Raw genomic sequence first — 72,089 nt, forward strand, 5'->3', positions numbered from 1 at the left:
GTCTCTAGAAAGTCAGAACACGAGCAACTCATCCCTCTTTCTCTATTTTTTTTTTTTTTTGTAGTTTTGACATGGAATCTTCAATGGACAGCTTACAAAAGTCTATAATTCCCATTTTCGACAAACTTGGATCTCAATCATGGAATTGTGCAGCAGATCTGGAACCTTCATCATCTACTTCTCTCACACATGCAACAAATAACAACAACAAATCAAAGGCTTTTAAGGTCAGCTTTTATATTCATATCCTTAATTATATGAAATTGATTTCTTCATCACTATTTATTTATTTGATACATGCAACAACAAAATCACATTTATTAAAGGAAAAGATAAGTTTATTGTGAGGAAACGAAATTGGTTATAAGTCAACAAAAAAAATTATGTTTTGCTGGTAAATATTGTTTTGTAAATTATTTTGTTGTTGTTTTCAAAGAACTTTTTTTTTGTTTAATTTCAATGAAATTGATTATTTACGTGATAGACAAAAAAAATAATTATGTGTAAACCTTGTTTAATATTTTTTTTCTATCATTTAAATGATTTATTTATGTACACAGAAAAAACAAATTTTAAACTTATTTTAAAAAATAATAATTCATTTTAATAATTCAAAAGAGTATTTATACCCTGATTTCATGTGATTTTTGTTTGTTGAAAAATATTAATTTTATTTATATTTTACAGAAAATCGGTCACCGTTGATTGGAGAAAGGAGAGAAACTCTTAACTTTCTAGAAAATGAAGTGGAAGAACAGAATTTGAGCTTAGCAAAAGGTAAAGAGGAAAATGTTCACAAAAACTCTTATCCATTGGTTTAAATCTTTAAAACTTTGTAGTTTGTAGCATAGAACCATACCTTATCCATTGGTTTAAAACATTTTTTTTATACTGCTATTTGTTGCTATGTGTATTTCCGTTTTCTTTCTTTATTTTTTTCAATAAAAAGAAGGAAAAAGTAATAGAAAAGAAATACAAAATTTTGAAAAGAAATACAAAGTGTAGTTAGTTTTACATGATATTAAAAAAAATATGAAAATACTTTTTAGAAAACCGACTGAAAAAATAATAATATATTTTATTCATATTTTACAGAAAATCGGTCTACATGACTCAGGAGAAAGGAGAGAAACTTTTAATTCCTGCAAAATGAAGTGGAAGAACAGAATTTGAGCTTAGCAAAAGGTAAAGAGTAAAAAGTGAACAAAAGCTCTCAATCAGAGAAGTATAAGATGTTCTTGTTGAAAATGTTTTTGGATTCTATATTTCTTCTTCATTATTTTCTTAAAATAATTTAGAGAGCAATAATGATTTTCTTAATATAATTTAGAGAGAAATAATAATTTTTTTGGACAATTTGTTAAATACAGTTTGTTATATAATATATCTATATAGATCTACAAAAGTAGGTTTATAAAATTTTTGTTTGACATAATAGATATATTTAGATATAAAATAATAAAAGATTAAAACTCCTGAATAAAATAAGAACTATTTTGGACTAAAATCAAGGTAGTTTATTTCTGCATAATAATCTCTTTGAAGTTTGTCGCATAGAACCAAAACTCATCCATTGTTGTGTGTATTTTCGCTTTCTTTATTTTTTTCAATAAAGAAGGAAAAAGTAATAGAAAAGAAATACAAAATCATGAATGTTGTTTTGTATACCTTTGATGTAGAACTGTCATGATGATATGGAAAAAAATGAAAAATACTTTTTAGCAAAGAAAACAGTTTTTGTTAAAGAAAAGTTTTTGTTATGAAGAACAATGAATGAAATGGAGTATTGAATCTTGAATAAAAGTGTGTTGAATCTTTCATAAAAGTGTGTTGCTACAAAGTCTTTTACCTTGATGTATTGCAGGTTTGCTCATTTTGTATTTGAAGCTTGAAGATAGAGTTGAAAAAATCTTCATGTGTAGAACATTTTTTGAACTTTGTTGAATGAGAGAAGATGAAAATAAGAGAATGGTGAGATAGAGTGTATGAGTATTCACTTGTATATATATTCAAAATTAATTTGATTGAATTTGAATTTGAGAACTTGCCCCCAAATTTGGTTGGTAATTGTGTAGAGGACACATTAAATATATTGATTTGAGACACACTGACACAAATCAGCTGCTGTCATTGGTAGTTGCAATTTTTTCTAGTAAAAGCAAACTATCTTATTTGCCTCTCAAACGTACTCAACCATCTTCAGTCAGCATTAAACCGGGAAAAGCATTTTGAAGTGCAATGAAACCAAACAAACATAACTTGGTACTTAGGCGTTCATTTAGTTACAAAAAGCATTATTTAGACTTCTTTTACCCCTTAATTTAGGACGTGTCAGTTGTATAGGATGACCAGTTTGGGTTTTTCCACAACATTGAATCTTCTTATATTAAGGAGGATAGTTCACACCCTCCACTCTCTCCCTATAATATACAATATAATGAAGAGAATTACTACTAGTATTTTGGCTTGATGCATTGCATTGCATTGCATGGGTTGGTTTGGTATCTGAGATTGGATCACTCTCTTCAATAGTAGACCGTTGGTAGAATTATTCTAGGATTATTTTCCCATAAATAGAACATGTTGATGCTATGTCACTCGGGAGTGATTGACCCTTTCGACAAATATTGTTACATTGCTACACTACATATAACTACAAGTTGAGTTTATTAAATGTATCATATAAATGCGGGCAACTGGTCAAATGATTGAACACAGGCCCAGCCCTGAGGGGGTGCAAACAGCTCAACAGAGCTGGGCCTCCCTCAGCCATGGGCCTCAAAAAAAAAAATTAATATCCACTGGTACTACTGCCCTCCAATTTTTTTTAATACCCTCAGCCATTTTCTGTCTCCTTGTTTTAACCTTTTAGGCTTATTAGAATTAAGTCCTCTTGCTTTTGGTGTTAGGTGGAGGTTCCTCATCTATACGGTAGTCATTTTCACCTTTGGGTGTACCGCATATATACGTCACCTTATATTTATCTTTTAAAAAGTATAAATAGAACATTGCTCTTTTAAAAAAAATACGTTTTGATTTTATCATTGACCTCTTTTCATTCCCAGAGCCGAGCCTTCGAATTCTTATGGACGGCGCTGATTGAACAACTATAGATTTATAAAGAAAACTAGATATTGAAACGAAAATCAAAGCAATAGAGAGATAAAGTATAAACATAATGTGAGTATGAAAGAGTAAGTTGTTGAAAAAATTGTTAGAAAATAATTAATTATACATATATCATTTCTTTTTTAAGATTATACATATGTTAATGAATTTTTTTTTTTACCAAAATACCTATCTTTTAAATTTTGTAGAGAAAAGTAATCTCTCATGAAATTAACAATAGAGCTATTATTTGTCACAAAAATTACATCACCTTATAACATACTTCTCAAGCTAAGGACCTTCTATTATCAATATTGTGTGTTTGACTCAGCTATGGATATAATTGATTCTGACATAATAGATTTGGGGAATTAGTCACTTTAGTCCCTGAATGGGAAAGGAGCCCTGAATGCAGAGAAATTGCAAAAGAGTCCTTGAATGTAGACTATGTTGGTCAATTTTAAGGACTAAAGTGACTAACAGAGTCTACATTCAGGGACTAAATTGACTAACAGAGTCTGCATTCAGAGACTGAATTGACTAACAGAGTCTACATTCAGGGATTATTTTGCAATTTATCTGTATTCAGGGACTAAAGTGACGACTCCTTTCCTATTCAAGGACTAAAGTGACTAATCTGCCTAATAGATTTTGAAAGAATTGATTTTTGTTTGGATTCAATAATGCAGAATTGATTAAAAAAACTGAATGTTGTTTGGATAGTTTTGATCAAAATTGCTTTTGACTGTATAATTACTAAAATGGACATAGCTAAATACAAAATAAATGGGCATATTTGAATGTATATGTAGATCAATACTAAATGTAGATATATTGTTTAATTTAAATAAATAAATTTTTGCCTTATAAAAAAAAATTTCTATATATTAATTTAAAAATAATAAATACGATCATTAAACCAATTTTTTTTTTACAAAATATTTGTTCATATATTTTATATTTTTTGATAAAATATATTTAAGTTAAATAATACTAGAGTTAGTTGCCAAAAATGATAAAAATATAACGTAAAAGAAAGGTAAAAGAAAAAATACAGTAAATCTGAACGGAAACTCTGTAAAGGAAAATCCAAAACTTGGTAACTCATGACCATAAACATTTCTCGGGAGCTAATTTGGTTCGTTAAATTTTCTGATTAAATTTGGTTCATTAAATTAATTACAAAGCAAAAAGAATGAGAATCGATAAAAGGCAATAAAAAAAATAATATGTTGTAATAATCAAAATATAAAAATTTATTGAAAAATTGATTATAGTTAACCCAAAAACTAAGAATAACTAGTATAGTGACCCGTGCCAAGCACGGGGAAATAAAAAACTTTTTTATCAATGTATATATTTTATATTATGTTATCTTAAAGTTATAAGTGTTGTTATAATTTAAATTTGATATTGAAAAAAAATCATCTTAATTTTGTTTATTTTGTATATATTTTGAAATATCTAAACATTGCACATAATGATTAAAGTATTTGGAGTTATACTTATACTAATTATTTGTAGTTTAAGATGTAGTCATTCTTAAACTTAGCAAACGTTAAATTTTTTTTATATAATATAATAGTCAGTGTCAGATGTATACACATAGTCTGTGAATGCAAACGTTGAATTTTTTACGGGTGTGTATAAATATAGTTTGGGCTACAGAAACGCCGATTGTTATTTGTTTTTATTTTTTACAACACCAATGGTCTAATGTAAATATTGTATTTTAGGGTTACAACGATGTAAAAAAAAAGGTTCCGCGTATTGTTATACCTGAAAAGTGCATCAATTAAAAGTCAATGGCAGGAAGATCTGCTTATATAGAAATTGCATGTCCTGTAATGACCAGTACGCCTTACAAAGAAATTAAAAATAAAACGACTTCCAAACAATATACAACTTTAGTTTTCTAAATTATAGCAACAACAATTCTAAAACATAACCAATGATCATACTTTTTGAAAAACTTCACGATACACGACATGTGTGGTCTGCTTGCAAACATTATTATCTTCATCCAAGATAAGCAGCTTCAGACTTTTTTCTAGAAGTAAGTCAAGAGACAGCGACATAGAGTTATCCATGCGTGAACACGGGCTTAAGAAGATAAACTCCCACTCGAGATAAAGATTGACCCTGACTTTTATTTATTGTCATTGCAAAACAAAGCGTCAATGGAAATTGCATGCGCCTGAATTTGAAGGGTAGTCCTAGATCACTCTGAGTAAGATTCATCGTGGGAATGAATACCCTGGTACCTGCACTTTTTCCTATAATTAAGGTAGCAACTATCGTGTTCTTCCCTAGATGTGTAACTGTCAGCCTCGTACCATTACACAGTCCATTGGCCTGATCGATGTTTCTCATCAGCATAACTGGACATCCCACCCTTAGTTTCAACCGGCGATTTGGAATTTCAGAGCTCTTAATACCATTAAGAAATTTCGTTGTGAACCACTCGCTTTGGACATCAGAATTTTCATCTGATCGACAAACAGAATCAGAGCTTAAATACTCTTTCTCTTCACCTGGAATCAGTGACATCATATATTCGTTAACATGCTCAATTGAATCAAGTGTTGGTGCGAGTATTCCCCTTTCTTGGAAAATAGTGGGTCACGAAGGTTATCATTCAAATCAGGATACACAAAGTCTATAAGTGACATAAACGGATTTTTTGTGTCCGATATGAGCAAATCTTCGGGAATTTCTACCTTCATTTCACCATTCTCATCCGAAGCGTCGTTGCCGTCTCCAATTGAGAGTATCCGCTTGCCAAAATTAGCAATTTCTTCCTGCTCTGCAGGTACCGAATATGCACCCAATCTCATATTAACAGTAAGCCTCAACACATTACAATAAACCCATATCTTTGATGAATTGATTGAGGCATCAACAATATCCTGCCTCGTTCCTTTTCGGACAACATGTAATATCTGCCTGAAATCACCACCTAAAACTACTGTCGTTCCACCAAAAGGTATAAACTCGTTTAAGGGATCATTCTTGGACATGATATCACGCATTGATCGGTCAACTACCTCAAAACATCATCGGTGCATCATTGGAGCCTCATCCCAAATTATCAACTTTACAGCACGCACCAGGTCTGCCCTAGGACAATCCTTTTCCATCGTAAGCAATAATGCCTCATTAATCTTAATAGAGACTGTCAGCGTCGAGTGCAAGTGCGGAGTACTTTTTTAATGTATCATAAAATTTTGTGATGCAAGTGTGAAGTACTTTTTAATATATCATAAAAAAAATTGAAAATTAATTTATAAAAAGTTAGTGAATATTTAAGTTTTTTAATATATAAATCAGTATAAATTTAAAGTAACTTTAGTATAAATTATAAAGTTTTTTCTGACAAAAATTATGACTCGTAATATTGTGTACTTTTTTGTAAAAAAAAGTATTATATAGTTGTATTAAGATATTTTCTTTTACAAATATAACGCATATATGTGTACTTTACAACTACTTTTTATTTTAAATTAGTATCTTTATCCTAACTAATAAATTGTTTATGGGATAGAGTAGTTCAATTGGTTTGAGTTAAGGAATAAAGAGTTGCAGGTATTGGGGTCAAAGCATCAACTCATCAGAGGCATCAACACATCAACTCACGCTCTCTTTCTTAGTGATTTTTCTTTTAATAATTTAAAGAGAAATGATATTTGTACAACCTTTTTTGACAACTTTTAGACAACTTCCTCTCTCATACTCACTTTATATTCTTACTCTCTCTTCCTTTTTCTCTCTCCGTTGTTTTTGACCAATGAATAAAGAGAAAAAAGGAGGTTGTCATCAAAGTTTTTAGCAAATGGTTATTCAAATATCATTGCTCTCATTTAAATGCAACCCATTATATTATACTTCATATATTGTACATGTACTACATTGAATAAAACACTGTAATTCCAAAGGGCTAATGCTCCTCTTTCTATCCCATGTTCTCTCCCAACATTTGACTCAAGTCTAAATTGAGAATTTCTCAATGAAAGATGTTCTCTCTCTCTCTCTCTCTCTCTCTCTCTCAATTCTGTGAGTTGCGATACAACCTCTACCATCGAATATACCCATTTATGTCTTTGAGTACTTCTCCTCTCTTCAATCTTGATTAGGATACCAACACATCTCTCTCGTACTAAATGAATTTGAAAGATCAAATACTCACATCTTGCTCACATTAACTCCTCTTTCTAGCTTGTTATTTTTGCTTTTTCATTCTCTTATAAACTATTTTCTCAGATCTAAGAAACTGTGTGGCTAATAACCGAGTTAACCCGCCCGTATGACCCGTATTCCGCTTTACCCGAGACCTGCCCAAATCAAGTCCAAATACGGTCGGGATTGGGTCTTGTAAATACATAATCAATTTCATTTAGTAAGTAATTTTTCAGTCCGAACCCGCCTGATGCTCTACCCTAGAATGAGTAAATATTAATGTAAAAACTAATTACTAACACTTGTCATTAAAAAAAAGACAATTGTTTCAATCCCTCCAACATAACAATATTTGCACCAAGAATATATTACATTGACATTTTTTTTAAAAAATAACTTATATTTACTATTGTCAAATTCACCCTTTGAAAATGGTTTTTGATATGATCTATGGTAGCCCATGTTCCTATTACGATTGACTTGTGGAACTTAGGCATGGCAATAAAACTTGTACACGCGGATACCTGATTGAGCTCATTTTGATTTGACGGGTTTTCCCCTTTGTTTGGGTTTGGAATTTCTCAATTTCAAAATACGGGTATGGGGGCGGGTAATAGAGATATAGATACACACTTCGAACTCGTACCAAATGTAGAAATATATTGATATGTAGCATGCAATTCTCTAAATATTATCCCGACTTTTGAGATATTTTTGAACATTTAATCACTGTAATCGTTACCCTAGTTTGAAATTGACAAATTACTTTATGGAAAGGTCTGTTGATGCAAATATGGTGTTGGTATTTTCCTGCCTCAAATGGAGTAGATTAATAAAAAATGGTGGATATTAATTTCTTGTAGTAGGTTCGGGTTTGGGGAAAATTCTACGTTTGGGGCGGGTTCGGGTTTGAGGATGAAATTTCTCGTTACTCATCTGTTTCAACACTTCTTTTACCTCATGTTCTTGAATCCAATGATAGTGGTTATACTTTCTATCCTCCTCTCTAATGTCTATCATGTCCGAGTATGGTAATATATATCTCATAACCTTCATTAAATAAGTTTTGAAAATACTACTTTCATTTACCCTCTTCCTTTTTAATACACTTCACTTTATCCATATATATTTTATTTCTTTCTTGTCCCTTAGAAATAATATATATAAACTTTTCGTATAACCCTCAAAAGCTTGTATTCGTTTTGTGTCCAATGTCTTCTTGGCCCCTTTCTTAGCTCTCTTATAATTTTCCTAGATATTTGTACTTTTACACCTATATCACACTTCCCTTTTTATTCTCACTTTAATTTGCACACTTTGGTTCCACCAAGATTCTTAACTCTTAGCTAGGTCCAAAACCTATTAATTCTCTTAGTGCCATCTAGTTCCACGTAGCATTTTCGCTTCTATGTAGCTTCACACAACCTTCCTTTAAAATCTTTTGTAGGAAAACACTTTGTTTTTCATCCTTTAAATACCACCACTTGATCCTTGTATACCAACTGTGGCATATCCTCTTCGCTCTTCTCTTAATACTTACATCCATAACCAATATTGTATGTTGGATAGTCAATCTCTCTCCAGGTAAGTTCAAACAAATCTTTATGTTAGAATTTCTACTAAAAATAAATCTATCCGAGAACATGACATCTCACTCTTGTATGTAATAAGATTCCTTATTTTTTTCCTAAAGTAAGATTAATAGACAAAAAAAATATAGGATGGATTTACCCTGTGTATTTATCTCCCGAAGGCTATACCATCATTCACGCCTTCAAAACTTATCAAACACTCCTTACATGCCCATTTAGATCCCCTCCTATAATTTTTGTTCTCCTTGTGGCATATCTTGAATCAAGCCTTTCAAATCCTTCCAAAATTTTACTTTAGAATATTATTCCAACCCTACCTAAAGTGCGTAAACACTAATAAGATTAATGATGTCTTATTCAACTACAAACGTGTGGCCTACAGTCCAATCTCCTATCCTCTTTACATCCACAATATCCTTTTTTTATTCCATATCCAACTTTTCCAGTGTATCAATGCTTAAATCTTAAACTATCCAATATTTTTGCCTTTTCACCTACCCATTTAGTTTCTTGTTGGCACATAAAATTCATCTTCCTCTTAGTGACAACGTCAACAATTTCCATATATTTGCAAGGGTGCCTTTATTTCATGTTCTAAAATGCGTCCTACTCTCATGAACTAACTTCTTTACCCACACTCGTTCACAAAGATTTGGAGACCCTTGCTTATTTTTTACTGCATCCAAGCGGCGATGTATCCATGCTTCTAGGCACTGACCTAGTGTTAACACTATTATATACTCGGTCTATATCATAGAGATTCAAAGTGTTTCAATTAAATTCAAGCGTTCTAATTTTAAACAGTAGAATTTATTCTAAGTCTTAAAAAATTTATAATATAGAATGTCATTTAATTATGTATGTTTTTAAGTTTTTTTTTTTTTAAAAAGTTATGTGTAATTATTTGTTGATCCAACCCACTGAAAACCGACTCATCCCGTGAACACTTGTAGGTTTGGATCCAAAAGAATGTTTAACAACACCAAGGTCCAAATATATATATATATATATATATATATATATATATATATATATATATATAATTCTTTTTTTCAGGGAAGATCCAAATATATATGAACACATATGGTTTGACCAATTTTTTAAACTTGCCATTCTACACTTATTTTACATGCATTTAGAATGGTGAAAGGAAAAAAATCAAAATAAAGTGAAAGTCAAAAGTGTTTTATATAGCGAAAAATTAAAATCCATAGAAATTAAAACTTCAAAAAAGTGAAAAAAGAAAAGAGAAAATATGACGAACAATAGTGAAAGAAAGCAATAGAAGCTGTGTGATTTGTTTTGGCAGAGAAGAAGAAAGAAATATATTCTGATTTGCTTTCTTGTAATCCTCATTTATTTTTGGTTACAATCCTCATTTAAGGCTTTGCAAACATTTTAATTCAAATATTTCAATATAAAAGGCCAATAAAAAATTTAATTAGTTATTGCAAACTTTTAATGCTTGACATTATTGCATATCCATTTGTTTCCTTGTAGAAAAAAAAATCAAATTCATGTGTAATTATTATAATTTTCAATTTATTTCCTCAAAAGAAAAGTTAATTTTTAATTTTTATTAATTTTTTAACTTAATGTGGATCATTGAAAATTTGACACTTGGATTAGGAGGTTAAGGTTAAGCTACACATGATTAAAAGTTTAATATTTTGGTTTTGGAAAAGTCTTAACTATTTATAGTTTAGATTAAATTTGGGTTTTTATAAATGTAAGACATGAATATGTTTATTTTATATGTTTATGTCTCAACTTTGTAGTGTCGTGTGTAACTTTTCTTATGTATAGAGGGACTAATATTTTCAAATGTCAAGGGAATAACACAATTTTATTAAATTGATTTTTTTTGTACAATTATTACATTGTTTTGATATATCTTAAAAGTGTCAAGGGATTAACATATTTTAAAATGATTATTATTTAAGGAACATTTTAAAGAAATTAATTAAAATAAATGACTGAGTTAATGTAACAATTGTCAATGGATTAAAATTATTTAATAAATATTATTGCACAAATTGATGCCACATGTAAAGTTTGGTGAGAATGTAAAGAAGACACGCCATGTATATTTTGCATTTTATTGATTCTTAATTGTATCTATAGGAGAGAAGATTCATAATATACCTAACAAACATATTGAAAGGGACAAAAAATAGATACAGACTATAACACATGAAACAAATAATTGAATTGACTGGAATATGAAATAGATACAACTAAAATACAAATTTGTGATCTCCCGTTACAGTGACATGAATCTTTTTACCCTAACTCATTATGTATAAGAGTAAGCGAGCCTAACAGAAACTTGAATCTTATCATCCTGAAAAATAAAACATGATAGTTCCATAGTTAGAAACATGATAGGCACAGAAAAAACAACAATACATAACCTACTATTAATGATTATTATTAAGGATAAAGGTTTTTAAAAAGCATTGCTTAAACCATGGAATATCATTTTGATTTTGTGAAGGACCTTGGAATATCATTTGAAAATCAAGATATTTCTCATTTTCATAAAATATTGGCAAACAACAATTGAAAAAAGAAGCAAAGAACCAATAAAGAAAAGTGAATAGAAAGTATAAGCATTGCGATTTGCAATTCTCACTTTTGTGGTTGCTCTTTCTCCAAATTCTCGATTTACACCAGTGTAGGCTCTCTAAGAAATTCCAACAGTGGTATCACATCCCGGTTCAATATTGTGGGGGGCCGGAGTGGTTCTTGGTGATGGATCATAGACACAGAGATCTTGACACTTAATGGAGAAATGTTAATGTGTCAAGTGTGAGTTAAAATACTATATTGTAGGAAAGAGTTAATATGAGAAACATATAAGTGAGACGACTCATATACATAATGCCTTAAATAAAAATAACATTAAATGCTCCTTAAAATTTTAGCATGATACGTGTACTATCATAAATCATCAAGCCAAATATTTATAATAAAAATATAGATTTACCTATTTTATTTTATGTTATATACCAATAAACCATTTAGTAACCAAAAAATATATACGAATAAACCATTTTAATGTCATATATACATTAATTTAAAAGCATTAATCATGAGAAATTTCATGAGTGTAATTGGAAAGTTCTAATATGCAATTTTAGATTTCTAAAATATTTATGGATTCACTGTTGTGTCTTAAATTAACATATAATAATTTTGTGATGATAAAATTATCTAATTTTATTAGTGATTGATCCTTATCACTTGTTGACAACAAATTGCTAGAGATAGTTGTTTTTAAAGTATTAGGAATGTTCTCCCTCTCTACTCGATCACCAATTTTCCTTCTATATCTTAACATATAATACATACATATATCATGTTACTACCCCTTTGAAAACTTCCACCTAGAGAAAGAAAATCATCAAAATAATTAGTTCCATAAAAAAAAACCTTAAAACAATATTGTCATCCACCAAAACAATTTTCAATGAGTAAGGATGTTTATCTTTGTTTTATCTCTCACAAGTCATAGGTGAACTATTTTCCAATGTATGAAATGATATTTGAGTGTCATTTGACTGTAAACAGCAAAAAGAACAAACAATAGACAACTAAGCAAATGAAAAAGGGTGATAGGAGTGTGTGAAGTAAAATTATTATAATCTTGAGATCAAGTTTGTAGACATATTTCAGGGGTAAATTGTTTTTATTACTGTTTACAACAATAAAATAAAATAAATAGTTTCCACTGTTTTTTGAGAGGGGATAGTATCTCGTCTTGACCCAAGAAATATAAAAAATATTAAATATAATTAAATTATATGGTAAAGTTTTTATAATTCTTGAGTAGTTTGTTTGGTAAGATATTAATGCAAATATTATTTACTTATTTAAGAGATACTACCACATCTCTACGATATTAAAACATTATCAAGTTAATGTCTAAGTCCAGAAGAATAATAATACAAACTTAGATCAAGAAACTATCAAGTCCAGGTGAATAATAATAGAAACATTTTTTCTTTGAGGAAATAATAATACAAACTTATAAAAACTTTTTTTTTTTGGAAATAATAATACAGACTTATGAGTATAGTGATATAATAATATATTTGAGGAACATATTTTTCTTTGAATTTTACTAATTTAGAACACATATTTCATTTTTCTTCCTTGTCCTTAAATGCAAAATATATCCCTTTAAAATTAGTTGACACAATTGATTCTTTAATCTTTGTCTTGAATGCTATGATTTGCATACATAATTGATTGAGCCAAAAATTAACAAAATAAAAAATACTAACAAAAAAAAAAACAAAATTATCTACTATATAAAAAAAACCTCACAAGGCACATGATTCAAACAACGAATCTCCAAATTTCTTTATTCAAATAGGGATACTGAGAACGAATTCAATTGATGAGCGAGTTGATCGAGACATTTATAAAACAACAATAACAGTCGAAAGAAAAAACTCAATGAATCAAATAGCAATAACAACGAAAAAAATCAATGAATCAAAACCTATATTCACAGTGAGTTGATTCAAATTGAAAGGAAAAAAACTAAAAATTGATTCTTTGAGGAATTCATGTACTATATAAAAAAAGATCTCACAAAGTCATATAAAAAATATCTCACAAAATCATAGGCACATGACTTGAACATATACTCCAATTTTGAATGTGAGATATCGGGAACGATTCAATAAATGAGTGTCATATTTGATTCAATAAAAAAATGATAATATAAAAACATCACTTTTTCAAAAAATAAAGTAAAATACACAAAAAAAAAACATAAAAAGATAAGCAATTAAAAGAACACTGTAATCACATGAATCGAACAATGATACTCGAAATTTCTTTTTTTTTTTTTTTTTGAATGAGAGATATCGATGACAATTCATTAAGTGAGTGCCCTATTTGATTCAAAGAAAGAGTTGAGAAAATAAAAACGTATTTTTTCAACAAAAAAAAAGATAGAAAAAAACGCAAAAAAAAAAAGGAAAAGAAATAAGGAATTAAAACAACATTGTTTAGTTGATTGAAATAAAAATAAAATCAAAACAATCGAAACATGATCGATGTTCGGAGCCATTTGGTTCGTAAAGAGAGATACAAAGACAAACATATAGAAAAAGTAAGGATACAGGAAGGAAAAAAAGACAATTGGAGTTGTGATTAGGAAAATTTGCTAGCCCCTAATTTATATTAGATTTTACTGTGTAATTTCGTAAAATTACAACATTTACCTTAACCAATTGTATTTGAGATCCTATCTTAGCCATTAAGCAATGTATTTTAATTTTTTTTATTAAAAATACGCTACTATCATTAAGCAATACATTTCTATTTTAATTAATCATAGTCAAAGGAAGCACTAAAAAAATATATTCCTAATATAACTAACAATAATATGTTTTTATGTTTCCACAAAAAAGAAAAAATAATATGTTTTATTGTAAAATTATATTCCTAATATAACTAACCATGAAAGAAAGACGTTTTTTTTATTGTAATTTGGAAACTTAATTATTACAAAAGCATAACATATACTGGTATCACAAAAGCATACCATGGTACATATTTTTATTATTATATTGTTATTACTTTTTTTCTAACAAAACTATTATCATTATTATCATCATATTCTTCCTAAAAAAATTACTACGAAATTAAACATAAATTTTGGTCCAACTTTTTTTTAAAAAGTCATACATTTGAAATTAGAAACAAAATCATTAATATTATTACTATGATTTTTTTTTGAAGAAAATATTATTACTATGATTATCATTATAATTATTATTATCATTACCTAAAATAAAATCTCAAAATGAAACAAAACAATGTCATCTCATTAATTGCCAAACTCACCAAATTGCTTGGTTTGGCTCAAGGTGCCACGTGGCGATTGAGAAAAACACTAACATATTAAAGGAAGAGTGACACATGTCAACACCAAAAGAATAGAAAATCATTTCCATAAAAGGCCATGGAACAGGTCGTAAATTTATATTATATAGATACCTTCAACTAAAATTGATTCTCTTGTAAAACCTTATTTTTTGTGTGTTGATAGTTTCACCAAATAAAATCATAAACAAAGACACTTATCGAAAACAAGAACACGAAGCAGATGCAGCCACGAACACAACAAAAATGACACTCATTTCTTCACTCTGTTCTTTTCCTCCAATTCATTCATCTTCTCCATTTTCAAATTCTGCATTAACATGTTCAACTTCTAACCTTAGAATTCAATTCCAATCCTATGCTTCTTCCATAAACATTTGCACCCAAAAAATCGACACCTCTTTGATCACAATCGCTGAATCTTTCTACGATGATGAATTCTGGGCTGCTTCCTCTCTTCGTGTTCGTGCCTTCAACCAATTTCGTCCAGACACTTACGGAGTCCAAGTGAGTTTTTTCACTCCATTTTTTTTTCTTTCAATTTTTGTTAAAATATGAAGTTTTAGCTACTATTATTGTTTTTAGCTACTGAATTGCAAAAGGGTGTGTTTGGATTGTGATAAAAGATGGATTTTTCGTGTTTGTCAAGTTCTGTTAGGATCATGCTAAGTACTTGGCTGAACGTGAGTTTGAAGCACTTAAGGAGCGTGTTTCAGGGAAAAAGACGGGCTTTAGAAGAGTTTCTTGCATAAATGCTTCTCTTCCTATGTCACATTTATCTAGCCTCTATGATGATTTATGTTCTTCATGTAAGGTTTGTTTATTTCCTTGATTTTAATTCAATGGAAATGTGTTGTGTAATTTATATTTGTTTATCGGTCTTTGGTTTATTGTTTCTTAATAACAAAATTAACTGTGTTTTTATTGAATTTTATAGTATTCTGCCAGTGGAGAAGACAGGGTTGTAGTTGGTTCTCTTGATCTTAATCAGTGCTTGAGTCTTCCTGATGAAATTGTAGGGATGAAGCCAGAGGTATTTTTTTATACATTCTAGATTTCTAAGTCTATATGTTGTATTTGTGTTTATGTCCTGTCCGGATAAACGACAAAGGCTTATTGTATAAGTGCTTATTTATTAGCTATTTTTATAACAAAGGATGAAACAAAATCAATTGTTTTCATATAAGCTATGAGTTGTTTACATAAGCTGTCATGGAGAGCTTATGGAAATAAGCTGAAATCAAGTCATGAACACTTCATAAATCATTTTCATAAGCTCTCCCAAACAGTTTCTTAAGTGCTTATAGTAGATAAGTTTAAATAATTCAATCCATACATGCCCTTAAGCTTGTTTTGGATGATCAAGTTTTGACTTTTGATATGAAAATTGATAACTCTTCTATGGTGACTAATTTGTTCAATGCTTCCTCCATCAAATTGTATAATGTTTTACTGTCAGGCTAGTGGAGCTGATACTACAAGGGCGTATCTTAGTAATGTATGTGTTGCTAGAGAGTTGCACAGAAATGGGTTGGCATATGAACTTCTTGAAAAGTCAAAGTCAGTTGCTCGTAATTGGGGTAAGAAACAGTCAACTGCTAAATGGACGTTGCTATTGTTGTTTTCACTGCCTTGAAAATGGTCTATTTATGCACACTTTTTCAAGTGCCACTGCCATTACCAATTAGATTCTATCAGGGAATTCAATCGTACTTGTAAGTGTTGGTCTTGTGCCTTTAAAAGGATTTGGTACTTAGTTGTTGAACTTGATTAGATATCAGGGAACTCTTAGTCCTTAATCCTAACCATTTGTATTGATACGGGAAATGAACACGTGTAAAGAAGGTCCACATAAGTTTTGATTTGGAGGATAGTTCATAGGTTAGAGGTAGAACAAGACTAAAAAAAATTATAAGTCAGACTATTAAACGAAATTTTGAGTTAAATAGTATATCTTTATATATGATCCATGCTAGGAGTTAAGGGTGTTGCTCAATCTATGTAGCGATAGCCAACTTTGTCTAGTCGGAGAAGACTTTAATTGTTGAGTAGGGAAAATATTTTTTAATTTAGAATTTCTTTACCTACTCACCTAATTTTGGTCAATTTAATCATTATTGGATGTCCCATGATATGAAGTCTTAGAGATGATCTTTGATTGTAATACTCTCAGCATGTAATTTAGAGCTAAATAATTTCAATATTCAGAACTTTTATATTGGAGTAGTATACTTGCATCCCTGCAAAATGAGTCTTATTGATGACAGTAGTAATGGTGTTGTTGTTCAATCCATGTAACCAACTTCGTCTAGTGGGAAAAGACTTTCATTGTTTTCATTAGGAAAATACTTTCTAATTTAGAATTTCTTTACCTGCTCACCAAATTTGGGTCCTATTAATCAAAATATTGCATGTCCAGTGATAATTAGGAAGTCTTAGAGATGATCATTGAATATACTACTCTCAGCATGTATTTTAGAGCCAAATAATTTCAATATTCATAACTATTATATTGGAGCAGTATACTTGTAGCCCTACAAAACGAGTCTCGTTGACGATGAAACCTCTTCCGACCAAGCCTTCCAAGAGACTTGTCTGCTAGAAATTCAAACAGTTTTATTGACTGACTATGATTAAGTGTATTTTGCAACTTAGTTCTTTTGTAAATAGTAGGGTAACTATCATAATCATGGCAAGAAAGAAGCCAGTTATGTTTTTCATGTTGCGAATCTTAGCAGACAATATTATGCCAGTTATATTTTAAGATAGCATGTCTTGATGTTTGTGAGGTCATCTACAGTTCATGAAAAAATGGCATGCCTGTTTTTATTTGACTGCTTGTAAATTTGTAACGTCGATCAACCAAATTTCATATGATCTTGGTCTCGAACATAATGGATGTTCCAAATTGATAAACAATGGTACGACTCTGACCATTGTCAACAGATTTCAAAATATTGTTCCTTGTGATAGAAAACTCCAGTCCAGAACTGGCTTCGATCTAGGTTTGGTTATATTTGGCTCGCAGTAGGGGGGATTCGGTTTCCATAAACTTGTTATCCGGAACTGTATTGAACTAAATTTGAGATCCAAACACCATTACCATCACACACCCCTAGTTGATTAGATTTTCTTTTTTGATTTATTAATTTTTTGTGCCATGAAGAACCAAACATCGGAGAAAACAATTTTGGTTGCTGTCTTAAGCTGTTTTAAGTGAATTGTTCATATATTTGTTGCGGTCCATGTAGATTCCAAGTTATAGGCACTCTAAAATTTTCTGAATATTCATGAGTATATGAACTAGGCAAGACCCTGGGATTTCTACATGACAATGAATATCGGACATTTCTTAAACCAAAAAGTGGTTACATTGACTCCATATTTGTGTGTCTTTCAGGCATAACAGATTTGTACGTCCATGTTGCCGTTGACAATGAACCAGCAAAGAAATTGTACATGAAGAGCGGGTTTGTTTATGAGAGTGATGAACCTGCATGGCAGGCAAGGTTTCTTGATCGACCGCGAAGACTTCTGCTATGGATGGGTCTTTCAATCACCTAATTTGATGGTGTTGTCGTGTCGGGTATCCCGTGTGACTGTGTTAATATGGCTCTATCTATTCATTTGAAGTTATTTTCAAAACACTTCCACGTTGCCTCATTAGTTTTCCTTCATTTCATTCATAAGTAAAGCTGACAATTAAAGATCCATTGTAAGAAATGAATTATGAAATACACAGTTGTTTTCCCGTGATGATTATTTTTACAAAAAATAATAGTAATCATAAACAACTGTGATCATGTCTTATCAATTGTACTATAAAAAGATGATGTATCATATATACAGACCTTGCACTCGCCGCACATATTTTTAGAGCAAGTCTTGTATAATCACAAGCATTACACATAACTGTTAGCCACACATCCAATAAGATGATGATAACTTGCAAGATCTTTGAGGAACGAGGCATGATGGATTTGAAGATTATGCTTGATTACATTTGTCTTCAAAATTCTCCTCGATATATACATGTATTTGGGAAAGGAATCAACAAAAAAATTCTTTTTGGTTGAATAGGGAAAATAGAGCAAGGGAAACGGGTTGGTAGTTGAAGTGAAATAAATCTTATGTATGTTTCAACAAAAACAATGTTACGAGTTGTCATTTTGGGTGCGTTTGTTTCAGATTTTTTTCAAAAAAAATCTATTTTTTCCCTTAAAAAAATCACTTTTTTCATTTTTAAGTGTTTGTTTAGGATTTTTAGAAAAATCATTTTATCAAAAAAATCTATTTTGACCCTAAAATGAAAAGTTACTAGGATTAGCTTTTCTCAAAATCTATTTTGTTTAACAACAAGGAGATAACACATGTACATGTTAGAACTCATTTTTTTAAAAAAATGGATTTTTATGGATAGTAGACAAACACAAATAACTTCAGATTTTTTTGAAAATCTCTAAAGAAAAATCTCTAGATTCTTTTGACACAAAATCTATTTTTTTTAAAGCTGAAACAAACGCACCCTTTATTATTGGGGAATTAGTCACTTTAGTCCCTGAATGGGGAACGATTCGTCAATTTAGTCCCTGAATGCAGATAATATGCAAAACAGTCCCTGCATGGTCAATTTCAGGGACTAAAATGACTAACGAAGTCTACATTCAGGGACTAAATTGACTAACGGAGTCTGCATTCAGAGACTAAATTGACTAACAAAGTCTACATTCAGGGACTATTTTGCAATTTATCTGCATTCAGGGACTAAATTGACGAATCGTTCCCCATTCAGGGACTAAAGTGACTAATTCCCCTTTTATTATTGGTTTGTGACTAATAATTACGTTTTGTGCATGCGACTACACAAGACTTTTCACAGCACTAGTCTTTCATTCTAAATAAATTTCTTTTTAAAAATTAACACATTGCTATCATGAATTATTGCTAACTTACCTAAAATTAACACGTTTTGTTTTGTAATTCGAATGATTGGCTCAACTAATGGTTTTGCCATTATATATTTGTTCCCTTAGACAGGGATTAACCCTAACTAATGGTTTTGCCATTATATATTTGTTCCCTTAGACACGAATTAACCCTAACCTACTGATGCCAATCAGAAAACAATCCTGAGATGTAGGTCATCTTTCTTAAAAAGAAAATGTCATCTAAAAATACATTAGAGAATCGTTTACAATCTGTCTACAAAATTTTCTGGTAAGCAATACAAAATCAATCACCATAAAGTCATTTTAGAGACATCAAATTACAACAGATAACATTAGGAACAACCAACAATGAACGGTCACGATACTGCCATTTGCTGCACAGATCAGATGATGCTATCTTTTTGAACATATACAACAACTGAAGCTTGAAGATCACGGTCCACCTTGAAGTGAGCATTAAAAAATCTTTTTTCCTGTAGATGAAATTTCAAATTAGAAAACAAAACGTGTACAAATTGCCAGTTTTTAGAGCAAAGATTAACTTTGGACAATCACGTAAATTACCTCTCTATATTCAAATGAAATTAAAAAGCTTCTCAACTTTTGCTCTTCCGAATCAAACAAAACAATGTGGCTGGGAAGGGACCAATTTTGTGCAAATTTTGACATAAACGATGCAGGGTCCATCATGAAACGGTCGGACTCATCTAGAACTCCTTTCTCTTCACTGCAGAAAATGATACATTAACATCAATTATGAACTTAATTTAGTTTCGACTAAGATTAGAGGTCATTCCAGAATCATTAATTCTAAACCTTGGCGTGCAGTCAAGAAACTGCATTGGCACATTTTGATGCAGCATAGAGTAGTATGGAGTAGCATGGCAAGGTGTTAAGAATAGGATACTTTTCACGTTCCCTTGAAAAGCTTCTCTAGCAAGGTGGTTCATGACATCCTCAGGTCCTCTCTGTTGAGAAAATAAATAATATATATAATTAACATTTATGTCTTCCTTTAAAAAAAAATAATTAACATTTATGTCTAGATTTTTACAGAAACAGGAAGAACAAACAGTAACAAGAAAAATCAATAATTTGAATTCTTGGAGATGAGAGAACAAGATACCTGATGAACCAAGCTCATATACAAAGCCATTGGTATATTGGTAGCAAGCAAAAATAAGATAGCAACTGTCATCTTGGGAGGACATTTTTTCTTTTTTGAAAACCCTTTTCCTTTATACTCCAGGGAACCGGCACCGGGATCTTCAATCACAGCCAAAGAATAACCAGAGAACATCAGAGCTATGGGAAGAACTGGCAAGACGAACCTGTATCTCAGTAATTACTAATTATTATCATTAATCAAGTCAAACCAATAGGCCAGGTGCATGTAAACATGCATGTGTAAACTTTTCAAATTGAAATACCTGAATTCCTTGTGGCCTAATATACTATAGAAACCCAACACCCATGCAAGGAGGCCAGAAAACTTCCACTGTTTGGAATAAATGATACCAGCTATACAAAATGGTAAATAAGAGAAAATCATGACTGTAAATCCCTGAGTGAAGTACCAGTGCCACTTGTGGGTTCCATAATAGTCTCCGCCCGAGGAAAGAAAATTGAATTTTAGAAAATTAAGTGGTACTAGAACCCATGTGCCATACATAAAAAAATCTAATAAGCAGGTAAGCCCAAGTACCAAGGTCCTGATAGAATGCAACAGAAATAGAAAAATTAGATATAATGATATAGAATTCTGTAAGATCCCAATTAATAATTAAGATTTTTGCAAATTGGTAGTTCCTAAAATGGTTGAATTTCCATCCAATGGAGTTATTCAAAGTTCACTTGGAAGGAAAAGCAACACAGAATTAAGAAAGTAAATCTACTGGACAAGAAGAGGGCTACTGAATCTGATTGCAACAGAGTTCGTTTTTCCATAAAAACATAACTTTTTTTGACAAGTAATTATAAGCCGTGATTATGAAAACATACAGAGATGCTCAAATCGAATACAATTTAAATTCACCATAATTTGAGTTCTAGTGATATTTTCTGACATAAAATGTCTGCAAACTTTCAATAGAAATGTCAAAACTTTACATTACAAATTGATGTAATTTTAGCAAGTGCAATACAATAAATTTCAAGGCATATTTGTAAGTTATAGTGAAACTCTTCAATTCAATGGCTAACCAAATCTTATTATTTGGATACAAAAGGACAATACAACAAAATAACAAAGTTCAGACATCTTTACATGCTTCCCCTAGTGCCATGAAGCTTTCTAAACACGTTAGGGAAAGTTTCCCTAGGTCAAAATCAAATTAGAGCGTGTAATAAACACTACTACGCTACAACGCTGCTATAGTTGTTGTTTGACATTATTAGTACTAAATCATGTATTGTGAATTAATAACGGTTTTTTAAATCTCACAACACTATAGCGCCGATATAGCCGTTATTTGACAACATTGTTAATAAATGGTTTGAAAACATACCCAATAGGAGCCACCTCCAAAAAAACAAACTCCAATCTGTCGCGTGCATTAAAAAGCTCAAGGAAACCAACATACATCCATGTGACTGCACTTGTTGGCCTAATAGCACAAGCTAATGCTGCCACAAATAAACCCCACTTCCGAGAAACGTAGGAACTTTTCCCCACATAAGTTCTCATACAAGGCCAATAGTATAAAGACACCAGCGTAAGAACAGTCTCCATGCTATTGGACAGTGTACGAGAAAAACAATAAAACATAAACCAATTCGACAGCTGGGAAAATATCTAAGAAACATAGTTAAGGTATCTGTAAAAAATGTTTCTTTCTATATTCAATAATGCAACAAGAACTTCAAACATGAAACATTGTATCCAATGAGATAAAACAGTAGGATACTGCCCATTTTGCAACCGATTGACCAAAGAGAACCGCAGAGAGTTTATACAAGTACAAATCCCCAACTGCAGAGAACACAGACTGCAGTAACCTTGGAGCCCTCATCTAAGAAAAACAATACATAGAATTAGTACATGTTCGGATTTATTTGAGTTTATGAACTAACATAAGCACTCGTAAGACTCTTTCCAAGAGTGAGCTTATAGAAACAAACAATTTATGATATGTTCACAAGATGTTTATAGCTTATTTCTTATTTTTCTATAAGTTCATGGTTTATGAAAAATAGTTTATCTAAAAAAAAAAAAAAAATAACTTTTCATTATATCAGAATCACTATTTATCAAACTCGCCGCCTATCTAAACATACATTATATGATAAGCATTTTGCTCTAAGAACTTAATTAAGTTGTTTATTCAAACACGAACTTACAAAAAACATAAGAATGAAAACTAAACAAACATGAATTAATTAATTAATTAAGAAGATATAAAGTTAATAATTACCATAAACCAAGGGGTATCAAGATGGATTAATGCGAGAAAGTTGTAAAGAGGAACAAAGAGAAATGGATGAAGATAACTTCGAATACCCAGTTTCCATTCCCATGTTAAGTGACCGTATCCGAATGCGATTCGATGTGCAACTTCAGGACCTTGCCAGTGTTCATCTGGATTGAAGTAACTCTGCACTAGCATTGAATTCAGCATTCGAAATGCTAAGCAGAAAAGGAAGATTCGTTTATCTGAATCTGATTTCGGGAAATTTGGAGTTTGGAGTTTATTTGTTTGTGGTGCATCTTTGTAATTGTCGCGTCTTCGTCTCATTGTTACAATTTAGATGTTGAAATTATATCAGATTGAGAAGGAGGGATGTGAATCGCCGGTGGTCTGTGACAGATTGATGTGCGGCGGAAGGCGGCGGTTGAAGGTTATGGCGGCGTAAGGCGTCGGAAACTGGTGGTGGTGGGCTTTGGGTCGAAGAGGCAACGGAGAAAGGAGGGGGAAGGTTGTGTTTGCAGTTCGCGTTTTGTTTTCTGAATTGAGCTTTTTTCTAATAAAGGGTGCCACATGGCACTACCTTATTGGGTTTGAAAAAGATCAATTAGTCCCCCCAAAATTGGCATGATAATCGAATAAGAGACCTCGATGGATAAGGAACACACACTCATCCTAAGTCAATACCATCAAGCTAATTCAATTGGGTTCTGATGAGTCAATACTCATCGTAAGCCACCCACCAGGGCCACTTTTGCTTCAAGAATTAGCTGCATGTTTTGACCAAAAAACCCGTGGTTTCTTGTGGAACACTCTAGTGAATAATTGCTTAGGTTTTAAGTCGACTATATGACTATAAATAGAGTAGCTAACTATCATTAAAATTCATCTTTTCTTGGAATTCAATAAGTGACAATTGTCTTTCTAATAAAAGTTCTTTTCTTTATTCCTTTATTTCTTTGTTATTTACTTTATGCTTTTCTTCTTCTTCTCCATGTCTACGATGAACATGAGTGAGTAAACTTCTCTTGTCTTGGGATTGTTGGATAAGTCTAATGACATAATCCGGATCAAACCAAACCTTAAACCTTAATTTTATGTAACCCTAATTTCTAATCTAGAGTCACCGTTTTAATATGAATTAACCATTATCAAACTGTAGAAGCGAAAGTGGAGGATTTGATAATTGTTAATTCATTATTCCAAATATCAATTCATAAAACGAAAGTGGAGTTTTGATATTCGAATAAGTGAATCTAGACAAGGATTGCGAAACATGAAAATAGTCCAGCAAACCTTGAGACACATAAAGTTTCGAGCTTCAAGGATTCCAAAGGCAATCACCCATGAAAATAGGTGTGGTTGCTGGAGGAACACACTCACTGAGACCGAAAAGGAGATGTGATAGGCCAAAGAGAAACTTGTCTTTAGAAATTAAGTCTAACATAAAGTTATAAGTTTAAAGGTTTGGTTTGTGAAGGATTTGTCACCATGACGGACCAATAATCCCAAGGCTCTCTTTTATTATTATTTTCTACCGTTTAAAAACCCCAACTTTACAATTTAATATCTTCTAATCATCAGCTAAAGTTAATAGGATTGAACAACTCCCTGTCGGAACGATACTCTTTTTATTACTACATCGGTAAACCGTGCATTTGCGGTTTATCCCATCAGGTTCATTGCCTCCCCAAGTATTTTCCATTTTCTTTCATACTTATCTTTTTGAGGAAGAGTTATATTCCCAACTCTCCAAACACAACACTAGACTCCTATTGAAATTGAATTATCCATAATCAATAATTTTTTTGGGTGGTGGCCAGGGTTTGTCCACATCAACTGAGCTAAACTCACGAGGACCCACAATCAATATTTTAACACAAGTGAAGTGTTACAACACTCTTTTTAACATTCACTTTAACGCATGCTCTTTTATTGGGTGAAGCTCATGTGAGTCTCACACTTTAGAAATGAATTCGACATAAAGTCGTGAGATCCACATTGACTTATTTAACACAAGAGAAGTGCTACAACCACTCTCTTTTTAACATTCACTCTAACACATACTCTTTTATTGGGTGAAGCTCATGCGAGTCTCACACTTTAGAAATGAATTCAGCATAAAGTCGTGAGATCCGAGTTGACTCCACCCAATAAAAGAGTAAGTGTTAGAAAACAAAATGTTCATAACATTTCTCTTTATCGCAATTAATACATTTTGTAGTTATTAAATATTGTGATCAAATGGTTTAAATTTTAATGCATATTTTAGTTTCTTTTTAAATGAAAATACCGAACTTAAAATATGGATGGTTCGATCTCAATCTACTGACAACAAATATGTCAATTGTTTGAATGCTTCAAATTATTGACCGAAGGCAATTCATGTTCATTGGTATATGCATTTATTTAGTTAATAGATCTATCAAGTATTTTACGGTTAATACAATCTTAGTACTATATTAAAGGCTATCATTTGTATATTTATAAATGCTCTTATATATAAGCACTTTATTTCCGTTGGATGGTGGACAATGATGAAGATGGCGAGGTTTACCTTTTTGTCTACGAAGATAACGAAAAGAAAGATTATCTTATTTGTACTTGTCTCTAATTATAGAGCTTGAGCTAACCTAATCGTGCATAAATTTTGAAGTAAAAGAGAAGAGTCCACATAGAAAACACCAGTTGGTCGGTAGGTACATTCCCCGGGGGAAAGGTACCACAAGGACATGATTGTTTCACACAAAGTTAAGCATTTCATAATGTTAAAATAATCAAAACCACTAAACTTACTATTTGAAGATTAAGAGCTTGATCTCTTGGACATTCTCTTCGTGCTCATTATATACACTTTTAACTAAAATTACTATTTGGAGATTAACAACTTGATATCTTGGACAATGGACATTCTCTTCGTGCTCATTATATATTGTTTCAATAAGCAAGTTCTTAATTGGATAAACTCAATGTTCAAAAAATAGGAATTGGTGTATCTCTGGATCATGGTTCAATGGTCCCCAATGTGAACAATTTTTATTTATTTTTACTTGAAAGGTAGATCACTGATTGTTCAAATTTAACAATAGGAATAATACATCATTTAATAATAGTTTTTGCAAATATATATGATTAATTATGAAAACGAATACATAAGGTAATTAAGTTATAAGTACTAATGATCATATAATTTCAGTAAAATTGGAGCTCATATTTTGCAAAAGAAGTAGAAATCTTGAGCATATGATTGATGGTTGTGGCCCATGTCTTGTAACGACGAAGATCATCCACCATGTCTAGCTTGAAAGTGCCTTTTCTTGTTGCCAAAACAATCAGATAACATGTATCATCCTCGGTTTCTGAACCTTTATACAGCTCTGCATGCATATTCATTACAATACCTATAATAATAACAACCACTACCATAAGTTATTCGTGCATTCTAAGCTTTCATAAATAATTAAAAGAAAAGGGAATTAAAAAAAGCACATACACTCCTTCTTGCTTTTTAGCAGATTATGCTTCCTCATCATGAGTATAACCTGTAGTTTGAGTAAAGATCATTGCTCCATAGGTCAGAAAAATTAAAATTTAATTACACCAGTGAAGCAAGATGTAATCATAATATTAAGTTAAGCTTAATTTAACGCTGTCTTTAATTCTTTATGGTATTTTTGGATATGTTTTTAGTTCATAATCCTATTCACCTAAATCAAAGTAGACAGACACATAAACTTTCCATAATCCTAACCTTAGCTTCACTGTTGAGGATTATAGACACTGTTCTTGGCATGTACTTCCCTGTTAAGACATAATTGAAGTCAACATAAATTAGAAAAACATATAATACATAGGATTTAATTCATATGCATGAACATTTAATTGTTCCTATTACAAAAGTTTGACTTTCATCATATCTAACTAAAAGTCATACAAATGGTCAGTGCATAAAATATTTCTCTAATACTTACTGCTTAATACTACTTAATAATTCTCCTTCTTTAGGCTATATATGGTTATACTAATTGGATGGTAGTGTGGTATTCTAATTTTATTTTATTTTTAATAAATACTATAAGTTAAGAATTATGACATTTGGAGCAGGGCTTGTTATAATTGTATTGAAAGTACCTTCTGGTGATTCCACATATAACTCAGCACCCTGTGCAAGAATCAATCTTCCTTTTTCAAAGTCAAAATCCAAATCGTAGTTGTCTTCAATAGGCAAGATGGGGGCTCCCCCATTCAATCTGTTCCTTGATCCTGATCTTACTTTAAGTGTGGCTGCTCCTTTTAATGCTACAGTTAGCCAACAATTTTTTTCAGTAACAGATTGTACATAGAGTACGGTGCATGTGTACTTCCATTCATTTCATCTATTATGGATCACCAATATTGAATTTTAAAAAATAATTGACATAAAAAGTTTATTTTCTATTGGTGGAGGGACATGTTACGACTGTAAATCTTTTGCTAATTCTAGCATATAGATAATACCCAAAACTATGAAGGACGGACACTCATTGGATTAGACGTGTCCCGCCGACACATATAATTACACTAAATCGTGTCCGGCGTCTATGCCCGTATTCGTGCTTCATAGTCCCAAAATAATTGTATTAATTAAATAAAAGTATGAGTTGAAATAATAAAAATTACTACATGTTGCAGCGGCAGCAGTGAGAGTTAGGATATCACTAGCACTTGTGCCATTCATGGCTGAGCCAATAACACTTCTAAGATCCTCTTTCTTAGCTCCCATTGATTCAGCTACTTTTGCACACTGAGCAGCTACCAAAGCAGCAGCAGAGGCTATTGCTTTCTCTCTATCTTCATTTGACTCTTTTTTTGAATTTTCAGAAGCAATTGCAGCAAGTGCTGCTGCAACCCCTGCAATGGACATTGCTGCATGCACCTCTGCTCTTTGCAATCTATGTTCTTCTTTCTTCTTCATCTTTATTTCCTTAAACCATTTCTTTATTGACATACTTTTCAGTGGTAATATCTGCTTCCATGGCATCTATATGATATGATATGATGGTAAATAATTTATACTAATTTCATATGAAATAACTAGTAACGCTTGCATGTATCTCTCACCATGAAACTGAGTGAAAAATATTACGTACCCATTTTTTCCGTAAACTGCTATTGTAATTTAATTCAGGGTGCATTGCTTGCTGCATCCATATCCATGACTGAAAAAACAGAACATAAAAATAAATTGTTATTCTTGAAATGTCTTTGAGCGTCTTCTAAGAAGTGTATGTGTGTCTGATACTTGCAGTTGAAGATATGTTTGTGTGTCTGATAAGTGACGGTGTCAAATAATCGTGTGACACTAACACATGTGATTACATTCAATTCAATCACTTTTTTTTCCACAAATTATTTTCATGCGTCAGTGTTGTATCCAGTGTCCGTGTTTTGTGTTTAGTATGTCATAGAACTGAATTAGATGGTTCTTCTGTGTACTTTTTTACCTTAAGATCATTAGACTTCAATGGAGGTATAGACCTGAAATCTGCATCATCCATTCTAGCACTCTTTTTCATATGATACAAGTTTCACAAATATTGATCAAAAGTGAGTAGGTTGGTAAAATAATAATAATTGAACGTGACATGACATGACATGAAATTATAAATTTAGAGTATAGTTTGAACTTAGACTCACCGTAGGAAGAGCCATGGGGCTACTAGGCTCGAATTGTTTGATAGGGCTATCAAGTAGAACAAGTGATCCATGTTGTGGCTCAGGGTTCAGAGCCTGTACAGCAAAGTTACACCAAGCAAGTGAAAGGAAATCCATGGACTCAGGATGTGCATCTGAAGGGGATAGATTAAACTCGGAAGCCATGTTAATGTGATGATATCCCAAAAACACAAGATTATTTTGGAAAGAAATGAGTTGAACAGGATGAAAATTCAACAAAGCATGCATGCATATTTATAGTTGCTAAATCATGAACCCTGTTAGCTCCTCTGTATGTCGTCATGCAATTATTGAATCTCTACCATTGAATGGACATCAAATGACTCATATTTTTACTTTACAAAATTGATTTTAAGATATACTCCTTCCCGGTTATTTTTTGTCATGTAGCCTAGTGGCCAGAATTTACCTTTTTCAAGGTGAATAAGTGGGGTGTCTTGAGTTCAAACCCCGACTCCAGTATATAATAATGCATATGCATATTCCTGCTAACTGAGTACTCTCCTTCCTGTTTTTTTTTTGTTGGTACAAATCCCTTCACGATTTATTATAAACAAATTTTACTTGATGTCTTTTGAATGAAATATAAGTAAATTTACTTATTTATCCAATATTTAATGATAATATTACTAAAATGCCTCTCTTTTTGAATTTTTGGTGAATCCATTTTTTTCCTTGGTTCACTTTGCTTGAGGTAATTTGAGGCAAACACTTTGAGAGTTTTTTTTTTTTTTTTTTTTTTAGGGTTTTGGAGGATGAAGTCTATAATCTTAGGTAATTTGAGGCAAACACTTTGAGAGGTTTTTTTTTTTTTTTAGGGTTTTGGAGGATGAAGTCTATAATTTGATAACTATATTTAAAAAAAAAATCATAATTACTGATCATATGATAGTTCAACCATGCTTAATTAATTTAATAAACATTTCATCATTCAAACATATCCATGTGATTGATATCTTTTCTAAATATAATTCAAACAATAGTTCGTCTCGTTGTGAAAGACTAACTCCTTCCACTATACTCAACATGTTAATTTTTTAATGAACTATTTAGTAGTCATATGGAAGATAAAATTATTTTTTATTGAAAATTGTATAATCAAATATCTTTCTTAATATACATATACATAATATACATCTGGTCAAATTTTCCATATAAAGTGAGTTGCAAACCCCACAACTCTTGTCTACCTTAACCCAAAGCACAACAAGTAAAAGATTGTTTTTACTGTCCTCTGTTTGTCTGTCGACACTTGTCCCACTGAGACATTTTATATTTGACATATATTACGGTAATGTATAAAATTAAGAAGACAAAGCACAAGTGGACGGAACAAAAGTACCATCATTATTGTTAATTGATATCGATCCGTTGTATGAATTTTCAACCAGGCAAGTGACTACATACAGATATTATTAAAGTTCAACAAATTGCTACAGTCCAATGACAAATATCTCATATACCAAAACTTTTTTCTGGTGAAAAGGAAGGAATATTGAGCAATATGAGATATTAATTAGTACGTTACAGATAGAAAATGGTATTACACTTTTTTCTTTTGACAGAATGGTATTACACTTATTGTAAATATCTATTTGGTTTAGTTGCTGATATGATATTGGAAACTAGGGGACCTACTTGATGTTGAATTTCAGAGTTCATTAACAAATAGATTTTGTTTTTAGAAACATAACCTTCAAGATTTGAATGAGAGATAACACATGGGTAGCCATAATAGAACATTGTAGGTGGGATTAGTACAAACTTATTATAAAGCTAACGAGGTCCCTTTCCTTTGGGCATCTTTAAATGAAAGCCATACACTTCAAACTCAATGTGGGTTTTTTTCATATAAGCAATCAAGTGGGTTGGAGTAATAAAAAAATAATATGCACATGTATCAATTTATCATTGGGAAATGTTAACACGTGCCCTAAGGGCACTTGATAAGAAGTTTAAAATGGAAACTTTGTCTTGGAATTTGTGTATTCAAAATATTGAAACATTAAAAAGTAACTTTTTCTACATGAAAGTTATCAATTGTTTCTATTTTTTGAATCCTTAACAAGTGCCCTAAGGGCATTTGTTAACAAGACCCTTTATCATTTTGTCAAAAAAAATGTATCAATTTATCGTAGCATCAATATTTTTATATCCAAATATTACTTATTTAAAGTATATTTTCACTTAATATATCTTATGGGTAATTTTAAAAAAAGGTTTAAATGAAATTTTGATCCCCAATTTTATAAAGTTTTAACTTTTAATCCTTCTATTTCTAAAACTTTACTTTACAATCCTTGAGAATTTTGTGGTCCCCCACCATTTTTATGACATAGCAATGACATGGCATATTTGACTATAATAAAATTTACTCCAAGTACTTGATGGGTGAAAAACCGCTAATTTCCTCTTTTTTATTTCGAAAGAGGGATGCTATATCAAGCGAAAGACAATTTCATGAGAACCTTAGGTAGTGGTACATGGGTAGCAATTAACACTTCTCGGGATGATTTCTTGAAAAAAACTTTTGCTATACATACCTTTTCCCGTTCTGAAAATATGATGGAAACTACCTTCAAATTTGTGGCTATTGAGAGGTGTTTTAATGTTAGTGTGATCTTGATGTCTACTCAAATTAAATATTGAACCAAGGAAGGATTTTGGATATTTCCATTTTTCTGATTTTATTTTACTTATAAATTTTTATTTGGAAGCATCGTGTGTTCATTTTATGATTTGTGTATGTTCTTTTGAATGAGGAACAACCCTAAACAATTGTATATTCAATGCTTCTGTTAATGTCTTTCTTTTTTTTTCTTTTTTTTTTTGAAAAATATTTATGTTGGATGTAGATAAAAATTAATTTTTTTCTTTTTATCAAGATTTGAACTTAAACCTTCTAACTCCTTTATTGAACTCAAACCAGTGCTATCAAAATTAATTGAACTATTGAAAGCCAGTTGCAAGAGGACCAGAGCTAGCTTTCATCAGGGCCACCGCATAAGAAACCATAACAAAAACAGCTTAGAAAAAGTGGCTGGGGAGGAATTATAGCCCAACATGCTAGCGGGGCCAATGTTGATGAAAAGTAACTAGACATGTATAATTGACATGAATGAAAGGCAGCTAAGTATCATTATGATTAAGCATTTTTCATTAGAATAACAAATGCTTGATTAGCATACTTGTGTTAAATAATGACGATAAATATTAGCTTTTCATCATCTAGAAAAGAGCGTGTAAAGATAATTGAGTATTTCTATGCCATAGTACATAACTACATATTCTAAAATATAGATATTGGATACAAGACTAGTGGGGTTTTTGCTTGAAGGCGTGCGTGCTCATTACGTTCATGTACAAGCCAGCAACTGTTCATAAATTTACAATTTAATGTTAATGATGCTTATGGGCTGCTTTGGTAATTATGATAGATAGATATCATAAAGGCAATTAGTTTTACCCAAACAAACAACGAATGGAATTATAATGTGTTTCTTTTTTGCTGTAAATCACTCCCTCCGGTCACTAATATAAGCAAAAATTAACTTTTTAGGTTTATTCATTAAATGATGTATCTAGTCAATAATATTGACCAAATACATCATTTAATGAATGAACCTAAACAGTTGATTTTTGCTTATATTAGTGACCGGAGGGAGTACATATTATAAAACTCTGATTAGTTTAGTAGTAAAAGATATAATTAAGAATTAATTTTGGCTTTTGTCAAACCTATTTAAGAAAAAAAATGATATGTATATACTCTTTGACCAAATTGATTTTCACTATAAGTCTTCATTTAATTGGGATTGTAAGTGATGAAAAGTATTTTGATGAACTGAAAAGAAGCTTCCATAAATAAAAATGAATTGAAAAGAAGCTAATTGCGTTATATTAAAAAATAAATAATTTTTTACGTCAAATTTTATTTAGAGTGAAAACTCAAAACATAAATCTCTTCAAAATCAATTAATTAAATCTATTTGATGAAGTCGAAGCATTTAAAATTATATTCATCAATGTTCATCTAAACCAGGGATGTTAATGGATGGGATTGAGACAGAGGCTATTCCTTTACTCTTCATAAGAATGTAGTATTTGTGTTTTTTTAGGGGAAAGAATGTAGTATTATTGTTGCTAACTATGACTTTGATAACTACATTTAACTAGCTTACTATATCAGTTTTTCACAAGTTCTCCCTCATTCCACCTTCATCTTCTTGTGCTTCATATTAAGCTTTAGATGTCAAACATTTTGTATTAATTAGCATTATATTAATGTAAATACATTATGAAATCATGTTCAATTAGTTAAATGTGATGGATTAATAAATTTTGTTGACAATTTCAAATCATGTCATTTTAATAAATTGGCTTGAATCTGAACAAAATTGGCTAGAAACGATTCTGATTTTATAATCCTAAAACATCAAATACGCTTCGAATTATAAAATTCAAACAAAGATAAAATGGTCAATTCGGAGGACGCGTGAGAAGTTAGTTAGGTGGGAAAAGAAAATACAATTTTTGGGCTATATAATTTGGGCAATTTAATTACCAATGTCACAATTTTCAATTTAACAGAAAAATAGAGAATTTCTTTGCGCACCCCCCCCTCGCCCTCAAATAAAAAAAATTCCCTTTTTACCCGTGTTCTACACACACATCTGGTAGTTATCTCCCAAATCATCTAGTGGATATCTCCCTCCTTGACCATCTGGTAGTTATCTTCCAAACCACCTGAAAGATATCTCCCTAACCATCCGGTATAATATCTCCCGAATGTATGTTTTATATGCCAGAAAGTGTTGATTGTACTTTCATTTCCTCTTTTGCACTCAACTTCAATCTTCTCTAAAACTTGCGATTTTTGGGCAAGTTTTGAGTTTTTCATCACAATCATTACAATAAATATGGTCAATACTCACTCTATTGCGATCAATTAAGAAGTAAAGCTTACTACCATCGTTTACATTTCACTTCTGCTAAAAAAAAATTCCTCTATCATCATCACATAGAGAAATTAAAAAATACAGTATAAACTAAATTTAGTTATTAAATGAGTTATTTACGAGGGGAAACGGTCGTCTAACAATTTCAGGAGGGGTGTCAAAATGACCTCAGGACTTAGGTTATTTATTGGAATAGTTGTTTGGTTGGGAGGCTAATGGAGGTGGACTATTCTTGATGAAATCGGCGTATAAAATCCTATTAATTGCTTAAACACTTTCACCAGGAGGAATGGTCAACAATATATTGGAGTCAATTGTGTGCTTAACAAAGAGTGGCAAAGTCTACCACTATTTAAGGTAATCGCATTTTTCTTGCCAACTCCTTTATAGGGTATCCTGACAAGCCAAATTTGAGTCGAAGAAGGATTGCTCTAGCATCGAACAGTTTGATGCTATGTTTGTTGTGTGTTATTTCTATTGATATGTCTCTTCATATATTTCTTATATGTTGTTACTTTATTCACCAGGATATGTTAAAATTATTCTATTGGTTGGGAATTGAACTGATTTTTCATCTCTGGGAAATGAGCGAGCCTTATTCATATGGATGCGAAGCAGGAAGTTGAATCACGATTTTTCAAGGTTGCTCCTTTAATCTCTGGAGAAGCTATGATCTTTGGGCAATGAGAACAGAAACATCCTTAGATGCTCTCTAAACGGGAAGCTATAGAAGATGATTACAATGTTTCTTTGTTACCAAAAAATCCCACAATGCACCCAGATGAAAATTCATAAAAAAAATAAATCAAGAAGGCAAACAAGCAAAGATATGTTTGTTTGCGAGTGTCTCCTATCTGTCTTTACCATAATCATGACTCTCAAAACAACAAAAACAATTTGTGATTACCTAATGGAAGAATACGCAGGGACTGAAAGGATTTGAAGTATGAAAATATAGAATTTAAAGAGAATTCGAGTTACGAAGAACGAAGGAGGATGAGACAATCAAGGAATACGCATATGAATTATTAGGCATTGCTAATCCTCCTTTAATATAAGAACAAAACATGTTGTGGAAAACACAAATTTAACCTTTAATGAATTTCTGCCACGTCACTTTTTAAAGGGTAAAACATGTCTAAATATTACTTTTTCTAACAAGATTATGTCATCTAACTCTAATGATGTCATGTAAATATAAACTTGATTTTCACTACATATTACAACACCTTTTACTTGAGAAGTAACCATATATTTTCCCTTTTCAAAACAGATCCACTAGAGAGAACATGTGATTCAAACTGCACGGTTACTAATATTTACATGCTTGGCTGTCAATTTATTTTGGCTCTCAAATTTCAAATTCAAATTTCAAATTCTCATACATAAGTTTCCCACAACTTTCATTCTTTCCTCACACAATCTCTTTCTCAATTTCTCTCTCTCTCTCTGCATCCCTTTCATTTGAAATTGCATTTACTTCCTCATGTATCTTCAATCATTTTGTTCTTCATTTTCCTCCTCTCTTTGTAATCTTAAACTCCAATCACTAACTGATTTTTTTTTTTCTTGAGGAAAGTTGAAAGTTTTTCATCTCTGCACAACCAACAAAGACAAGGGTAAGTTAAAGACAATAACATCTTTTTTTATCTACACATGCATTCTTCATTATTTTTTTATTTTGCTTATATCATCTTTAACAAACCACCATGCTTTTTTTTTGGCTTAGGTTCATCACCACACATATACTACATAAAGATCATCTTTTATGTAACTTTTTAAATACTTTTTATTGTTCAATAGATGTAGTATATATGTGATGATGAACCAACAAGGACAAGGGTAAGTAAAAGACTATAACACCAATTTTTTATCTACAAATATGCATTCTTCATTCTTTTTTTATGCTGTTCATATCATCTTTAACAAACTACCATGTTTTTTTTGCTTAGGTTCATCACCACACATATACTACATAGATGATTATCTTTTATATAACTTTTTCAATATTTTTTCTTCATCAATAGATGTAGTATATATGTGATGATGAACCAACAAGGACAAGGGTAAGTGAAAGACAATAACACCAATTTTTTATCTACAAATATGCATTCTTCATTCTTTTTTTATGGTTTTCATATCATCATTAGCAAACTACTATGTTTTTTTTTTTTGCTTAGGTTCATCACCACACATATACTACATAAAGGATCATCTTTTATGTGACTTTTTCAATACTTTTTGTTCTTCAATAGATGTAGTATATATGTGTTGATGAACCAACAAGGGCAAGGGTGAGTAAAAGACAATAACACCAATTCTTTACATAAACATATGCATTCATCATTCTTCTTTTAATGTTGTTCCTATCATCTTTAACAAACATAAATAAATGATGAGGAAAACGGTTACGGTACCTTTTTGTTGATATTATTATTTCCATATCTCACCTTCAAATGAAGATTTTGTTGTTCTGTTCTTTTTGCAGGAAACTCGAATGGTGTTGTTGTTCCTCGAAGAAACTACAAAGAAAGACACGCCTAAGTAAATGACGAGGAAAGAGTTTGATTATGAGAGTTTCGATATGATATGTTTTGTGTGATTATAATTGTTATGAAAAAAAGATATATATATATATATATATATATATATATATATATATATATATATATATATATATAAGAGTTCAGTTGTGGTGCATCCAAAGAGAGACCACAATGGCCTGAAAACAAAATTTACAACTGAACTTTTTTGTTAGAATTTGATTTGGCAGAAACATGGAGTGGAATGAGTTGATAAATAAATAGTTGATTTGCCATTGTTGAGGGAGATGAATTTGGTTTGGTAAAAAATTATAAATAATAATCAATAAATAGTTGATTTGCCATTGATGAAAAATGGATGTGTGATGATGAAAAAAGATTACTGGTTTCTGGCAAAATATAATAATAAATTGAGTTGTGGTAATTATTTTGTGCGGTGCAATGTGTGGTAGAAATTTTGTATGCAATTAAATGTCAGACCAAAAAACACACAGTGTATGTAAAAGAGAGATAAAGAAGCTTTTAACACACAGTGAAATTTTGAAGCTATTAAACTTACAATAACATTAACAGTGATATAAATCTATGCCATTATCAGTACAAACAATGGTGATTTTAAACATAGAAACAAAATGAGAGGTTTAAACAAATCATGGGATTTTGTTGATATGAAGCTCAAAGTCTGCCATAATATCTGCAACGAACGATAATAAACAATTAAAACAATATAAGCAGCACAAGAAACTCAAATCAGCTCAGTCATATCAATATTTTCCGGATTTGGACTGGACAAGGGTTAAGGTCTCAAATAAACAATATAAAGACACATGAATAAACAATATAACATACAATTAGTTTTTCGGTTTTTATTTTTTTGAAAACATCTCCAATAGAGTTTAAATAAAATTAAACGGGTAACCTAAAAAAAATTAAACAGTAAAAAACATCATACAACAGAGTTTAAGTCTTCTATTAAAAAATAATAAAAAATCAAAAAAAAAAAAAGATGAGGTTAGATCCTGTCCAAAATTTACATATCCAACAAAGTTGAGATCCAAAATCTAAACTTTGATTTGTTGTTGCATGTGTGAGAGAATAAGTGCCAAAATCATGATAAAATAGGCCTAAAAGAAAGCTTACATGATGAAGGTTCCAGATCTGCTGCTAAACTCCATAGATGAGAATCAAAATTGGTCAAAAATGGTGCTTTTGGCCGCTGCTACAGTGTCAATGTGATGATTTCCAAAAACAAAACATACGAGAAGGAAATAAAAGATGATGTCGTGAGATTGGTTATGTTTAAAAGACATTGGAAGCCAAATGGTGGTGGGGCGCGGCCACAACCCATGGAAGGAGGAGGAGGGGCGGCTAGGGTTTGTTTGAGGAAAGGGAGAACTCTCTGATAAGTGAGGAGGAAGAGAGAGAAAAATAAAATCAAATGAAGTGTTTGTGTGTGGTGGTGTGAGTTGAAAGAATAAAAGAAAAAATTAAATAAAATTAATGAAAAATGTGTGGGTGAGGAATCTTGTGCGTTTAAGTGCATTAAGTAAATAATAAAATCTATTTTAAACATTAAGAGTATGTTAAAAAATATAGAATAAATTTCATTTACTAAATATCATTATTAATTATAATTATGGTATAATTAAGTTAGATGAAAATTAATAAATAAAAGTGTAATAGTGAAAAAAATTATAAATATTACGTTGATATTCGAAAGTGGCAATTATTTTAACACAGATAAAAAAATACAAAACAATGACGATTATTTTAAGATGGCGGAAATATAAAATTAAAGAGTTAAGAAATATCAAATTGAGATCTAAGTGCACAACTCATCATCGTCCTAATGAGAAAATCAAATATTAAGGATAGCTCAAAATAACTTTGTAAATTCATTGAGCAATTATAATATTTGACGATAAATATAGACTTAATATAAATATGATTTTTAAACTATTTGAAACTATAAAACGTTTAAACTATTTAGAATAATTGTCATCTCAATTCATTGAGCAAAAACTTTAAAATATGATTTTTTTTATCTAATAATAATGATCAAAATAAATACATTACTAAACACATTTTCATTACATCATCATTAAATAGAAAACAAATTGATCTTGATAAAGATTTAAAAATAAAAATTAAATGTGGACAAGTTATCGTTGATACAAATTTTAATATAATTATTAATTTTTAATTTATCAAAGATATTTATAGTTGATACACGATATTTTAAAAAAACTTTTCCTGCTATTTATAATGTCACCTCACTTCAATTCCATAATGATATTGAACCCTCATAAACTAAAATGCACGGGATAAGTGAGCGTTCACTAAATTCTTAGAAATAAATCAATTACACGTTATAAGTTGTTTTTGACTAAACTAACCTTGATTTACAAGACAAGTTGTCATTTATAAGAAATTGTTCCTGCTAAAACGTTTAAACTATTTAGAATATTATCGTCTCAATTCAATTCTACAATGATATTGAACACTTATAAACCATAAAAAGCACAAGTTCAGTGGACTTTGAATATAATTTCGTAGATAATTGAAATGAATCAGACAAGTGGGCATTGACTAAAATTTCAAATGCAGCGTAAATGTGCCGAACAGATGGGCGTTGACTAAAATTTCAGAAATAAATCAAACGCACGAGATAAGTTCTCATTGACGAAACTAACCTTGGATTTACATGACAATTTGTCATTTATAAAAAATTCACCTCTCTTCAATTCTATAATGATATTGAAACCTCATAAACTAAAATGCACGGCATAAGTGAGCATTAACTAAAATTTCATAAATAAATCAAACACACGGGATAAGTTGTCATTGAGTAAACTAACCTTGATTTACAGGACAATTTGTCATTTATAAAAATAAAATAAAAAATTGTTCCTCCTATTTATAATACCACCTCACTTCAATTCTACAATGATATTGAACTCTCATAAACTAAAACGGACGGGATAAGTGAGCATTGACTAAAATTTTAGAAATAAATCAAACACACAAGATAAGTTGTCATTAACTAAACTAACCTTGATTTACTAATCAACCTATGATATAATACAATTGTTCCTGTCAAAATGTTCCTGGTACTTATAATATCACCTCGCTTCCATTCTATAATGATATTGAACCCTCATAAACTAAATTGCACGGGATAATTGAGCATTGACTAAAATTTCATAAACAAATCAAACACACGGGATAAGTTGTCATTGACTAAACTAATCTTGATTTACCGGGCAAGTTGTCATTTATAAAAAATTGTTCCTGCTAAAATGTTCCTGTTATTTATAATATCACTTCACTTCAATTCTATAATGATATTGAACCCTCATAAACTAAAATGCACGGGATAAGTGAGCATTGACTAAAATTTTAGAAATAAATCAAACACACGGGATAATTTGTCATTGATTAAACTAATCTTGATTGACAGGATAAGTTGTCATTTATAAAAAATTGTTCCTGCTAAAATGTTCCTGCTATTTATAATATCACCTCACTTCAATTCTATAATGATATTGAACCCTCATAAACTAAAATGTACGGGATAAGTGAACATTGACTAAAATTTCAGAAATAAAATAAACACGCATGATAAGCTGTCATTGACTAACCTAACCTTGATTTACATAACAAGTTGATATTTATAAAAAACTGTTCGTGCTATTTCTAATATCACCTCACTTCATTTCTATAATCATATTGAACCCTCATAAAGTAAAATGCACAAGATAAGTGAGCATTTACTAAAATTTAAGAAATACAACAAACCCACATGATAAGTTGTCATTGACTAAACTAACCATGATCTACAAGATAAGTTGTCATTTATTAAAAATTGTTAATGCTAAAATGTTTCGGCTATTTATAATATCATCTTACTTCAATTCTATAATGATATTGAACACTCCTAAACTAAAATGCACAAGATAAGTGAGTATGGACTAAAATTTCTGAAATAAATCAATCACACGGGATATGTTGTCATTGCCAAAACTAACCTTGATTTACAGGACAAATTGTTATTTATAAAAAATTGTTCTTGCTAAAATGTCTCTCCTATTTATAATATCACTTGACTTCAATTCTATAATGATATTGAACCCTCATAAACTAAAATGCACGAGATAAGTGAACATTGACTAAAATTTCAAAAATAAAATAAACACACATGATAAGTTGCCATTGACTAGCCTAACCTTGATTTACATAACAAGTTGACATTTATAAAAAATTGTTCGAGCTATTTCTAATATCACCTCACTTCATTTCTATAATCATATTGAACCCTCATAAAGTTAAATGCACGGGATAAGTGAGCATTTAATAAAACTTAAGAAATACATCAAACACACATGATAAGTTGTCATTTATTAAAAATTGTCAATGCTAAAATGTTTCGGCTATTTATAATATCATCTTACTTCAATTCTATAATGATATTGAACACTCCTAAACTAAAACGCACAAGATAAGTGAGTACGGACTAAAATTTCTGAAATAAATCAAACACCCGGGATATGTTGTCATTGCCAAAACTAACCTTGATTTACAGGACAAGTTGTTATTTATAAAAAATTGTTCTTGCTAAAATGTCTCTGCTATTTATAATATCACTTCACTTCAATTCTATAATGATATTGAACTTTCATAAACTAAAAAGCACATGATAAGTGAGTATTGACTAAAATTTCAGAAATAAATCAAACACAAGGGATAAGTTGTCATTGATAAATCAAGCACACGGGATAAGTTGTCATTGATTAAACTAACCATGATCTACATGACAAGTTGTCATTTATAAAAAAAAGTTCCTGCTAAAATGTTCCCGCTATTTATAATATCAATTCACTTCAATTCTATAATAATATTGAACCCTCATAAAATTAAATGCACGAGTGTGTGAGCATTGACTAAAATTTCAGAAATAAATCAAACACACAGGATAAATTGTCATTGACTAAACCAACCTTGATTTACAAGACAAGTTGTCATTTATAAAAATTTGTTCCTGCTAAAATGATCATGATGTTTATAATATCACGTCACTTCAATTCTATAATGATATTGAACCCTCATAAACTAAAATGCACGGGATAAGTGAGCAATGACTAAAATTTCAGAAATAAATCAAACACACGAGATAAGTTGTCATTGATTAAACTAACCTTGATCTACAAGACAAGTTGTCATTTATAAAAAAAAGTTCCTGCTAAAATGTTCCCGCTATTTATAATATCACTTCACTTCAATTCTATAATAATATTGAACCCTCATAAAATTAAATGCACGAGTGTGTGAGCATTGACTAAAATTTCAGAAATAAATCAAACACACGGGATAAATTGTCATTGACTAAACCAACCTTGATTTACAAGACAAGTTGTCATTTATAAAAATTTGTTCCTGCTAAAATGATCATGATGTTTATAATATCACGTCACTTCAATTCTATAATGATATTGAACCCTCATAAACTAAAATGCACGGGAAAAGTGAGCAATGACTAAAATTTCAGAAATAAATCAAACACACGGGATAAGTTGTCATTGACTAAACTAACCTTTATCTACTTGACAAATTGTCATTTATAAAAAATTGTTCATGCTAAAATGTTCATGCTATTTATAATATCATTTCACTTCAATTATATAATGATATTGAACCCTCATAAACTAAAATGCGTTAGATAAGTGAGCTTCGACTAAAATTTCAAAAATAATTAAACACACGGGATTAGTTGTCATTGACTAAACTAACCTTGATTTACATGACAAGTTGTCATTTAAAACAATTTATTTGTGCTATTTATAATATCCCCTCACTTCAATTCTATAATAATATTGAATCCTCACAGAATAAAATGCACGGGATAAGTGAGCATTGACTAAAATTTCAGAAATAGATTAAACACACAGTATAATTTGTCATTGACTAATACATAATAGCGAGTTCAAACTACTCAAATTTATCCCAAACACTTTTATATACATATTCTATAAATTATAATGTTAATAATAATTAACTTTTAAATGATCTAAATTTAAACTGTTCACAACTACATAATGTTGGGTTCCAACTACACAAAATCACCCACAACCAACCAGTACCCGTGCGGATGCACGGGTATGTTACTAGTAAGGTACGATAACTAGATACATGATTTTATGATTTTGAAATTGTAATAGTGAAAGATGTGACGCTTTTATAGCTGCCTTGGAGAACACAAAATATTCGAGTAGGATCATTTTGGCAGAATTGTTACATGCAAGCACAAGGCCAAAGAAGACTTATGACACAAGAAAGAATCGTGGGAGGTATATATTTAGCCAAATAAAACAACAACGATAGAAAGATAAAAACATTTAATCTTTTTCACCATTTTCTTATCGCGGCCAATTCGGACATATAGAGAAAGTATGCAAGTCTTGCTAACAATAACAAGATGTTAACATTGTTGAAGATCAATAAGAAGAGGAAAGAACTACTACTTACAATGTCAGGTTTTATAAACAACAAACCCTCAAAAGCTTGACTTATGAATAGTGGGTACACAAATCATATGACTTATGATCAAGATCTCTTCAAAGAACTCAACAGACCCTCGAAAATGGTATTTCCAAAGTCATAATTGAGAATGGAGCACACATATTGCATTGCAATTAAAAGACACTCAAATTTTAAATTAATTTCCAATGTTTTATATGTTCTTGAAATTGATCAAATTCGTTAATTGTTGGTGGAGAAAGGCTACAAAGTGTTTTTTAAACATAAAAGTTAGGTGATTAAAGATCAATAAAAAAAACATCAGGTTTAGGTGGTTCTGGATATAATAGCTAAAATATCATGTTTATATTTTGAATGATATTTTGGAGCCTTTTGAGTCATGTATTTCTAGTCAATGATTGTTGATCGGTGTTATAGCATTATATACTTGCTTTTAATTAAGTTGAGTTTGAGTACTCCTTATAGTTTTAATTAATTAATTAATTAATTAATTATGATTTTGATGTTAAAAAAAAAAAAAAAACTCTCTTAAGCTCGTCATCGCCAACGTGACATTATTTTTTTTAACAGCATCGCCATATCATTGAAATGCAAAATATACACCATGCATGCCACTTCACTGAAATCATCTACAGAAAATACACGGTTTTCTTTCTCTCTTTCAATAGAATACATCACAGTCTAGATAATCAATACTCCACATGTCATATAACTTTGATTCATACTAGAGTTACCATTTCTCTCTTCCACTGATGATTAACTATATTTTAGCAACCATATGTTGGATCTGAAGTTAATTTATGAAAATAATTGCTTGACATGTTTATGTATTTTCAAATATTTCAATTTGTTTATATATTAATTACTACATACCCAATCATGAAATCCACGATGAAAGAAAAAAAAGTTGAAAGAATCAAACAAGTCGAAAAGTAATTGATCTTTAAAACATCTAAATAGCAATATCATGAAAAGTAAAAACTTAGGTAATTCGACTTACATATATGTTTTCCTCTGTACATTGCCTTAATGTATGTATAGAAAGCACCTCTTTCCTCCATACCTCTAGCTTGCAAAGATAAAGTGTAAATTGAGGGAATTTTTTTATAAAAAAATATTTATAATTAATATCAATATAATATATTGTAAAAGCTAATACTATGGATTGATTATACTTATAATCTATACATAGGCATGTATAAATATATTAATTTACGGGTGGACTAATGAAGAGTTCAGAGGCAGTAACAAGACATCTCATCACTTCAACTTGAGCTTTGAGAGATTCTATATAATCTAGGGTTTCATCAACCAAACAAGCATCATCCATGAATTTTCCACCTGGTAACAAACTCTTGAGCCTTCTTGTTCTTTTCTTAACCAACCGTGTCGCTATAAAACTCGCCTCAACTCTTTCCTTTGCACGATTTCTTCTCAACGTCTTTCTCCTTCCAATTATCCTTTTTCTATAAAGAGAATAGGAATTCGTCGAGTTTTTCCTTATTATCTTCTTATGTGAAGATGAGGTTGTTGATATGTCTTGTTCATCTATGCTTGTTGAAGTATTTGCAATTAGGGCTTTTCTCCAAAGGGTAGTTTTGTCTTTAGACGTGGAAGCCATGGCTAAATCAGCAGAAAGCTTTATGGCTTTCTTTCTCTCGAACAAGTTCATATTCTTCTTTTGAGAGTTATATTTTTTTAGACCCTTTATCCATTTCCTTAGGAATTCTTGCTTGAGCAAGCTCAAATTTCGCATTCTGCAAATTAAAAAAATACGCAGACGAAATTCTTGCTTGTTAAGTTTCAATATGTAATATATATGATATAATATGCTAGGGCTTAATATAGTTATTCTTGGTTCTAGATTATATCAACAACAAAATTCTAGTTCTAGATAGCTAGACGAAATTAACTAATCTTGTAATTATAAAAGTAAATAAATATATAAATTAAGACATACCTTGCTCAAATTCTTGAAGAAGATAAAGTAGAAGATGGAGATAAACAGTGACGTTTTTTTTTTTTTTGTTGAGAGCAAATTATGACGAAATTTTGATGAGAGATGGAAGCAAAGTGGAAAATGAGAAGATGATGGATTAATGTTAGAGGAAGAATTTAAGTGCTTGAAAGATGAGAGTGGTGGGCCTTCGAGAGAGAGACACATGCACATGCTGGCACATGGAGATGCTGGCCCACACTACCCAAACTATATAGAGAATAATAATATTACATTATAATAATAATAAAGAAAACAATGAATTTAGATTAGTGGGTAAAGAAGAAGAATAAAGGTGACCTTAATCTAATGCAAACCTAACATCAGTATCTTTGTTTTGAATACAAACAAAATTCACTAAATACGATTCACTTAGAAACAATGTGTATATGGCCCGCGAGTGGAATCCGTGAGAGAAAGATGAATTAATATACTATGTTATTTTTGTGTCAATCATTACTGTTTGTGCAGAATTGCATAGATCAATACCTCAAAGCAAATCGAATTTTAAATGAGTGACAACAAACTTTTACTAATGATTTAACATTGTTGTATTTTTAACATTGAATTAGAATTCAGAAACTCCGATTAAATTAAAAGACATTTTCTTTATCTTATCTAAATATACAATTGATTGCATAGTATATTATCTAAATGCTCTTAAGTACACGTAGTATGTTATTACGTGAGTATGAATATGAATTGTGACGTGTATATTTCTATATGCGAGTTGATCAGTTTTTTCGGTGTATACTACTTAACATTTGAAATAAAGCAAAAATCTCCAAAGAATTTTTTCTTTGACCCAACAAAAAAACCAATGCTAAAGTTTTTTTTTAAGGGAACAAATGCTGAAGATTGTTACATTATGTTTTGTCCGTGATATATCCTTCACGTATATTTACTCAATTGTCTTGGTATGATTAAATTATAAGAAAATCCAAATTGGACGTATATATTTTTTGAATGAAATTAAGACTCTTATTGCATATATAAATGATTGAGGTCTAAAATATGTTTAATTGTAATGTTAGGGCGGCCTAATATATTTGAAGATCTAAGATGAAATTTTACGTAAACTCGTTTAAAACTAATAGCAACTCTAACAATTTATTATAAAATGACACCAAGGGTCAAATGAGTGAAAGTTAGATTGACACCAAATATATGTGAAAGTTACATTGTCACCGGATTAAGCTACAGAAAAGCGATTAGGTGTTGTGTGTATGAATGATTTTATGGTGTTTATTTTGGATGTTCCGTCTATATATATGACGTCTTGATTGTAGTCTCTGAATCGCGGGTCTATATTCATCTTGAATAGGGATCTGATTATTATATAAATTTTGCTGTTTTAAAAAAAAAAAAAACTATAGAAAAGCAATTGGAGGGGGAACGGAGAAGATCAAAGAGAATTTATTTTTTACAGCATTTACCTTATTGATAAAATTCACGATACCTTATTGGTGAAAATCAAAATCAAGATTATCATGTGACTCATTAAGTGAGTAGATGTGAATCTTTATATTAGATAAAATCAACAATTATGATTTGGTGTTAGAACTTTAATATTTTGATGTTATTTGATCATATCTCATATATATATATATATAGGGATAGGATCAAATGACACCAAGGTGTCAAATTAAATTTGACACCAAATCCTAGCCATTTATACAACTTTAATCCAACGTCTCTCATCAATTTATTAAATACTCACATGCTTGATCAAATAACTCAGCTTTTAGTTTTAGAAATAATTTATTCTTTCCACTCTTGGTTAATTAGTTAATTACTTACCAAAAGTTCTCTGATGATAACTCTTACTATTAGGGCTCCCTTACACTATTCAGTGTGATCCTTATCAACATTAATTTTTTTAGAGAATTATCATGCGTATTTCATCATTCCTATTACTTTTTTTTTAAAAGATCCCAAAGAAATTTAATTTAAAAAGGGGGAGGGGGATTTTTAGAAAAGCTCAAAGAAAATTTAATTAAAAATGGCACCCGTGATAATGAATGAACAACTACATCCAAATCAGAAACCACAGATGCTAAAACACTCGATACAAGAATTGCAGCTGCTAAACCCAACAACAGGGAAAACTTACCATTCAGAGTCTCAGACAAATGGAAAGAGCAACGAAGAAAAAAGAAGATATAATGCATCAAAAAAAATTAGTAGGGAGAAATTTTTGGTAAGTAATTAACTGAGAAGAAATTGTGTGTGTGTGTGTGTGTATATATATATATATCACAAACAATGATTATAAGGGATAATCCCCGACCCATGCACTAACAAACTGTGTGTATATACATTTTTTTGAAGGTGTCCTAAAAAAATCCACGACTCTTTATGTGAGAATCATGTACTCCAAAATTATAATTACGGTATTATTAATATTTTTTTTGAATATTGTGAACCGTATATTTGAAAACTACAAACTTATGTACATAAGCTCATTTACAAGTTACAAGGCCTAATACAATATCTTTGAGAGGTTGGGTCATTATATATGCTATTCGCCATGTACTGTTTTTTTTCTTTCGTAAATGCTTGCGATTATTTATGCTCGGCCTTTTTCCCTGCATGTGTTTTTTTCTTTAATATAAAATGTATTTTTTAAAAGCATATATAATATTATTTTGTTTGTCTGCCTACTTAGTGCTATAGTCTTGCCATTTGGCCGGCATGATCATTTGATATGTAAAATTACCATTTTATGCATCTATGGTGAATTCCATTTCGTGTCACACCACACTATTTTTCAATTAATTTTTTTTGTTTAGAGTCTTTATATATTAAATGTAATTATATATGCTAGTATATTAGTGCACAAAATAAAACTTCATTATATATAGTTGCTCATTTCTTTTTTTTTTAAAGAAATTAAAATGAGATATATTAACAACGGCGATGTAATACTCCTTAGTACAAGGTGTAGCAAAGGAGCCACCCCGGAATCAAACTGTCATACAAAGAATATACAAGAATGGAAGTCAGTCAATACCTAAACAAAATAAGGGATCCGACCACCACCTTTGAGAACCATATACAAAAACAGTGTTGTGAGCTTTTAACCACCATAAGGAGTCGATTTTTGCCTTTTCTAAAAGCTGATCAATAGGTGTTTCAATGTTATTAAATAACCTGTTATTGCGTCCATGCCACACGAGCCACACACAAAGCAGCCAAATCAATTGAAGAAACGACCGTCGTGCGTTTGAGTAACCTGAATAATGTATGAATTGATAGAAATGATCAATGATATTTTGAGGATCTGCTTCATAGATACCTATCCAAGACTTGATGTGATACCATAAAGAACTGAAAACCTCGCACTGTAAAAATAAGTGTGATGCTGATTCAGCCGATCCACAACCCGAGACGCAAGTGTTGGCCGTAGCCGGAAGGGAGCCGCGCCTCTGCAAGTTAAGTTTAGTGGATAACTTGTCCTTCAACAATCTCCAGGCAAGAATGGAAACCTTCAGAGGGACCTGCTTATGCCAAACCAGTTCATCCGTTGCAACAACTGTGGGGGAAACCGGTGTTGTCAGAATCTTATAAACACCTCGCACTGTGTAACCATCATAAGTGTCCGGATCCCACTACCACCTGTCAGAAACATTAGACTGTACAAAAACATTATCAAGTAAATTCCTACACTCCTCTAACATCTCTTTTCCCACGCCCACAATCTTCTACGCCAACTCCACGACATAGTTGCTCATTTCATAAATAGCAAAGTGAAGCATTTGCTTTATTTCCTAGTCATCGCATATAGATATATAGATATATACAAGACTATCTTCATGTGTGGATTTTTGTATAGGATCAATTTGTATAGGATCAATTAATAGTAATTTTTGTATAGGATCAATTAATAGTAATTTTGAGAAATTTTATTTATTATTTGTAATCACGTTGACAATTTCAAGACATACTTTTTTCTTTAAAAAAAATGAAAATTCAAGACATACTTTTGTTTGATTGGCACGCTGGCAAATTATACGAAAATGAAAATTCGTTATTTCAATTCTTTGATTTGATGGATAGTAATAAAGAACAAGAGCACAGCCTTCGGAGGATATGATGAAATTAATAACATTTTTATTCGGCTATCGTTCTCATGCAAACTATTGTTTGGCTACCATACAATTTTTATGCATGTGGCATGTTCTCAAATCAAAATTAAAATATGATAATGTTAACTAGTGTCTATGTGACATTAGTTGAAGAACCAAAAAGCAAAATTATTAAATTAAAATTTATTATTTTTATATTTTTAAAACTTTGGTTAAACAAGTATTAAGATATTCATTTATATTAATTTTTTTAACTAGTGTTCAAAAAACACTTATTAGAATTTTACTTAAAAGATATCTCATGTGCCGTTATTTTTATTAATTATTGTGTTATAAAACCAGCAAAAGGTAGTCAATTAAGCTTTCCCCCACAGTAATTTGATTTGATATGTTTCTTGAATGTTGGAGTTAGAATCTGATAAATATGATTTTAGAGAAAAAGTTAGAAAAAATAAGATCATATCAATTCAACTATTCAAGTCAAGGTACCCAACTTTCTATTTTTGAGTAAACCTACAAAACTCTACACCAGTTAACGGTATTATCTACTTAAAGGAAGTTAAAAATAGAGCTAAGTGATACTAATGGATTGGAGTATATATATGTGTGTGTATGTATCTATACCTATTAATAAAGGCAATACTATTTTTTGGTGTAGCTTTTTTTTGTAAATCCCAAAATGCCCTTACACTAACTCAATTGACCAGTTATTAAGAAAAAATTAACTGCCTTGCACACTAAATAACCGCTGCCATACACCACTTAAAACACAAAATTGTCTTTACCCAAAACATTTCCAAACAAAACATTACACAATTGAAAATCTGTTGAGAGAGAAAGAAATAAGTTTGAACACGACATCAACAAATTGAGGACCAATTCAACCTATTTTGACTATTGCTCCAAATCACAGGTTTCATAACTACTATCACATTCCATGTCTTTTTTCTACAAATGCTTAAAATTTAATTCCCCACAAATGGCTGAACACTGTTGAGCAAATATTTTGTAAAGAAAATGGCAGATAATACAAAAAGTGGTTACATATACTATGATCATTGCTTTGCCTTGGATGTTTTACCATTTATTATATTTGTTGTTCACATCTTTTTTATTATTAGTAGCATGGATTTTTGTGTTTGTCACTTTTATGTTCCCACAACCACAACTAACGTATTTGCAAGAAATGCTTGCTTCTCTTTTCTTTCTTATTTCATGGTTTGTTTCTTTATAGTTTTACATTGTCTATTGTTCAATGTGACTTGATTTTTATTTTTGTTGCTTGTTCATGCCTGATTTTTATAGCCAAAACTAATTACTATCTATAATCTATAACATATAAGAAAGTTTTGTTCCGAAAATTCCCTCAGCAATTATTATCGGATAACAACACCCAATCTCCATTCTTATGTGTAATTGTAATTAAACAAGCGGTTTCTAAAACTTTGATCTCATTTGTTTTCCCCACTCACAAATCACAATTAAAGTCATTGCCAAGAATGCTTCATCCTCTCCCAATTATTATCCTCTCCCACTTCTTGATTACCTTTTTGTATGTTTTATATATCACTGCAACTTATTCACAACAAAAATAGAGCATGGAGATGTGAATTTTTATACTTATTCTTAAGTCAATAACAATAGTGCAAGGTATTGAAATTATTTATCAACTCTATTAATTTGATACATAAAAAAATTAATATCAAAGAATTTCACAAATCATTATTCTTGACCAATACTAATAGTGTTCTTTACAAGTACGGAGAAGGTAATCAAAGGATAACAAAGACCCAGTTGAGAAAGACAAAATGAAAGTCAAGAGTAAAGGAAAAGCGATGTGTTGTTAACATTTTCAGAAAAGAAGAGGCATGTGATACGTTGTGGTTACATGATCGGGATGCACATACAAAGAGTTTACGCTCTAAAGCACAGAAGGGCAGCAAAGCAACCAAAAAAACTACCGGTAAGAGGTGTTTTCTACTGCACTAATTTTTCAATAATTATATCTGATTTTTGTTTAAAAAACTGTCAATTGCTACTTTGAGCTATTCTATGATCTTGATGGCTTCTCATACTTATATTTGCTATCTTTTTTCAGTATCAACACACAATAAAATGTATAAGCATCTAACCTAAACTATAATAATATGAACAATTACTTTTTCACCGGTACTATTATGATTGTTCTTGCTTTTTACAAATATTTTTCACCAGTACTCTCATACTTATATTTGCTACCACTTTTTGTTTCAATCATTTTTATTTTACAAATATTTTAATACTTTAATTCTAAAAGTAAATGTATATTGTGTCCAATTGCAACAATAATAGTCATGTATTTACCCCAAAATGTAAATTTACTTGCGTGTAAGGTGGAAGGATTAATATTTCATTTGTTCATTCCAAGTCAAATAGAGTTTATCCTCTTAATGTGGTGGCTTTGTTGTAATCTAAGTGAATGTAGTGGGAAAACAAGAACAAGCATAAATTAAAGCAAATGAAGTAGCCTATAAAAAAGAAGAAATGAAGTGAAGTACGAGGAAGAGAGCAAACCCCTTCAAGAGTCTGAATGGTGCCAATCTTTTTAAGTTTATTGGTTGTTAGTTTTATTTGCAATCAAATTGTATTTTGTTCATGTCAGTGATTGATGTAATCTATACCTATTAATAAAGCCACCAGACATGAATCAATGAGGGAAGTAGTTGTTTAAGCAAGCTTGAAAAAGAAGGCACTAGATAGATCAAAGTACCAAGAGATGGTGCAAACAGTATGGAAACAAAGCCACATAGTGGGATGAAAAGGCCAAGTAGTGCAGGGATGAATATATACATGCTCAAGTATTATGACACACAATTTGGAATAGTCCCAAAATTATGGCTATTTTTGTTTGTTTAAGTCACTCGAGAAATTTGTGGCCTTCATGGTCTTTATTTGGTGTTGTTGTAGTCATCACTACATCCTTTTATTTTAACTTTCAATTTGTAAAAGCTATACTCTTTAAGAAAGTCTTTCAAATATCATTCATGTATCTTTATTAACTAAAAGGAATGTGTTGAAATAAAAGACGGCTAAAAATTAAGTAAAAATATTCTATATATAAATAGTTGTTTTAATGTTATTTTCTTCTATTTATGAACCCAAGCAGAATATAAAGAATTGTAATATATTTTTTATTTGTAGGTTCATGAAAAATATATACATTGCATGCAAACTTAAAACAAAACCAATATTTTCACAAGAAACATAGTCAAGTCTATACATACGTTAGCGCAGTAGAAAAAGCGGACAGACGGGCACGGGAGTGCCCGTCTGGACGCTAGTTCAAAATAATGTTTCTCTTAATTTTAATAGTTAGAGATTATGACCTAACAGTTTAATTGAACATGTGTCCCCTCTACGTTGATCTCACATCAAGTCATCACACAAATGATTAATTTGTCTATAAAATTTTGATATCTTGTTGAATAATTATATTTGATACCAATTAATCAATTCACAATTGCAATTAGTGACAAATTAGTTATTAGTGAGTGTGTAACCAAAAAAAAGTTATTAGTGAGTGCCTTAATTTCAATATACAAACTAATTATTTCTAGTAAACTGACATTAATGTGGGATTAAAGGTAGAATGTTCATGTCCAATTAACATGACAAGGATAATATCAGAAACTAGATTGTTGACTCGTGCGTCACACAGGTTTATTGTTAAGGATTGACATACAAATAATAAAATGCAATATATAATTGATAAACATATTAAATAAATGATTTGAGCGTGTTAAATAAGTTTGAGCGTATTCACAAAAATGGTTTGCATGGAAATTAGGGTGTTCTGTTTGTAAACGTATTAAATAAGTGTACGACAACTTGTAAAAAAAAAAAAGTCTACGGAAACAATAGATATATACAAACGAAGACACAACAGGATATGAATGAAAAGTTCATCAGTGAGGAGAAATATTAAGGATTGTTGCATTTTAGAAGGAATTTGTTAGGTTAAATTGATGCACTGCATTTTAGATGAAATTTGTTAGGTTAAATTTCTGTTAACCTAATTATTAGGTTAAGTTGCTGCAGACCTAATAAAATTAATAAATAAGGTTGTTTGAAGCATATGATAGTTAGGTTCCTTTTTGTGTGAACATAGTTATTTGAGATGAAAGAAACTTGTTTGATGCTCTTTGCATATCAATATTGCATTAAAAAAAGTTAACATGAGACACCATAAACTATAACAATAGAAATTAACAGATGAGTCGTTTTGAAAAGTGTTAATAGCTAGGGTTGAATATGAAAGTGAAAGACAAATGGCCGCACGTGGCGTAGGCATATAGTTAGGATATGAGGAAGATAAAGAAACGAAAAAGAGAATTGGCATGATCCGGAAAACATGCCTATACGAGTCTGTCAGGTCCTACAAGAATTCGAATTCCCGGGCACTTGGGGATTTGGCATTGCCTTACATAAAGAGCACAATGAAATCCCCACATGTGCCTTTCAAAAGTGAGCTTCCACCTCTTATCTTCTTTTTATTCTCCCTCTCCTTGCCTTGTTATTTATCTATCTTTTTTTCCCCACTTGTTTCCCACGATAATCTTCAATTAGGAACAACATAAGCAAAATTATGATATATATATATATATATATATATATATATATATATATGGGTTAATTAAGTTTTTGGTCCCTATAAATATCTGCAGTTTTGTTTTTAGTCTCTATAAAAATAAATCACATTTTTTAGTCCATACAAAATTTTCCGTTAGTGTTTTTAGTCCTTATAAAATTTTCCGTCAGCATATTTAGTCCTTATAAAAAATTTACATCAGCATTTTTGGTCCCTAAAATGCTTAAGGAAAATGTCACAGGGACTAAAAAGTGTGATTTTATTTTGTAGGGACTAAAAACAAAACTGTGAATATTTATAGGGACTAAAAACTTAATTAACCCTATATATATATATATATATATATATATATCACACAGCTTCATTTCCCTTTTTGTCCATCTATACCCGTTCTATCAAGAAATTCACGTCTTTTAGAAGAATATGTCACATGCTTATTTATTCATGAAAAATTAAAAGAAGAAAAAAGTTAGGGGACAAAAGAAATGATAGAATATCTAAATTAATTGATTTGATTCGTCGTCGTTAATTTGTATGAGGATCGATAAATAAACAAATACATACAAATAATGTTGACAAAGTCCAAGGAAGAAATAGATTGAAGGTAAGTGAAGGAGGACATCCATAGAGGAACGAGTGTTGTTTTATGGGCAGGTGGTGAAATGGGACCATTGAAGACACAATTCATTTTCATGTGTGCTTAGGAAAATCAAGGGAAACAACAAGATGCATACGTCCCAAATCTGGCGTCCTTTCATCCCATTTCTTTTACATGGCTCGACGCTTTCTCCAAGCTTTTTTATTTTTTAATTTGTTGGCTAGCTCTTAATTGTTTTATCGATGATTAAGGGAAAATATATGTTGGCCTACTCTGGGGGATATTTGTTGGCTAGCTCATATCTGTTTACCCAGTTCGGTCTAATGATGACCTACTCTGGGGGAGAGAGCAGCTCTCTGTTCCACTATAATGATATGAGTTTCTTTACAAAGAGATATTGAAGGTTACAAGAATTAGTCTTCAAACCTAACTCTACCCTCAGTCCCAGCCTCTTCCCGTGACCAAGAGACTCAATCCTAATAGTGCTTTGTTCAAGGTGAATCAAAACAATCCCAACCCTAGTGTTGTTGCCAAGAGAAATTCTCTATAAACCCTAGTTTGTATGTTGGCTTCTAAACCATGTTTTCTACACAGTGTTTTGTTTCTACACACATAATCATCTGATACAAGGTTTATATTTATAGTGGAAAGCATCCTTCATAAATTGGAACAAAATCAGGCCCAAAAATACGATCTGTTTTTTCTGTATCAGCGCAAAATCGTGCTCCGATTTTTCCAGATCGTGCTCCGATTTTTTACGAATGGAAAGTGTCAATTCTGGTCCAAAAATTGTACTCCGATTTTTCAAATCGGGCTCCGATTTTGACAGCTTCCAGACTTCAATTTTGAGTCACTTTCAACATTTCTCCACCTTGACTCTAAATTAGTGATGATGCCAATTTAACCATCAATCACCTTGCTGCTCTCTCCAACCTTCATCTATTCTTCAATGAAGTTAATCAAGTCCAAGCAATGCTTGAACCTTGATCTCGGTAATGATTTGGTGAACATGTCTGCTGGATTTTCTTCCGATGCCACTTTCTCAACCATGATCTCCTTTGTCTCAATCATGTCTCTAACAAAGTGCAAACGAATGTCAATGTGCTTTGTTCTTTCATGATATACCTGATGGTTTGCCAAATGAATGGCACTTTGGCTATCACAATGTATCTTCACACACTCTTGACTTATCCCCATTTCTCCAATCATACCTTTTAACCATATGGCTTCCTTGACCCCTTTAACAAGGGCTATGTACTCTGCTTGAGTTGTTGAAAGAGCTACAACTGATTGTTGATTTTCCTTCCAAGTTACCGCTGTACCGAACAAAGTAAACACAAATCCAGACAAAGATTTTCTAGTGTCTACCTGCATAGTCCGCATCCACATATCCTTCCAAAGCATCCCTTCCTGGTTGTGACCTTGTATACTTCAGACCACCTTTCAAAGTCCCATTCAAATATCTCAGAACCCACTTCAAAGCTTGCCAGTGCACTTGACCCGGATTTGCCATAAACCGACTTATCACACTTATTGCATAGGATAAGTCCGGTCTACTACAAACCATACCATACATGATGCTTCCAACCCCACTTGCATAGGGAGTACCCTCCATCTTACTTTTCTCTTCATCGGATTGAGGACACTGCTTTATTGACAACTTTGTGTGATGACCAAGAGGAGTGCCAACGACCTTAGAATCTTTCATTCTGAACCGCTCCATCACTTTCCTCAAGTAACCTTGCTGAGATAAGAACAGCTCACCTTTGTTTCGGTCCCTTATGATATCCATACCAAGTATCCTCTTTGCATTACCAAGATCCTTCATCTCAAATTCATCATTCAATCTTTTCTTGAGCTTCTGAATCTCTTGCATGTCAGAACTTGCCATAAGAATATCATCTACATAAAGGAGAAGGTAGAGAATGACTTTCTCATTCCTCCTCATCATGTACACACAACTATCATAGTTGCTTCTCACAAAACCAGCCTTTACTAGGAACTCATCAAACCGACGATACCACTGCCTTGGACTTTGCTTCAACCCATACAAAGATTTCTTCAACAAACACACTTTTGTATTATCTTCCACGAAACCTTCTGGTTGTTGCATATAGATAGTTTCTTCAAGATCATACATGTTAACAATCGTTATAAGTACCCTTATAGAACAATGCTTTACCACCGGTGAAAAGATTTCATTGTAATCAATCCCTTCCACCTGAGTAAAACCCTTTGCTACAAGTCTTGCCTTATACCTTGGTGCTTCGACCCCTGGTATACCTTCTTTCTTCTTAAACACCCACTTGCTTCCCACTACCCTTTGATTCTTAGGTAATGTAACAAGTTTCCAAGTCTGGTTCTTTTCCAATGAAAGTATTTCCTCATTCATTGCCTTCAGCCAGTCCTTGTTTTCATTGCTTTCTAATGCTTCCCTGAAGTTCTTTGGTTCCGAGTCTTGCAATTCTTCAGCTGCATTCAAAGCATAACATATAAGGTCAGCATAACCATATCTAACAGGTGAACTAATTTTTCTCTTTTGCCTATCTCTTGCTAGCTGATAGTCAGGATCAATTGTTTCTTGGCCTTCACTCTCATCAGGTATTGGAGTCTGATCCTCCTCTTCCCTTTCATCAGTGGTAGGCTCCACCTCAAACTGAATTTTCTCTACCCCCGTTTCTGAGCTTGTATCCAGGTCTTTGCACTTCATCCCCATACGGGTCTCATCAAAAGTAACATCCCTGCTTATAATAAATTTTGATCCTTCAGGTTCCATCTTCCACAATTTGTAACCTTTCACACCTTCAGGATAACCCATGAAAATGCACTTCACAGCTCTAGCATCAAGTTTGTCCTGTCTCACATGAGCAAATGCTAAAGCTCCGAAAACTTTCAAATTAGAGTAGTCTGCCGGTCTCCCACTCCAAACCTCCATAGGTGTCTTGAGATTTATCCCTGTTGATGGACATTTGTTAATCAAATATGCTGCAGTACTAACAGCTTCTCCCCAGAAACTTTTGGACAATCCAGCTCCCAACAACATACACCTCACACGCTCCAACAAGGTCCTGTTCATTCTTTCAGCAAGACCATCTTGTTGAGGTGTGTATGCCACGGTTCTATGCCTCTTTATACCTCGTTTCCTGCAAAACTCATTAAACTGCTCTGAAACAAACTCCAGGCCATTGTCAGTTCTCAACACTTTCAGTTTAGTTCCAATCTGATTTTCTACAAGTGTATGCCATTCTTTAAATTTTTCAAAAGCGTCACTTTTATTCTTCAGAATGTAAACTCATACCCTTCTAGAAAAATCATCAATAATAGACATGAAATATGAACCTCCCCCATGAGTTTTAATTGATGCTGGACCCCAAAGATCCGAATGAACATCCTCAAAAGGCCTACTAGATTTATGCACACCCACCCCAAACTTCACCTTGTGTTGTTTGCCTAATGTGCAATTATCACAGAAATCTAGTTTGTTCAATTTTTCATTCCCTAGCAAACCTTGTTTAGCTAGCTCAACTAAACCCCTCTCACTGACATGACCTAACCTCAAATGCCACAGTTTAGTTATGTCCAGAGTGTCTACACTAGCAACCGATGCATGACCTATAACAGTGGAACCTTCTAAAATATATAAACCATGTATTTTAGACCCTTTAGCTATAACTAATGCACCATGAGAAATTCTCATCATACCACGTTCAATTCTAGTACAATATCCTAGACTATCAAACATGCTTATAGATATTAAATTTCTCTTAAGTTCAGGAATATACCTCACATCCTTCAAAAGGAAATCACGGTCATCAAACATTTTGAGACGGATAGTACCCATACCTTGAATTTTGCAAGCCTTATTATTACCAAGGCGAACAACTCCACCTTCTTTCAACTCCAATGTTTCAAAGTACTCCTTTCTCGGACAGATGTGATAAGAGCACCCAGAGTCCAAGACCCAGCCATTTTCAGGTTCCCAACTTGTCACAGTTAGTGCTCCAGCACACTCATAACCTTCCTCTTCACTTGCAATCTGAACAGATGAATTACCACTTCCATTGCCCTTTCTCTCCGGACAATCTTTCTTGAAGTGACCATAATTGTGATAAATAAAACATTTGTACTTTGTTTTATTATCACCACCTTTTGACCTAGACTTTGACCTAGAATTCTTGTCTTTCCCATTTCCTCTGTTTTGACTTCTCCCCCTTGAGACATTCAAGCCTTCTCCACTATCATCAACCTTCAACTCTTTGAACTTGGTTAACTCTTTGGTTCTTAAAGCTGCTTGAACTTCCTCCAAAGTGATAGTGCCCTCTTTGCCATAAAGCATAGTATCCTTGAAATTCTCAAAGGACTTAGGTAAAGCACACAGTAGGTGTAAGGCTTTATCCTCGTCATCCAGATTTACATATATGTTTGCCAAATCATCAATAATCTTATTGAACTCCGTCAGTTGCTCCATTATAGGTTTTGACTCCACCATTCGGTAAAAGTAGAGTTGTTGTTTCAGACATTGTCTATGTGCCAAGGACTTGGTCATGTATAATGAATCAAGTTTATTCCACATAGACACAACAGTAGTCTCCCTTGCTACCTCTCTCAACACCTTATCCCCAAGACATAGAATGATAGCACTGACCGTTTTATCATTCATCTCTGCCTTCTCAACAGGTGTTAGATGCGCAGCATCTGTGCTTCTCCCTTCAATGCTTCAACACATTTTTGTTGAATTAGAATTGCCCTCATCTTTACCTTCCACAACCCGAAGTCGTTACTACCGATAAACTTTTCAATATCCCACTTCGAACCCATGATACCTGGTTATTGATTTGACCTTTGCCCCACGGTGGGCGCCAATTGTTGCAGATTCGATATAAAAACCACACCAATAAAACTTGATGTGTGGAGCAAATTAACACCAAGCAATCAAATGAAGCGGATGATAAAATAATTCAAACAAAAATAACAGCAAGAAATAAAGGAAGAAGAAGAAGAACACAAGAATCTGTTTACCCAGTTCGGTCTAATGATGACCTACTCTGGGGGAGAGAGCAGCTCTCCGTTCCACTATAATGATATGAGTTTCTTTACAAAGAGATATTGAAGGTTACAAGAATTAGTCTTCAAACCTAACTCTACCCTCAGTCCCAGCCTCTTTCCGTGACCAAGAGACTCAATCCTAATAGTGCTTTGTTCAAGGTGAATCAAAACAATCCCAACCCTAGTGTTGTTGCCAAGAGAAATTCTCTATAAACCCTAGTTTGTATGTTGGCTTCTAAACCCTGTTTTCTACACAGTGTTTTGTTTCTACACACATAATCATCTGATACAAGGTTTATATTTATAGTGGAAAGCATCCTTCATAAATTGGAACAAAATCAGGCCCAAAAATACGATCTGTTTTTTCTGTATCAGCGCAAAATCGTGCTCCGATTTTTCCAGATCGTGCTCCGATTTTTTACGAATGGAAAGTGTCAATTCTGGTCCAAAAATCGTACTCCGATTTTGACAGCTTCCAGACTTCAATTTTGAGTCACTTTCAACAGAAATTTTATTTTAATAATGTTTAGTTTAAAATTTAGATTGTTTTATTTTAGAGTTGTAAAATGCTCCTATTTTTAGTTTCTTATTGGGCCTTTTTATCTCATCATTGGACCTTATAGGTGATGGGTCAAGAAGTATGTATAATAACAATTTAGTTATCATTTTTCATTTGATTAATACATGTGTTTTTATATTCAATCATTGATTGAAGTGAGAGTTAATTTCGCTCCTCTAAATTTTTGGATGAACCAAATATAGATCCTTACGAAGAACATATAATCCTTATAATGGATCTGCAATTAATTTTATCACAGATTGTGAATGTGGCAATTTTTTATCCCACTTCTCATCTAAAATTCCATTTTGTATATTTTCTTTCTTCTACTCTTAGCTTGTTGAATTTTATTGTATTTTCCTTCATTTATTTTACTCCATCCGTTTCAAAATGAGTGTCGTTTTAGGTGTTTGCACACATATTAAGAAATGCAATGATTAAGAGAAAGAGAATGGTTATTTTACCAAATTATCCTTAGTAACTATTGGTTAGTTTTAAAAGTAATACTTTTGAAGTAGTGTGCAGAGTATTAATTGGAGGGTACAATTGAAAAGAAAAAAGTTATTATTGTATTGGAAACTGAAAGCGACACTCATTTTGAAACAAATTTTTTTGGCTAAAGCGACACTCATTTTGAAACGGAAAGAGTACCTCATTAAGGAGAATTACAATAAAGTCAAAGATCCTTGACTTAAATCCTTTATTGGTTCCACATCCGGTACTGGTACCTAGTGAACTCTAGATACACCCCCGCACAATCCCCCAATTTTTTTGCATTTACCTTCTTGAAATTTGTGTCTTTAATCAAATCCTTGTTAGAAATCCTTAGATTTGTGTTGTTAGACTTGATTAAAGATCTTCTCTTGCTGAAATTTTGTAGAATTTGGTCTTCAAAGAATTTTTTGAACCAAATTTTTTTCATGTGTTTTTGGGAATTGTTCTTACAAATTCATCACTTACTATTTGCTACTGTCTGCTACTATTGTTGTTAATTTCGTGAATTCTAATAAATTTAGTCATGATTTTCACACTTGATCATTCATCTTTTTTTTTTTTTTATATATCAAATTTGGATTTGTAAGAACTCCTTCACTGTTATGAAATTCGGATTCATAATCTCTCATTTTTGGTCTGAATTTTCTTTGCTTTTTGTGTGATATTGTTGTTATATGATGATTTTTCGCACTTAACTGTGTGCATTATTCTTCCACTAGTCGATTTTTTTATGCATATTTTAGTGATTTTAAAATGGAAACCGTCTCCTCCCCAAAGTTTACCTCGAACCCCAAATCTTTCAAGAACTTTGCACCCTCTGAAAAGATGCGTTGGTCGTGAAATTACTAGGAAAAACCTTTGCGAACCTTTGAGAACTTTGCACCCCTGGAAAGGCCGGTTTAAGCCAACCTTTGCTAATCAAACACCACTTAATAACATTTTCTTGTAGGGTCGTTCAAACCATTTGTTTTACAGGCTTAGGCTCTCGTTGTTATATATAAAAATAAAATAAATAAATAAATAAATAACCATTTGTTTTGATCTCTGGCTTTTCAATTTGAATGAATTTGTTTCATTGTAGAAACCAAAACTCCAACAACACCCGCAAAGAAAGATAAGACATAAAGCATGAGGAGGCTTGCATAATGACAAACTCTTGATCATCCCTTGCACCAAATTTTGCCAAATAATTTTATACATCGTACCTTCAAGGATAGTATTTTAGTCTTTGGGAGTCCCAACACTCCTTTTAAGTTGAGATCATTTTCATTTCTTGAAAGTATTAAAAGCCTCTCTATTTAAAAAGAGATAAACACAAAAACTAGATAATGAGTCACACCATCAAACAATTCTTTTTTTAAACTTTTTTTGTATCTATCTCTATTTAAATGGAGTCCTAACATCAGTGGCGCAGGCACCACCCAGCTAGGCTGGGCTGTAGCCCAGAGGCTCTGCTGCTGCTTGCTTTGTAAAAGTTGGTATGTTAATGAGGGTTATGACTTATGAAACTTCATCACAATTTGTGCTTTGTCCTTTTTTTATCAAACTTCATCACAAAAATGAAAAACTTTTGTAGTGTACTGTGTGTAGTGTACTCTTAAATTATGCTTTAAATTATGTAGAATCTGTAGGAAAAAAAAAACAAGACTAAATGTGATAATGCTTGAAAGTTGAAAAATGTGATAATGCTTGGAAGTAACATTGTACTTGATTGCTTCTCATGTCTTGATCCCAAAAACTCTTTCTCCAAGTTTGATGTTGATAAGCTTGCTCGTCTTGCTGATATTTATCATGCAGACTTTTCTGATGATGATTGTGGAACAATAAGGGAGCAACTTGACACTTATGTACTTTAAGTGAAAATGCATGCTTCCTTTTCTTCTTGTGAAGATGTTCAAAGTTTGACCATGAAGATGGTTCAAACTGAGAAACATTTGGTATTTCCATTGGTCTACAAACTCATTGAGTTGGCTTTGATATTGCCGGTGTCGACAGCTTCCGTTGAAAGAGCTTTTTTCAGCAATGAAGATTATCATGACTAAATTGCGCAACAAGATCAACAATGTGTGGTTGAATGACTTGATGATATGTTACATCGAGCGGGAGATATTCAAGTCGCTTGATGATGTTGATATTATTCGAACATTCACTCGAAATAGGTCGCGGAAAGGGCATTTACCTCCTAATTTTATTTAGCACGCAATTGGCAGGTTATATTTCATCTTTCTTATTTAAAATTGTACTTTTGTTGAAAAAGTGACAAACCTCTTTTATTTCGATTTATGACTATTTATATATATTATGTCACATATGAATTTGCGATAAACTTTTTGCCCAGGCTCTATAAAATTCCTGGCTCCGCCACTGCCTAACATGAACCCCCAACCCTCTCCAAAATGTTCAAGTTCTAGTGGATCTTATACTTCTTTTGTTGTGAAATTGGTTGTTGGATTTTTTTTATTTAGATCGAAATAATCCTTGTAAATTTTATTAAATATTATATTTATTAGCTATTTTTTTTAATAAAAATAGTGAAACTACCTTTTGACTATTTTTAAGGGCAATTTCTACTGTACTCCAAACAAAATTGAGTGTTTCGGTACTCCCAAAGGTTTGACCAATAAAAGAGTTGACATTTCAATTAAATGATCCATGTCAGCATTATTAGAGATTGACTTAAGGGAATGTGTATTGGTACGTTTGTCTATTCAATTTAGCCCCATAGATTGTACAAATTATTTATTAAGTAATTAATTAATTAATTAATTTTAATTAAAACTAAACAAAATCAGTAACCGCCATCACTATTTTCTCTCCAACCTTCATCATCTGCAAAATCAGTAACCGCCATCACAATTTCCTCTTCATCAACGTAACCTCTTTTTCCTGTTTGGGAACACAGAAGTTCATCTATGTACCAATTTAGTCTCTCACATCTTTGAACAAAACTTCATTTAATTAATAGCATTAATTCTTTCTCACTATGGTACTATACTATGTTCGTTCCTTCATTTCTTTCCTCTCTATTAATTTCGCTTGAAAGGCTGGTACCGAAGGAGAAGAAGAATTGCAATGAAGGAGAAGAAGCTGAATGGAGTTAATTAAATAATTATATCATAAAATAAAAGTCCCATGGTGCAAAATTCACAAGTTTGGTAGTGCTAAATCAACAATCCAGTCAAACTTACTTGTTCCATGCTGTCAAAAAAACTATTGGTCATTTTGGTTTGGAGTATTGGTACATATATATATATATATATATATATATATATATATATATATATATATATATATATATATATATATATATATATATATATATATTCGGTGTACCATAGAAGGCGCCATTTTTAAGAGGTTCGTATTAGATGCATCCGATTATCATAATTTTGAGAACTAATTTGCGTTTTTACTTGGAATGATGACCAAGAGAAGAAAGGCAACAAGAAATCAAAAAGGGAGGAAATTAAGTACGACATATATGATGAGAATAATAGGAGACGTGAGTGAAAATCATGATTTAAAAAGTAAGAAAAAAAATCAAAACAAATTACAAACATAATATTATTCCCTCCACACCCGGAAGGAAAGAAACCCTGCAAGTTCACCCCTTTTGTGGGACGATTTCTTTCTCTAGCCTAAATATAAAACATGGATTATTTTTGTGCTTAGAGAAATTACTTTTAAGATTCATTCAACTTCTTTTAGCTTAGTACAATAATTAAATCCTACTATACCCCGTACAAGTTGGACAAGCACCTTAAGATCGTGACTTTAGCTTCAAGTAGATGTATGTATTTTTCAATACTATGGAACAAATTATTTGTGTCCAATCCCTGCAAGCTCCCTGGTACAGTCCCTTGAAGTTCTCGAAGTTTCTTTTGCAAGGAAGTTTTTCCAACATTGGCATTCTTTGCCAAACATACTTTGGCCCTCTTCTTCCTTCCCTTTACATTCAAGCCTCCTTTTGGCCATTGCCTTATTCCCATTTTATCCCTGTGATTGTTATAAACAAATAAGAGAAGCAAATATTTGAAAGAAAAAAGAAAGATAGAAGTAAATTAGATAGTTGATGATTCAAGGGCTTGGATAGATAACTGCATATATAGGCAAATAAATTGATGGGCCTATTCTCTCAATAATTGAAGTCACAGTGGCAGAAATTTTTAGAGGTCGATCGGTCAATAGTGGCAACAGTATAGTTTGTGACTGACAGTGACAGTAGTATCATCCCCAATGACTGGAGCTTATATCTTGTACGTGGTCATTGTAATTCTCTCATAATAACTACGATTGATTTAAACTTCAATAATTTTTTTTTTTTTTTTTTATGAAAACTATCCAATCCAACTGTGCAATATGTGATTACATATATTATGACTTGAAACACTACACATGCATGCAACATTTTTCCAGCGATTTACCGGTATTTCAGGAACTTTTTTGTTACCACTGAGTAGGAATATAATCTCCCATTAAATGAAAAAAAAATGGATGTTTGAAGTTTGAACACTATATCACTGAAACGACTTATAAACTTATTGTTTCAAGATGTTTGGTTAAGATGTAATGTCCAATTATATTTGTTTGATTGTTCAAAGTGCAATGTGTTGATCTATACACCCCCTCATGACCCAATAATTTAAGAGTCCAACATTAAATGAAATATGATTTTATAAGTGGGAGACATTTTTGACTGAATCTAAAATGTGATTTTTTGCTTATAATAGTGACCGGAGGGTGTAGTTTAGTAGAGCTGAATTAGGTGATCTATCCAATATCCATATTTTCCTTCAAAAATTCAATATCCATATTCAACCATGACCATCTGTTAATGGACCACTCAAAAGGGTCTAAAATACAAACATGTTTTTTTTTTCTTGGAAAAATACAAACATGTTGTTGCTTATTCCTATAATTACATCATTTTTTTAATCCCCTTATATTTTTATTCATAGCATGTTTTTGCTAATAGTCATCGACGTCATATGTCGTCCAATATAATTACGCCACATAGCCAAATAAAATGATGTTAAGGATTAAAAAAATTTAATTTTGAATTAAAATAAAAAATAATTTAATTTTGAGGACTAAATCATATTTAAATGTTGCTGTCATTAGGGTTTATGGTTTCAAATTTTTTTTCCTTAAAAAAATAAATCATATTTAAATGTTGCTGTCATTAGGGTTTATGGTTTCAAATTTTTTTTCCTTAAAAAAATGGTTATACAAATTTTTTGTTAATTTAATTTTACAACTATAAAAAAAAAAAAAAAAAAGTTGTAATAACTAGGTACAAGACTTTTGCAACAAGTGTAATCTATATTGAAATTTAAATGGTAAATGTGATGTCTGATAGGACAAAATGGATATCTCTGTTATATGAAAGAGGGCAATTTAATGATATTCCAGACACAGGCAGTCCTTTTCACAACTGTGCTCGTGCGTCGCCTCGTGTAAATTTTGGAGAAATAGGTAGAAACCATGTTACCCTGTCTGGTTTTGTGTCAGCGACTACAATATGAATAGGGTTAGAAATTATTTGTGGTTTTGTCTGCAATTACAATATGATAAAGAAAATTATATATTTATGTACGTACATGTGTGTTTATTCTTATATATCGTGGATTCAACAAAATTATAGATAGTAACCACAACGTGCCATTAAAAAATAGAGTAACCACAAGGTGAAATAGTGATAGAAACCATGCGTGGTCTTGTCTACAATTGCAACATGATAAGAAAATCATGTCCCGTACATGCATGGTGTTAGAGTGAGTTTGAAAAAGTCATGCATTATTGCCTCTACAACTATGATTTTGTGGTATAGTCAATGTAATTCCAAACATGTACATATATAAGAAGGTACTTGCTTGCTTAAAAAATAAATAAGAAGGTACATGCTAGAGCCTAGAGGTACATCCATGAAAGAGGATTTTTCTTTACATGATAGTAAATAGTGTAGAATACACTCTACTCCTCTATCAAAACTTGAATTACACTTTTCTCTCTTAAAATATATATACACTTCTCTTATTTGAAAAGTAAATATATATACACTTCTCTTATTTGAAAAGTAAAGTTTATATTCTCTTGCCCTAAGAGATATTTGAATTACAACTTCATCTTTTAATAATTAAATATACAATTCACATTGATCTATTTAAACATAAATAAAGAATTTTATGATATGCTAACTTTGAACCTGCCTTTAAGAAAAAAAATCAATTTCTTTATAATTTCAATGTCAAAGATAGTTAAATTTGAATACTATGTTTTTTTAAAGGAAATTTGAATATTATGTTATTAGTTTTATAACTTACTCTCTCCGTCCCAAATTATAAGTTGTTTTGGAGAGAGAAAAAAATGTCTTAAATTAAACGTCGTTTTACAATACCAATGAAACATTAATGTTATTTTTCCTATTATACCTTTAACTATTTATTTCCCTCTCTTTTTCAATATTTTAATTTATCTTTATTCATACCATTTATTAAGGACAATTTTGTAAAACAACTCATAATATCTCACATTCTCTTTCCCATACAAAATTAGTTATATTTCTTAATACGCGTGAAACACCCAAAACATCATATAATTTGGGATGGAGGGAGAATAATATAAAATTCATTTTAACATAATAATATTTTATTGACTTTAGTTATTTTTCATATATTTTAATTCTATTGTGTTGTTTTATATTTTATAATAGTGTTTTAAACCATGTGTTAAAGAAATTGTCAATCAAAAATAGAGAAAAATATGCATTCGAATTTTTATTATATTAAAATGGACCAACAATACTATTTTTCTTAGGAGTGTGTTAGATTTGTTTGCTAGATTATTAGAAATAAAAAATAAGGGAGGAAAGTGTAGATTTTTCTAATAACTTTTGTATAGGAGGATAGAGTGTGTATATTTTAATTTAAGAAGAGTGAAGACTCTAACTCAAATATGTTTCAAGAGAAGAGAGCGTAATTTACTCTAATAAATATTAGTTGTTATTTGTATAAAAATAGTAATGGATAAAAAGTTAAACCTATGATCTCTTTATTTCTTGAACACGAATGTCAATAACCACAAGTCACTTATCACTTCTAAAAACACTTTTCAAATTCAAATTTTCTATGTTAGGTGATTTTCTCCTCTCTATATTATAGGAAAAGTATTTCTAAGATTTAGAATAATTAATTATGAAAAGAAATGAAAAGCGACATACATTTCACATGGCTATGTCAATATGAAATTTTTTAACATGCGACAATCCATTCCCAAGCAATTAAAACTGTCCCGTAATTAGAATTCAAATGATACGTGCATGAACATTGAATATATTGTGCATCAGATTTGAACCAATATTTTTTTTCACTTTTTAATACCGAGTGTATGAATTTCGTGGCTAAATACTTTCAAAAAGAAAACTCATTCATTCCCAATAGAGATTATTATTTTTCTGGATAAGCAGAGTGACTAGGACACGATGCTTTTCTTTTTGGTGAATCTAGGACATGATGTTTTCACCTTAGGAAAAGTTGGATTCAATATATAATTCAAGAAATTGTGGAAGGGACAATTAATTCATTAAATTATATCCAGATCATGGAATCCGGTGGAGTCCAATTTTATTTAGTATATTTCCTTGAAGTCTTTTTTTAGAGGTGTCAATAGAGCCCCAAATTTTAAAGTCCACTTAAAAAATCCCCACTAAACCCACTAAATTAAAGCCCCCCTAATTGAAAAGAATTATTTGGGGTCAAGCCCACTATAAAATCTATTTATTTGTGGGCCTAATAAAGCCTCATATTATAATTTTTTTCTTAACGATTTATTTATGCAAAATAGCTTATTCGAAATAGTTTATTTATGCAAAACAACTTATTAGAATGACTTTTTAAAAACCGCTTATTCAAAACAACTTATTTATGCAAAACAGTTTATTCCGATCTCATTTTAAAAAAAAAACTTATTCAAAACAGCTTATTTATGCAAAACAGCTTATTCGAAACAACTTATTTATACAAAACAGCTTATTTGTGCAAAACAGCTTATTTATACAAAACAGCTTATTTCGATTTCATTTTAAAAAACAACTTATTCAAAACTGCTTATTTATGCAAAACAGCTTATTCGAAACAACTTATTTATACAAAACAGCTTATTTGTGCAAAACAGCTTATTCAAAACAACTTATTTATACAAAACAGCTTATTCCGATTTCATTTTAAAAAACAACTTATTCAAAACAACTTATTTATGCAAAACAACATATTTATGCAAAACAACTTATTCAAAACAGCTTATTTATGCAAAACAACTTATTCCAACCAACTTATTTATACAAAATAGCTTATTTGTGCAAAACAGCTTATTCAAAACAACTTATTTATACAAAACAGCTTATTTGTGCAAAACAGCTTATTCAAAACAGCTTATTTATACAAAACAGCTTATTTTGATTTCATTTTAAAAAACAACATATTCAAAACAGCTTATTCGAAACAACTTATTTATACAAAACAGCTTATTTGTGCAAAACAGCTTATTCCGATTTCATTTTAAAAAACAACTTATTCAAAACACCTTTTTTTTTTAAAAAAAAACCGGCTTATTTATACAAAAACAGCTTATTCAAAACAACTTATTTATACAAAACATCTTATTTATGCAAAACAACTTATTCAAAACAGCTTATTTATGCAAAACATCTTATTTGTGCAAAACAGCTTATTCAAAACAACTTATTATACAAAACAACTTATTTGTGCAAAACAGCTTATTCAAAACAACTTATTTATACAAAACAGCTTATTTCGATTTCATTTTAAAAAACAACTTATTCAAAACAGCTTATTTATGCAAAACAGCTTATTTGAAACAACTTATTTATACAAAACAGCTTATTTGTGCAAAACAACTTATTTATACAAAACAGCTTATTCCGATTTCATTTTAAAAAACAACTTATTCAAAACACCTTATTTTAAATAAAAAAAACAGCTTATTTATGCAAAAACAGCTTATTCAAAACAGCTTATTTGTGCAAAACATCTTATTTATGCAAAACAACTTATTCAAAACAGCTTATTTATGCAAAAGAGCTTATTACGAATAAGCTGTTTTTGCATAAATAAGTTGTTTTGCACAAATAAGCTGTTTTGAATAAGTTTTTTTGTATAAATAAGTTGTTTCGAATAAGCTGTTTTGCACAAATAAGCTGTTTTGTATAAACAAGTTGTTTCGAATAAGCTGTTTTGCATAAATAAGCTGTTTTGAATAAGTTGTTTTGCATAAATATGTTGTTTTGCATAAATAAGTTGTTTTGAATAAGCTGTTTTGCACAAATAAGCTGTTTTGTATAAATAAGTTGTTTCGAATAAGTTGTTTTGCATAAATAAGCTGTTTTGAATAAGTTGTTTTGCATAAATATGTTGTTTTGCATAAATAAGCTGTTTTGAATAAGCTGTTTTGCACAAATAAGTTGTTTTGTATAAGTAAGTTGTTTTGAATAAGCTGTTTTACACAAATAAGCTATTTTGTATAAATAAGTTGTTTCGAATAAGCTGTTTTGCATAAATAAACTGTTTTGAATAATTTGTTTTGCATAAATATTTAGTACATTTCCTTCTAGTCTTTTTCTAACATTGAAGTATCTGAAACTAGCCAAGGCACCAGCCTAGCCCAGATAATGATTGATATGAAAATGGTATAAAATTATACACACATAAATACAGAATATCATATCAGAATTAATATTATACTACTATATATATACAACGTTTCAATCATTGCAAATATATCTATACACAGTTATATGTAACTTATAAAACAAAATTAATTAATTTTGTCAAACAGTTGCGGCATACTATATAATTTATCCATAATTGGGACTGCATCGTTTGTTATATGGGTCCTGTTAACTTGTGTCTTTAGGACACATGTTAAGCAACCTAAAAATGGAAATATTTTTTTAAATTTTGTGGATTTAATTATTGAAAAGTAAAAAGTTAAAGTCAAATGTATTAATTACAATAGAATATTTTTATTTTGAATCATTAACTTGTGCCTTTCTCTTGTGATATTTGAGTAATATATGTATTTGAGTATTTCTATGTAATTCTAACTAAGGCAGTTGAGACAGATGGCAATGAAAGTGTGATTAAGGTGGGGGGTGGGGATATATATCTCTGTGCATTTAATAGCATGCACGTGCATAGCTTAGAAGGGGCCCGTTTTTAGGTGTCAAGATGGCTTTTCCTACAATAACTTATCTTTCATGATAAGGCTACAAGGCTAATACAACATATAATCATGAGGAGTATTTGAACAACCAATTTGGTGACAACTTATTTGATAATCATATTTCACAAAGAAAAAAGTGATATTAGCACGAAAATCATAGTAATAGAGAGATAAAGTAAAAAGTAATGTGAGTTTGAAAAAAAAATTGTTGCAAAAGTTATCACTAAATGAATGTTCAAATATCATTTCTCTAGTCGTAAGGAGTTCAAATAGACTAGTCTTTTCAATACATGCATGTGCCCTCCGGATTTTCTGCTCTTCTAATTCCACCGGCAACCACAAACTTCACATCCATCCAATTCAATACTATTTCAACCTCTCTGTTAACATTGCAGATGTATAAAACGTTATTTATAACAAAAAGTATGTTATTTGAAGATATTTTTTTATTTTTTTTACAATTTATGGAACAATCAAGAATACCGAAAAAAATATGTATTGATACAAAAATTAAAATAAAAGTGAAAGAAAATAAAAATATAATGAGTATATGAGATAGAGTTATCCAAAATGTTTTTTTTTGAAGGAAGAGTTATCCAAAATGTTGTAACATATTAGTTGTACAAATATAATTTCTTTAAAACAAAGAGATAAAAAGTCAAATAAAGAATGATGTGATAAATCTGATAGTTTTTTGTTTTTTTGACAGAAAAATCTGATAGTTTGTTGATATAATAGAAGAAGAGAAATAGGAAAAAAAAATGAAATATTGAATGAAGTAGGAAAATAAATGATTTTACTTATGATTGGATAGAGCTTCTTATGACTGGATTGATTGAGACCGATTAAGTTTAGAAGGGGAAGTCACAATGATCTTTTCTCTATCTCTCATCTTAATTATTTTCATCTTTTATCTTTATTTCAGAAAATTTTCTAAAATACCCTAAAGTAATCATGAAATTTCCTCCACAAAATTAGCAAATTCAACCCTACTTGGAACTAATTTGGTATGCGGTTTAGTTTTGATTCCTCTAAAGATTTTTATACTAAAAAATGGTGATGTTGTATGTTTTAAATGACATAGTATATAGTCCTTGTGAGCTTAGCTCAGTTGCTATGGACAATACATAATATATGCAAGGTCCGGGGTTCAAACCCCCCGACCACCACGAAAAAAGAAAAAAAAATGACATAGACATAGTATATAATATGATAATTTTGAATGATAAACTCTCGTAAAACTGCAAGAAAATCTTATAAAAAGATGCAGAGATCAATATCAAAAAATGATAAAAGTGAATATACCAATGACATATTTAATTCTAAAATAATAATAAAAGTGAATATACCAATGACATATTTAATTCTAAAATAAATTAAAATGCAGAAAAATATCTAAAAAAACATTGAAACTAAGGAAAGATCCCCCACCACCACCACCCGCCATCCATCAAGCAACAGAGGAAGCAAATAATGTGTTATTCCAGTTAATAAGGAAGATGTTATCAAGAGGAGCTAGCTAGCATGCGTAAACTTTACAAGACAATATTAACATTAT

General features: G+C 31.1%; 5 protein-coding genes and 2 long non-coding RNA genes across 7 annotated transcripts in view; 3 read left to right on the forward strand and 4 right to left on the reverse strand.

The window, feature by feature from the left end:
* LOC146903230 (uncharacterized) overlaps window positions 1–2,143 on the forward strand; it is a 2,912-nt gene extending 769 nt beyond the window's left edge. Inside the window, exons 2-5 of the long non-coding RNA XR_015023456.1 lie at window positions 65–227; window positions 688–777; window positions 1,096–1,185; window positions 1,865–2,143. This is a non-coding gene — a long non-coding RNA (uncharacterized LOC146903230). The remainder of the gene's footprint in view (window positions 1–64; window positions 228–687; window positions 778–1,095; window positions 1,186–1,864) is intronic.
* A 12,845-nt stretch (window positions 2,144–14,988) lies between these two features.
* On the forward strand, window positions 14,989–18,536 carry LOC146903231 (Acyl-CoA N-acyltransferases (NAT) superfamily protein). The gene is made up of 5 exons (XM_085733485.1): window positions 14,989–15,287; window positions 15,439–15,594; window positions 15,718–15,813; window positions 16,240–16,360; window positions 18,181–18,536. The coding sequence occupies exons 1-5, from the start codon at window positions 15,027–15,029 to the stop codon at window positions 18,342–18,344; spliced, it is 798 nt and encodes a 265-aa protein (XP_085589611.1). The 5' UTR covers window positions 14,989–15,026; the 3' UTR covers window positions 18,345–18,536.
* Window positions 18,537–19,926: 1,390 nt separating this feature from the next.
* On the reverse strand, window positions 19,927–23,662 carry LOC146903232 (Alg9-like mannosyltransferase family). Its single transcript, XM_085737350.1, has 8 exons — window positions 23,143–23,662; window positions 22,636–22,740; window positions 22,237–22,523; window positions 21,160–21,441; window positions 20,856–21,060; window positions 20,546–20,697; window positions 20,294–20,456; window positions 19,927–20,202 (listed from the first exon to the last, which is right to left on the reverse strand). Exons 1-8 carry the CDS (start codon window positions 23,461–23,463, stop codon window positions 20,113–20,115), a joined length of 1,605 nt encoding a protein of 534 aa, XP_085593476.1. The 5' UTR covers window positions 23,464–23,662; the 3' UTR covers window positions 19,927–20,112.
* Window positions 23,663–26,147: 2,485 nt separating this feature from the next.
* LOC146903233 (auxin canalization protein (DUF828)) lies at window positions 26,148–29,054 on the reverse strand. The gene is made up of 8 exons (XM_085733951.1): window positions 28,810–29,054; window positions 28,617–28,679; window positions 28,263–28,331; window positions 27,796–28,153; window positions 27,265–27,432; window positions 26,885–26,934; window positions 26,627–26,675; window positions 26,148–26,534 (listed from the first exon to the last, which is right to left on the reverse strand). The coding sequence occupies exons 1-8, from the start codon at window positions 28,990–28,992 to the stop codon at window positions 26,326–26,328; spliced, it is 1,149 nt and encodes a 382-aa protein (XP_085590077.1). The 5' UTR covers window positions 28,993–29,054; the 3' UTR covers window positions 26,148–26,325.
* A 6,076-nt stretch (window positions 29,055–35,130) lies between these two features.
* Window positions 35,131–37,856, reverse strand: LOC146903234 (uncharacterized). The gene is made up of 4 exons (XR_015023274.1): window positions 37,490–37,856; window positions 36,909–37,043; window positions 36,224–36,328; window positions 35,131–35,402 (listed from the first exon to the last, which is right to left on the reverse strand). It is a non-coding gene; the product is annotated as an uncharacterized LOC146903234 (long non-coding RNA).
* Window positions 37,857–43,848: 5,992 nt separating this feature from the next.
* Window positions 43,849–44,963, reverse strand: P1R1 (transcription factor). The gene is made up of 2 exons (XM_085735967.1): window positions 44,844–44,963; window positions 43,849–44,640 (listed from the first exon to the last, which is right to left on the reverse strand). Exon 2 carries the CDS (start codon window positions 44,637–44,639, stop codon window positions 44,091–44,093), a length of 549 nt encoding a protein of 182 aa, XP_085592093.1. The 5' UTR covers window position 44,640; window positions 44,844–44,963; the 3' UTR covers window positions 43,849–44,090.
* A 17,014-nt stretch (window positions 44,964–61,977) lies between these two features.
* Window positions 61,978–62,488, forward strand: LOC146903236 (uncharacterized). The gene is made up of 2 exons (XM_085737220.1): window positions 61,978–62,139; window positions 62,288–62,488. Exons 1-2 carry the CDS (start codon window positions 61,978–61,980, stop codon window positions 62,486–62,488), a joined length of 363 nt encoding a protein of 120 aa, XP_085593346.1.
* The last annotated feature ends 9,601 nt before the right edge of the window (window positions 62,489–72,089 follow it).

This window comes from Medicago sativa, chromosome 8 (genome assembly GCF_051527215.1).
Source record: "Medicago sativa cultivar Bolivia chromosome 8, Bolivia_mono, whole genome shotgun sequence".
Taxonomy (NCBI): Eukaryota; Viridiplantae; Streptophyta; class Magnoliopsida; order Fabales; family Fabaceae; genus Medicago; species Medicago sativa.

Bases quoted from the DNA above. Each gene is read 5' to 3' on its own strand.
- LOC146903231 (XM_085733485.1), top strand. From the start codon at position 15,027: ATGACACTCATTTCTTCACTCTGTTCTTTTCCTCCAATTCATTCATCT. The intron at 15,288-15,438 runs GTGAGTTTTTTC...AAGTTCTGTTAG, and splicing joins CAGACACTTACGGAGTCCAA to GATCATGCTAAGTACTTGGC. The intron at 15,595-15,717 runs GTTTGTTTATTT...TGAATTTTATAG, and splicing joins ATTTATGTTCTTCATGTAAG to TATTCTGCCAGTGGAGAAGA.
- P1R1 (XM_085735967.1), bottom strand. From the start codon at position 44,639: ATGCGAAATTTGAGCTTGCTCAAGCAAGAATTCCTAAGGAAATGGATA.
- LOC146903236 (XM_085737220.1), top strand. From the start codon at position 61,978: ATGCTTGGAAGTAACATTGTACTTGATTGCTTCTCATGTCTTGATCCC. The intron at 62,140-62,287 runs GTACTTTAAGTG...CGGTGTCGACAG, and splicing joins GGGAGCAACTTGACACTTAT to CTTCCGTTGAAAGAGCTTTT.
- LOC146903233 (XM_085733951.1), bottom strand. From the start codon at position 28,992: ATGGCTTCCGAGTTTAATCTATCCCCTTCAGATGCACATCCTGAGTCC. The intron at 28,680-28,809 runs GTGAGTCTAAGT...CATATGAAAAAG, and splicing joins GCCCCATGGCTCTTCCTACG to AGTGCTAGAATGGATGATGC. The intron at 26,676-26,884 runs GTTAGGATTATG...CTCAAACTACAG, and splicing joins TCCTCAACAGTGAAGCTAAG to GTTATACTCATGATGAGGAA.
- LOC146903232 (XM_085737350.1), bottom strand. From the start codon at position 23,463: ATGAGACGAAGACGCGACAATTACAAAGATGCACCACAAACAAATAAA. The intron at 21,442-22,236 runs GTATGTTTTCAA...GCATTCTATCAG, and splicing joins TTGGAGGTGGCTCCTATTGG to GACCTTGGTACTTGGGCTTA. The intron at 20,698-20,855 runs GTATCTTGTTCT...TTTTCTCAACAG, and splicing joins ATATGAGCTTGGTTCATCAG to AGAGGACCTGAGGATGTCAT.